This window comes from Gopherus flavomarginatus, chromosome 15 (genome assembly GCF_025201925.1).
Source record: "Gopherus flavomarginatus isolate rGopFla2 chromosome 15, rGopFla2.mat.asm, whole genome shotgun sequence".
Classification (NCBI taxonomy): domain Eukaryota; kingdom Metazoa; phylum Chordata; order Testudines; family Testudinidae; genus Gopherus; species Gopherus flavomarginatus.
Genome location: NC_066631.1, coordinates 27,691,511 through 27,758,034, shown reverse-complemented (window position 1 = coordinate 27,758,034; position 66,524 = coordinate 27,691,511). Strand labels below are relative to the sequence as shown.

The window sequence follows — 66,524 nt, the reverse complement described above, 5'->3', positions numbered from 1 at the left end:
CCAGGGCAGTTGCTGGGGTTTCTGCGCTCGGAATTGTGCAGAGGAGCCTGAAAAATCCTACTGGGGCCTCACGAGGTGTCACAGGCAATGCAAGAGCGGGTGGAATAAGAAATTAAATAAGGAAGCAAAGACAAGTGCCGGGGCAGGGGGATTTTGCCAGCTCTTTGTCTGTGTTTAGAAACAGGTTCAGATGGAGTTTTAAAAATGATACATGAACTGTCCCCAGCAACCAAGGTCCCTTCCCTTGCTCCGGAGAGAGCCACTCTCCTGTGTTCTAGTTTTGTGCTTCCCCAAGGGGGTCTGTAAGCAGGTGGGGTCTCCGCTCACCTGGCAGCGGCCTGGTTTGCCCTGGAGAGAACTCCCCTACTCATTGGAGCGGGAGCCAGGAGCCCAGAGCAGATGTAGTTTCCCTCTGCAGCTTTGGGAGTGTTGTTAGCTGACAGAACAGAGGCTCCTATTAAGAACTATTAATGCTGGGAGCAATAACTAGCTAATGCAGCACAGACCAAGTCTATTTCTTCCACAATTCAGCTCGGAAGCAGCATGTGGCGACCCAGCATTGGCCCCTCCCAGGAGTGCCCCAGTACCAGGGAGCCAGGTACCCTTGACCACAAGCTCCCACCAGCACCAGCTGCTGCAGCAAGTCTCTAAATGAAGCTGCCGTAAACAGAGTAAAGACAAAATCCTGAAAGGAATAAACCAGGGGGCTTGTTAATGCCCTTGCCCTGCAGGCATGTCGTCCACCCATATCCACAGTGGGGTTGCCCCCAGGTTCCCGAATGGAAGTTAACCCTCACCTTCCTGGAGGCTGATCAGTTTTGGCCTGTAAAGTGTTCTCCAGCTTTTCTTTTGGAAAGATGAGACTTAATCGGGTGCCGAAACAGGGGTGGGGGAGAAGGGGGCCATGACCCCCTATCACTTTATACCAGCCATAAGGGCGAATGACAGGGGGAAGGGGGCTGAGAGGAGTGACAGGGGTGGGGCCTCAGGGGAAGAGGTGGTCTGGATGAGCAGGGCCATAATTTGGGTGCTAATGGCCCCCACACTTTTAGGGACCTTCTGCTACTCCTGGACCTCATCCCCCTGTGGGAGCTCCTGCTCAATACCTGTCTCTAAAGCAGAGGTCCCCAAACTGTGGGGTGTGCCCCCTTAGTGGGGAGTGGAGGAAAGTTGGGAGGGGTGCAGCTGGGGCCCAGGCCAGCCCCCAGGTAGAGCAGGGAGGGAGTGCCACTCAGCTCCATGCCTGGGACCCTGCTCTCCCTGCTCCTGGCCCTGCCTCCCCCCCCCCCACAGCCTCAGCCCCCTTACTCCTGTCCATGTACCACCCTCCTGGCCCTGGGGGTGGGCATGGACAGGGGTAAGGGGGGCACAAGGTAAAGTATTTTGGGACCACTGCTCTAGAGAGACCTGGTGATCATGATCTCACATTCACTGCGTTCTCTCTCTGGTCGTCCGTACTAGACAGATGGAGAGTGAGCAGCAGACAATGATCTGGAAGGATGGCAACTGAATCCAGGCTGATGTGAAGCCTGGTCTCCTATTGCTGTAGTGCCCAGTGGTTCTACTTAGTACCAGGGCCCCAGTGATTCCACCCACCCCACTCTCTCTCTGCCCCCAGAGAGCTTCCTGCCCAATCAGGATGAGATCCAGGTCTCTTGTGAAGTCCACAGCTGTGGGAAGACTGGCTAGGCCCCCCCGCAGCAACTTTCAGACTTGGATTTCTTCATATCCCCCCCCCGCCCCCAACACAGTGGTGCTCAGAACCACAGGACACTGCTTGAGACACCATCACTTACATGGCATCCCACATCCATTGAACTCAAAGCGCTTCACCAAGAAAGGCAACTATTGTAATGTTAGTCCCAATGTATAGAGGGCGCCAAGTGGCAACTGGACCTGGTCAAAGTAACACAGCAGTTCAGCGCCGGTCAGGAATAGAACCCAGCTCCTAACTCCCAATCCAGTATTCTACCCACTGGATCTCGCTGCCTCTACCACCACTAGCAAGTGGGAATTCTCTCTTTTTAATACAGTTTAAGGGCCTAATTCTGCTCTCGGGTACAGTGGAGCAAATCCAGAGTAATTCTATAAAAATCTCTAACCCCAGGGGTAGGGTGGGGAGGTTATGAGAGACCCAGCCATACCCAGCACTCAGATCACAAGAGCAGCACGCAATACAGTATAGAAATCCATCTTTGCAGCAGGTTTTTCCTTTTAAAAATCGTTACCAATAAAAAACAAAATATACCAGCCACGGTATATAAGCACCAAATTAAGTAGCTACATGCATTTGTTATATTTGCTGTAGCTTGGTTAACTGAAAATCCTGGGTTTGGAATATGTATTGATTTCAGCAAACATTTTATTGTAAGTACCAGCATCTGCTGTAGTTAATATACAATTGTTTAATTTAAAATGCATGATTTTTTTTTAAAAATGCATAGAATAGAATTGCATTAGCTTCAATAAAAACATTCAATTTCATAAATATTATCCAGTGTTAAAATGCATTAATTTCCAGGGAAAGTGCATTGGTTAAAGGTAATTTACATTGGTCTGAATGGGAATGGATAACTTTCTATATATACTTATTAGTTTACTCAAATGTATCTGATTTAAAAAAAACAACAACAACAAATAATCTATATATTGGTTAGAGCAAGATACTATTCATAAAAAGTAAAACAATAGTTTTGAACATACATCCCATAGGCTGATTTCAGAAAAATCCTGTTGACTCTAGTGTTAGGCCAACAAAAGGGTTAATTCTAATAAAATACATTGGGCTGAGCCTGGACCATCTGATTTCAGCTTCTGTTTAGATCCAGATGGGCCAACTTGCACCCCATTTCATGTTGCCAGCAACTCCGTTGCATTCAGCTGGTTCTCCTGGTGCTCCAGGCCCTGATCCTGCCTCCCACAGTGTTGAGAGTCTGGTTTTTCAGTTTCACATTGGCATTGTACTCGCCAGGTGCTCCATGCAGATGCATGGGAATTGGACGGGTCAGCTTCTGATTCCAATTACAACAGCAACAACGCAGAGAAAAGCTGGAGTGCTGGGAGCAGGTGTGGTCTCCAGCCTAGGCCAGGCTGCATGAGCAGCAGGTGAACCTGGAAACTCGGGGAGATGCTGGAAAAACTGGGCTTCTTTAAACAAAGCAAAGCTTTCAAGCAAACAGAGCCTTGAGGCCGCATGGCTGCGGCACAGCGACTGGATGGAAGGGAATAACGGAGCAGCGCTGGAACTGCAGAATCCAGTATCTTCCCCCCTTATCTGCAGAGGAGCCTGTGTTTTACATGAAAAAGCCTGTCTAATTAATAGGCCGGCCCCTCTTGAGTGTGATAAAACCACAGTCAAAGGGGTTGGATTAACCCGTGCTCTTTTCAATTTGGCGTGTTCTGCCTGAGTGAGACGAGTTGCCAGCAACAGAGCCAAGCCCGGCTCGGCCTGGCAAGGGGCGATAACGTTCTTCCCTTTGTTACATGGCAGCTTAGCCCTCTGCCTCTGCGGAGCGAGAATCCACACTGGAGCCTGCACACACCCGCTGCAAGGGGAGCCAGCGTGGGGGCTTGCTGGGTCATTTACCCTTCTGGAATAGGAGCCCTTGCAAACCAACCCACCCTCCCCTCCAAACGTATTAATCCCCAGGCCAGGCCTGGGGCTGAATGATGGGGAAGGCAGGGCTGGGGCCTTGGGGGTCTGGTCTCCAGCAGTCAGAAAGCTGGCAGCCCCTAGCTGAGTCTCCTTAGGATCGTTTCCCGGTGAATTGTGGGAGAACATTTTCTGTCCTTCTGGGCATTGTGGGAAGGTGCTGAGGACTATCAGCACTCGAGTGATTTCACCTGCGTCGTCACTGCACAGCGGGACCTGGGTTTAACCCACACCCCCAGCTGGGTCAGCTAGCCCGGGTTGGTAGCATCACCACTCATGGTGAGGGGTGTGGATATAGGAGGGGGATTTAGGGGCAACACCCAACTAAGAGCCCCAGTTAACTGCAGTGAAGACAGACCCCAAGGGATTGCCGGGCTGTCTACACTGCAACTGGATGGACGCAGACACAGACCCGGACATAGACACAGACTCCTATTTGTAACGTGCTGGTTCTAGCCCTGTTAGCAAGAGCCTGTCTAGCTGGCCTGAGGCTCACTCCCAGCCACAGGGTAGACTGGAATTGGTTTCACCTGGTCTGCAAGTGGCAGCTGGTTGCTGGCTCCAGGATTTGGAATGGGCTACGGAGCTGTCTGCCTCTAGGGCTGGATTTGAACAAGCCCCCAAGCCAGTGAGGACTGGAAAATTCTTCCCATCTGAGTTCCCAGGGAGCAGATTCTCACAAGCCGCCGCATCAGCTCTAATGGCCACATTGCTCAGGCCCAGGACTGGATGGGCCTTGGAGACTCAAATCACCTCTGCATAGCTTGGAGCAGGTTGTGTTGCAAGCTTGTCCCATGCTGCCCCACTCTTATCCACGCTGGAGAAGCTCAGTGGATCAGGGAAGGCCGGCACCATCCCCAACAGGAAACTCCCCTAGGTGGGACATAAGTGAAAGGCCTGTCTGCGAAGCAGAGAGGAGACCTTAGGGAACCGCGTGGGAGCACTCCAGCTGCTGTCAGAAGTACTAGTGCAGGTCTCTGTTGCAGAGACTCACCGGGACCGGTGCACACGCCTCACCCTGCTCCAGCCTCCCAAACACTCCGCCAGGGAAGGATTTCTTAGCTCCCTGGCACCCAGCCTCACTTCTCCACCCGGCGTGATAACACAACACTCGGGCTGCTGTCTGACTGCTGAAAAATGAGCAACAGAGCAGATGTACAGTCTTACAAATTACCATGGAATTATACATAGCCATCTGCACCCTACCACCAGCCAGAATTGTAATGCTGCACCGGGGCTCTCCCATATGTAGTCATATGTTTTTAGGATCCGAACCATCCTGTCAACATCTTGTAATCCATCAGACAGGACATGTGAGATGCAAGGCCACAAATCTAGTGCTGCCATAGGCATCTGTTTCTGACAAGAGGGTAACAGGGTGCCCTGCACTTCGAGAGCATCTTTCATCCTCTGACTCCATGCGTTTTACAAATTCCAATTAATACAGCCTCAGAGAGAGAAACTGAAGCACAAGCCACCAACATGGCTTGCCCAAGATGTCATGGCAAGCATGGCAGAGCAGAGGCTAGAAGTCATAGGCCTGATAGTCTCCCCAGATGCACACACACAGCTCCCCCTGAAGTCTACTGCTCACTCATATTGCCAGGAGTTCAGACTGCCAGTCCGCAGCTACCACCAACTCCCCATGCAATCTTGAGCAAGTCACTTCACTTCTCTTTGTCTCAATCTCTCCATCTTTACAATGGGGAGAACAGCACTGCTTTGCCTCACAGGCTGTCACATAAGTTAATTGAAGATTGTGATGTGCTTTGAGATCTGCTGCTAAGCCATTTGTAAAGAACTAGGATTCAGAAGTATGTATAAGAGTGTCCCGGCAAGTTATCTATGGGCACTGAGCCTGGGAATCTAAGAGCATGAGCCTCTACTGCTTTATCTAGGGCACCAGGTCCATTAGCTCAGAGGCTGTAGCAGCTTCATAAACCTCCATTTGTGGTCCAACCATGAGAGACAGGCAGACCCACTTGGATAACATGAATCACGTAAGCAACAGACCATGCTGCCAGCATCATCCACGGAGACTGTGCAAAGAGCAACTATCAGCCTGCTGTGAGCTCCAGGACTGTCACTGTGGCAGAGGTCCAGGGACCAAAGGACAGGCCAGCCGGGTCCTGATTGTTCAAATAAGCAGCCGAAGTTCCCTGAACTCTGGTCCTCAGCTTTTTACAATGCCCGCAGCAGCACTAGGGGACACCAATTAGAAGTGGCTGCTGAACGACCTGCCTGTGGGAGTGGTCAGTTAGTAGCAATTCTGTGTTAACTCTCTCTTATTAGCTACGAACTGTTCAGATGCCCCTGCCCTACACTTACCCTGCTTCTGCCCCACTTCGCCTGTAATCTCAGGTCATCCAGTTCCCCAGTCTGGCACTTCCACTTCCCCTTTCTCTAAATCTGCTTTTAGAGTCTTGTATCAAACCCTTCACCGGGTGCCAGGCACCAGCTCACCTCAGCTGGGAGGACAGAGCTGCAGCTAGCTCCCGCCGAGGGCCCGGACAATGCCGCTAATGCAGCAGGGTGCTGAGCTGGAAGAGACATGGGGGGAGCTGGCCCTGCACGGTGCGGATATTTGTTCCCCTTTGTCTCCTGGGTGCAATACAGTGGCTACTTGAATCCATCCCTGGGCGAGGCAATGGGGCAGAAGCACGTCATGGCAGGTGGGGTGCGGGGCTGAAGGAGGGGCAGGAGTTCAGAGGGCACCTGTTGCATGTCTGGTTACCCTGCGGTGAATGGAGACCATCAGCACAGCTGTTAAATCTCCTGCCTCCAATGCCTGGGCACTTGGCTGCAGAGCGCTCTCTGCCACTGGCTATTTCCCAGCTACAAATCAAATACCAGGTTGGGATGCAGAGGACGGACGACACTCATTTCCTGGGGGCACTTGGCTGGGAAGGAGCCACAGAACAGGATGGGGAGGGCAGGCAGGAAACCACAGTTAGAGCAGGAAAGATCATGGGCTCAAATTTCAAAACCACTCCCTGCATGTTTGGTGGCTGGTCTCTCTTGGCCCCTTCTTGATGGGAAGAGAGTCGTCGAATTCCAGCCTGCCTCCATCTGGGGAAAGGATCAATAGCTCCCTAGCAGGACTAAGGGTCCCACCATGCCCCAAAGCAGGCAGGCTTGCCCTGCAGCATGGCCATTAGTCCTGGGCAGAGCCGTGGACTAGGATAGGGACCAACACCTTCTGCGAGGCAGCCGGGCCCTGCTAGGGCCGGCTCAGTGGCCAAGATGGGCAGAGAAGGAAAGTCCCTCCCATTAATACTGTCTGTGGTATTTCACTGCTCTTTCCACGTAGCAGAGGAAGCAGTGTAGCCCAGTGGACAGGGAAGTAAACTGGGAGTCAAGACACCTGGATTCAACTTCCTGCTCTGCCAAGGACCTACTGCATGACCCTGACAAGTCACTTCCCTTCTCTGAACCTCTGCCCCCTCTCTGCCTTGTCTAGGTACGCCAGAAGCTCTGCAGGGCAGGTGCTGTCTCTTGGTACGTACAGCCCCTAGCACAATGGGGCCCTGTGGGAGCTGTAATACAAGTCACGAGAATTGTGTGGCTAGGGATGGGATGATGCAGCAATGGACGGGGCAGCTCAGCCAGCGTGGAAGCTATGAGATGGGTAAATACAACAGGGATACAGCAAGTACCACTACACCCTGCCCCACACTGGTGGGACTGACCAGCAGCAGTTACCAGCTGATGGCCTATGCTGCCAGTCGGCTCTCAGTGGAAGGTGCTGCAGTCTCTCCAGAGACCTAGAACCACGGAGATTCAGCTTCCTGCTGGTGCTCCTCCCACATAGTCTAGCCCCGATGGGGGACGCTTGCACTGCCCATGCCAGGCCTAGCCTAGGGTGAGGGATTCAGCCCCAGGTCGGTCACCCCAGCAGGACATCCAGTGCTCCAGTTCACGCAGCGCTACAGCCAGGCTTGGGCAGCGGCCCCAAAACCCAGGCCACACGCTGCAGATTTACTGCTTGCTGGCTGCTCTGGCCACAAACCAGTCTCACCAGAGGCCATTCTCATCTGGCCCCAGAAAAATGATACAATGGACTCCAGTCAGTGCCTGGCGCAGGGCAGATGAAGGCTGGGGAGAGTCACATAAAAGCCTCATCTGTGTCACCAATCACAATCTACAATTCCTCTGGCCCTCGTTGCTGACCCCAGCGGGGCGACCACTGCACCCATATGGCACAGGGCTCGACCCACTAGAGGAGGCCTTGATCATACAGCTGTGGTCACCCTTAGGAAAAGCAAAGGGGGGGGGCGGGTGGGAAGACGGGCTTAAGCACTAAGAAGGGAGTGCTCACTAGGGCCTGATTTAATAGCTCACCGGTAGCTCAAGAGGCTGGGAAACCTAAAGCCCTGATGCTGCAAACCTTCAGGCCCGTGGCAACTCCAACGGGACCACTCAACGGCATGAAGTTAAACATTTGCCCAAGTGTTGGCAAGATCGGGGCTAAAACTCCACTTGAGGGTAACGGTTACAGATTTTTAAATGGCTTTCATCAGATGCCAAGTCATTGACATTCCTGTCCACCCTAGGCACTCAGCTCCTGCAGGGTGGGACTGACCACGCTGGCGCCTCCTGCTGGCCATCTTGGGGATTGGTTCTGCAGGTTGGTATGCCATCCCCTGATGGTGCCTAGCCCACCATCACTTCTGCTCCTGGACCCACATCACTCCAAGGACCACGGCGTCCTCTTCATGACACAGCCCTCCATCCATGTCACAATCTGTGCTCCCCCCTTCTGGGGGCCCTGCAGTCCACTGTTAATCCACTCCCCCCGTGGTTAGCGGGGAAGTGACCCGGGCCCACTCTATGATGGGTTCCCCCTGGGATGCCACCTGGAACTGGGGTATCACTGAGCCCCCCCAATCCACCAGCCTGATCTCCCTTTACACCATACTGCTGTGACCAGCCTGCCAAGCCCTCTTCCAGGCTCCAGCACACACACAGATAGGGACACTCAGATGCAGTCACATACAGATGCTATGATCAGTGGCGAGGCTACAACTAAGGAATTGCCCAAGTGCACACATCCCCCTCCCCAGCAGTGTACACCCAAAATGATACCATCTTGCGCTGCACAGAGATCTGTACAGTGTAAGCTCATGAAATTCACCCCCTCCCTCAAGGGGGAGAGGAAATGGGGCAATAAGGTGTTGTCTAAGTTATGACTCCCACACACTGGTTTGTGATAAAGCAAAAACTGTATTAGCGAGTAAAGATCCATATTAAGTGCTAAGGGATAGCAAGCAGATCCAAGCAGATTACCTAGCAAATAAACACAAATGCAATCTAAGCTTAATATACTAAGAGGATTGGGTATGAGTAGCAAATTCTCACCCTAAACAATGATTTAAGCAGGCTGCAGAGATTCTGAAGAGCCCAGCTGCACTTGCTTGCAGCTTAAAACCCCCAGGTGTCCCTTTCACAAGCTAAAGATTCCTTTAGCCTGGGTCCAGCACTTCCCCCAGTTCAGTCCTTGCTCCTCAGCTGTTTCCCAGAGTCTCCTTTAGGCAGGGAGTCCATGAAAAACCCCAGTGATCTCACTCCCCTGCCTTAAATAGGTTTTGCATATAGTGGGAACCCTTTGTCTCCAAGCTTGGTTGCTAGCCAGTGGAAAAACACTGGTATTCCAAGATGGAGTCCAGTACCAGGTGACCTGGTCACATGACCATGTAGGGTACTAGCAGTCATGAGTCAGAGGTGTTTACAGAGTCCTCAGGGAGGCTCCCTGGTGGGAGATTAGCATCTTCCTGACCTATTGTTTTCTCCTAATGGCTCATTGACCTGAATAGGCCCTTCCCAGCCAGCCATCTAGACAGAGTGTCTTTTGCCTAGTGGGCATTCCCCAGATGTAAACACATTTGTAACAGAGACCTAGAAAATATTCCTAACTTCAGATACAAAAATGATACATGTATACAAGTAGGATAATCATACTCAGTAAATCATAACCTTTTCAGTGATATCTGACATGACTCTTCTTGCATAAAATACATCAGTTATGCCAATATCATATCATAATAATATCCCTGCCCAGGGACCCTGTAGATCAGGGGTGGGCAAACTACAGCCCATGGGCCAGATCTGGCCCATCAGGGCTCTGGATCTGGCCCACGAGATTGCCACCCCTATGGTGCTGCGGGCCCTGCGCCACTCCCAGAAGTGGCCAGCACCACATCCCTACAGCCCCTGGGGGAGGGGGAGCCAGAGGGTGTGGAGTATGGTAGGGGGCTCAGGGCAGGGGGTTAGGGGGCAGGCTCCCTGTCTGCCCTGGCCCTGCACCACTCCTGGAAGTGGCTGGCACCCTGTCGCTGTGGCCCCTGGGGTAAGAGGGTGGGCAGAGGGCTCCACGTGCTGCCCTCACCTGTGGGTACCTCCTCTGTAGCTCCCATTGGCCGAGAACAGGAAACCGTGGCCAATGGGAGCTTCGGATTGAGACGTCTCATCAGCCAGTCCTCAGTCCAAGGGCAAACCAAGGCATTTCCTTGTGGCAGAACAGAGCCCAGTGCTCACACTGCATGGTATGTTTAGCCAGGTGCATGGTCACCATGCTCAGCTCTAGATCCAAACTTCGCCGCTGGGGGTTCTCTCTGGAACAGGCCTGATCCAGAAGTCCAAGACTGAAAACCAACCCTCCCCCATACTCTGGAGAAGTCTGGTTTGGATCCGAATCAAGACTGGAACACCCCAGCTCCAGCTTCAGTTTCTATCCCAGCACCTGTTCACACCTGACTGCAAAGGGGTCTCTCACTGGCACCAGAAAAGTGGAGATCACAAGAACTAACTGCCCAGCTCAGGGAAAATCAAGTCCAGGAAAAAGAAGCCAAAACACCACTTGAGATGCAGACAGTGGAAGCCCGGATGCTGTAGGAACTGGCAACATTCCTGAGGCTCTCGGCAGTCCGTGTGCCTGAGTCATGGTAACTTAGCTCTGAGGTAGCACTTTGCACATACCAGCACCTTCTCACCAGCGGAGGGGCACATAGCTGTGACGACGGTTTTCTGTGCGCTGTGCCTTTAAATTTCTGAGGGAGCTGTCCATCTGCAAGGCAGCTGCCATTTAGCCAGGCAGAGGGGGTGCAGCATGCCGCAGGCAGCTGCACACCCTGGGCTCGCTCCTGGAGAAAGGGCTCCGCTCCTTTTTGCTGTTTCCTGTTTGCCTTATGCTAAAATCCAAGCCATTCTGAATGAAAGTCTGCAGCAGCTCTTTGTGTATAGAAAAACGTAAGCCCTCTGCGAGCCTCAGTGTTGGCCAATGGAGCCCCACAGCACCCTGTGAGGTAGAAAGAGAAGGGCTATTGGCACACCTGACAAGTGGGGAAACTGAGGCAAAGTGACTTTAAGTAGAAGGACTTTTACCACTCACTCCGTATTGCCAGTCTAACATGGGGGCTGGGGTTTGCCTGCCTATGAAGCAGCAGAAGCTGGTCTGGAGACTGGATACCAGGCTCACTGTTAGAGTGGGGTGAGAAATGGTTTTCGTGTCCCATGAGAATTTGAAATGTTAAATTTTCCTGACCTGAATCAAGACGAAAAGTCGAAATCTCAAAAATGTCCATGATCTCAAAATCTGAAGACCATTTCCGATCAGGTCAATCAAAGTGTTTTGATTCGATTTAGTCCCTTTGAACATTGCCTTAACCTTAAATTAACGTTCAATTTCTAAATGAAAAACCATTTGGAACCAAAAGAGGGGTGGGCTGGAGAGGAGTCATGACAGGAGTTCCCAGACGGCTCTGGGAGAAGAAGACAGGACGGGTGAGAGGACACAGGAATTAGAGCAGCGGTGAGTTATTAAGAGTGCCAGGTAGCAGCTCGGCTTGAGCCCTGGTTTGTCTGATTTCAAGCCCAGATGAGGCCGTTACAGGGCTTGCAATCCAGCCAAGACAGACTGAGGAAAGCTGCAGAGGTGAGGAAAGAAGAACTGGAAAGGAAAGACACTTTGCAGGGCCATCTGTATAGTGGAAAGGGCATGCACTGGGCCAAGCCTGGTTCCCTTTTGCTAGAAACACGCACAAGGGGTGACTGCATCACCCAGTGGAGGGGAGCTGAAATTCTAGGGGCGTGGCTCAAACACCAAGTACTGGTAGTTTTGTGAACCCACAAGCAGTTCAAGGATGTGAGAAACTCCCAATCCTTTGAGCTTCCTTCAGCCCGGACTTGACCGGCTGCTGAACAGAAGGCCCCAGCCTGAGGACTCAGCTGAAGCCGCTGCGTGCTGCCCCCTGACATTTATAGATTTTACCTAATGCTGCAAATGAAGTTGATTGCACGTGGGGCAACTTAACTTCTCTGAACTCTGGAGGAGAGGCTGCGCCTGAACTTTGATTAGATATAAAGCTTTCTGAGCTCACCCCATCCCACCCCTCACCCCATCCCATCTATGCCATGGGAGAGCTGCCAGGGACCTGGGCTCCAATGTCTTACACAAAATGTGCATGCCCATCGCATCTGCAAATTTCTGCCTGGGGCACTCAAACTGAGCATTGCTCTGATGCTAAAGAATGAATGGCCCATTCATTTCCTCCCACACCAGATAAAATCTCAATTAACCCAGGGACCTCACAGTACCTGGGATAAAACCACAGTACAGTGGAACTGGTGCAGTCTAAATATATCAGCTAATGTTGGGACTGCACTTTGAAGGCGGAAGGTTCTGTTACTAGATGAGATTGCACAGGGCTAGGAGTCAGGACTCCCGGGTTTTATTCCTGACTCTGCCACCTACTCACTGAGTGACCCTGGCCCAGAAGTCTCTGCCCCTTTCTATGCCTCTGGTTCCCCAGCTGTAAAATGGGATTAATGACCCTGGCCTCAGAGAGTCACATGGAGACTGAATTCCTTAGGCTTTGTAAATTGCATCAAGATCCTCTGCTTGGAGCTGGGCAGAGGCTGCTACCTTGAGTGTTTCCAAGATGCCTGATTCATGTCAGGGCCTGGGACACTATTTCAGAGGGGAGGGGAGCAAAACCCAGGCCGAACGGGTCAGAGGGTGCAGAACGGGGAGGGAACCAGCTACTCCCCAGCATCCACAGAAGCCCCTCCATGGGTGCATGGGGACGCTTGGAGGCAGCGCGTTGGGGCTGCATCAGGAAAACAGCCTCTGAGCCTCAGCAGAAGCCTGCCTGAGAGTTAACAAGCTGAGAACTGTACCTGCTTGGAGGGAGTGGGGTGAACAAATGCTGGGGCTGGGGGAGCGTGAGCCAATGGCAGCTCATCTACCGAGGCAGCTGGATTGTCACTGGGCAAAGAAGAGAGGAGAGATCCTCCACTTCTCTGCAGGGCGGCTTGGCCCCTATTCCACAGGGTCTCCAGGCTACAATCCTTAGAAACCCTCCCCACTCAATACACCCAGGGGAAGGCTCTCTCCCCTCCTGTGGGCTGTATCATAGGCAGGGAGAGCAGGCCCTGACTGCTGAAGAGCTGCAAGGTTAACAAGCCCGGTCATGATCGAACCCTGACCGAAGACCGTTCCCCTGGGACACTGAGTCCCTGCTTGCCAGCAGCTCCCACGTACTGGGAACATGCCCTCCATTCACATGGAGCCTTGGCAGACAGCTCGTGGCACACAACAATCCGGTCTGCCTTCCAGGAAGGGCCTCCATGTTCAATGGGATGGAGCTCTCATGTTTTACCAACAGAGGGCCCCCGAAGAGCAGGGATGGGATCAAGAATTTGCTTTTGCTGTCGATTGTTTGCTGGGAATATAGATAGTCCTGCTGCCCTTCTGCTAACACCGCTGAGATTCATTCTAGTACTGGGATTTTAACCCTTTGCTGAACACAACGTGCAGAGCGCAGGTGAGAGTGACAGCACGCCTTGCTCAGAGCCTTTCGTGTGTTATGCGCACGGGGGCATTACAATGTCGTGTGCCCTGGTTTGTTGTAGTCAGAACCCGTCTCTGTCTCTCCTCTCTCTTTTTACGCTAAAATCCTGACAATAAATCACCTGAAGGTTCTGAACTCCAACCTGCTTTTCACGGGAGAAGTCAGCTGTTGGCCCAAAGCTTTGAGCCAGGTGCATATGTATTAACAAGGAAAAGAGGCAGAATCCAGCACCACTTTAGGAACTATTCTCCCTCCTTGAGCCAGGATGTGTCTTCACCAGGTTTCTGTACTGTTGTTATTTGAAAGAGCTGGGCTATGAACTGTTTTTTATGAACCTATTTCTGCTGGGGTCATCAAACACACAGACTAACTCTGAAAAGGAAAACATCAGTTCGGAAGCCTCGGAGGGCCAAAGTCACTTTAAAGAGAGGTTCTGGACATAGCAAACTGGTGACTGTCACAGTTTAAATAATTCACTTCCTTGTGTAAAGTTTCTGCACCCTGTGTTCTGACTCCTGACCTTCGCTGGCACCCCTGCCCCGGCCTGAACTATAAATGTGTTCCTGTTGACACAGAGGGGTTACTTCCCCCATGCACTAGCTGATCGGACAAGACAAGTTTCTTATACCTGATGGGCAAAATGAAATCCCCACATATATGCCATGCATGCACCTGTTGGTTAGCGCTAGCGGGAAAATGGTGACATAATACTGCCCTCTTCTGAGCTTCAGGGGTAATACAGCCCGAAGGCTGGTGGGGGGGACTCCAGAGTTCCAAAAGCGAGGCAGGTTCCACGTGGCATTTTTCTACATGCCATTCACACCCTAGGTGCATGCAGGGAGGGGCCAGGCCTGGAGGCTTTTCCCCAAACCTCTCAAAGTGCAGGGGTCTGGATGAAATGGGACTCAGAGCCGAACTCCCCCAGCCTCCCCTGAAAAGTGATATCTTTGTAAAATCAATGAGATTTTTGCATCGATGGAGATTCAAACAACCCTAGAAACTTGCCCAGAGCCCACCGATCTCAGTGCAGGAGGCGCTGACAAGGCCAAGAACCACACCAGTTCCTGCAGCAACTGCAGGGCTCACCAGAAGTCACTTTCTCAAAGAGGGGAATTTAGGGCTGCAGAGAGGGGGGCGAGCTGGATTGCCCTTGGAACTGTGCTAAATGCCATGGACTCCACAAGGACGGCGGAAAATGCACTTGCCAGTACCCGTGAGGAGCTGAAAATGGTTCACCGTGTTTCTCATAGGCCTTCCCTTCAGTCACCACGGGAGGGCTCTGAGCAGACATGGGCGGGGGTCCAGATCCTGAGCTCAGGCTCTGCTGCCCAGGGCATGGGCTGGTTCCTGCAAAACGTGAAACCGAAACTTTAGCAGCCACAAGTCCTCGGTTGGCCATGGCATCGCCCCTTGACCAGCACAGCCCCTCTCACCACATGGGGGTATTGGTTCAGTACCAAGTCAAAGGGAAGATTGTCATCTACTGGATCCCCAGCACCACTTCCAGTAGCATTCTGGCTTTTCCCTGTTGGTCTCCCAATCCTACTTAGCTTATAAAATCTCACAGATCACAGCCAATTGGCGTATGGCTGTGGCAGAAGAAGGATAGTCCAGTCATTAAGGTTCGGGATTTGAAAAACCCAGGTTCAGTTCCCATCTCTGCCACAGACTTCCAGTGTGATCACGGGTAAATCACTTAGTCATGCTCTGCCTCAGTTTCCCCATCTATAAAATAGGGATAATAGCATTGCCCTACCTCACAGAGGTGTTGTGAGGATGAATATGCTAAAGGCTGTGAGGTATTCAACTACTGCTGTAATGGTGAGCCTGACATATTTGCATGCAGGTGAGTCACATGGAAACAGAAAAACTGTCCTCTATATGGCAAGATTCTGCACTAGTGGCTTTGTTTGGAATGAGTGTATCTATAATAGCCGGCAAGAGTTTGTTCTTTTACAGATTCTCATCATTATCATAGCAGAGGCTGGGGGCATAGGTCTGGGGCCTGCGATCGTACATTTTCCTGACAGATTTGCTTTAATGAGGGCCCTGAATTTGCCCTGTTCCTCTGTGACTTATACAGTGCCAGCTGCAGACACTTTGTAGACTTGGCTCTTACTTCTGATCTTTCTCCCCTTCTCTTTCATCCTCACAGTCACCCCAAAAAAACAGGGCAAGTCGTTAAATCCTGACACACGATCAGACTTTGGTGGGAGTTCTGCCCAAATAAGGGCTGAATATTGACTTAAGGACTCAGCCCAAACGCCCCATTTAAGAGTTTATTCTTATACCATCTCTTTGTCTTACTTGATTAGCCTCTTAGCTATTTAAATCTCTTTTCCAGTGCTCTGGCTCAGGGCCAGAATAGCTCCTATGTTAGCACTGCTCTTCAGTCCACAAGCCCCCTATTCCATAAACGAAAGGGGACACTGTCCGTTTTGCTTTAGCCATTTGACTTTTCTCAAGGAATGCGGTTCTGTCTTCTGGTTTTCTCCCGTTCACCACGGTGGGGACCAGATTTCACCTGTACTGACCCAGCTTCTTCCCTGGGTCTTTTCTGAGCCCTTCGTTATGTTCAGTTCTGTCAACTGACCCTATAACAAATGCCATCTTGGAATAAGTGGAATAGCATGCAAGGCCTTTAAAGCCAATGTGCATTGTGAGCTAGCTTGCAGAGGCAGCCAGGCAGAGGAAGGTGTCATTGAGAAGCGGCTGTCAGGGTATGAAAAACGATATTCAAAGCCTTTTGGCAAACTAGGACAGTCTTGCAATCAAGAAGCTAGCTCATCTTACCACAGTCCTTGAACTCCAGGGGATCTGGTTTCTCAAGTGCTTATTAAATACTGTTCCCTTTTGTTTCCAAAAGCGTTGTAACCTTCTAGCTTCCCTGGGAGAGGAGTGTTCCCTAAGCAGTATGCCACTGGAAGGGAAGGCTGCAGTACCACCTATCGCCTCTGGAGATCTGGATGTAACTAGACTAGGTCTCCCATCAGGGTAGGTCATAAATAACGTCACTGAACTTCAACTCGTTAAGTCACCTGAAAGGTGCCTCCATTAAGCAGAATTACTGTTCTCATTAAGCGACAGTCATTGCTGACAAGACTCTTTAGGTCAGTTCCCTAGTACATACCCCAATTTAAATACAGCCCACCATAAAAGCTCTGTCGGCTTTCTCCCCAGAAGGCTTGACAGTATCCCATACCGTGTATCACTAATATAGACTCAATGCAAGTTCTAAAACAATAATCTGGGAAGAACATTATTCGTTCTCTGGTACCACAGAGCATAGTCATGTTGTTAAAGATTTAAATGCAGCTTATCCCTTCCCCCCTCCCCGCCCCCACTTCTCCCTCCCGTGTACCTGGCTGTCGTAGGGCGTGTGTCAGAAAATGTACAGTAAAGTTGTCACAGTGGGACACCTAGTGACACCTCATTTTAACATGACATTCAAACAGCATTTTAATCTCGAATCACGGACTAGCCACCAAAACAGCCATTTCTTACACAGTAGAAACAATTCAATTCTTCTCTGACTAGGGTGACCAGATGTCCCGATTTTATAGGGACAGTCCTGGTATTTGGGGCTTTGTTTTATATAGGCACCTATTACCCCCCGCCCCAGTCGCAGTTTTTCACACTTGCTGTCTGGTCACCCTGTCTCTGACTGCCGAAATCTTCTCTCCCATCTCCCTTCCTCTCCAGGCTGCCAAAACCTTGTAACACCAAGAACAGCCTGGGCAGCTTGCCGGAGACCCAGGGCGTCACCTGCTTTTAGACATAAATATTGATACATTATTTAATGAAAACTGAGTGCCCGTCATTGTGATAGCTGCTTGTACTTGACAGATGAAGAGAAATTGCTTGCTGGTCAGTTTCCCAAGCAACAAGACCTGCAATTGATCACCTCTAGCCTCACTCTGAAGTTGCAGGGAAAACAGCGGGTGGGCACAGCCTGCATTTTAGTATACTACAAGCCCCATTTGGCCCTTCAGCTACACCCTGGAAGATCTCTGCCTTAACCCTGCATTTGCCAGCAGCGGAAAGAGAATTTCAGTTGCGACATTTCGCTGCAGCAATTTACATTTGTAGTACAGCTAATTGGGAAAATGTGGATTTCAGTGTATTATGCTATATTACAATATACGTTAATTTTTAAAAGCAGGGAGCTTGTTCTCAATGTCTAGGGAGTCCTAAATCCTGAGACACCTAGAAAATTCCCTGTTAAATGTTCATAACATGAAGGAAAATAAGGAATTCCCCACACTCTGGGGAATATCTCAGAATGCAATAAAAACAGGTTTGCTAGATAGCTTTATATTCTTTCTCATGGAAAACAACAAAATCAGAGATTTGTGATGATTGTCTGAATAGATCACTCAGGTTTGGGTTTCTTAGTGAGAGAGAGAGAGAGAGAGAGAGAGAGAGAGAGAGAGAGAAAGTGTGTGCGTGTGTGTGCGTGCGTGCGCGCAGGTATCTGGATGGGAATCATAGAATATCAGGGTTGAAAGGGACTTCAGGAGGTCATCTAGTCCAACCCCCTGCTCAAAGCAGGACCAACCCTAACTAAATCATCCCAGCCTGGACTTTGCCAAGCCTGACCTTGAAAACCTCTAAGGAAGGAGATTCCACCACCTCCCTGGGTAACCCATCTTTAGTTAACCTGCTGTAGTTTGCACTCCCTAGTTTCAGACAGGACGGGAAGCACACGCAGACTTGACAGGAGAGGCTGACCCCAGGAAGCCCTGGAAACCCGCGAGGAACCTATCTCTTTACACTGGCACCCCGTTCATTCAGAGACTTTTGAATGGTCTGAGCTCGGCAACCAAACAGACCTGAACCTCCATGTCTTTGAGACTGGCCAGACACTAGCTTGTGTGCTTCTCTCTTTGTGGCCCCGGGCCCCACCTCAGCCCCTTTCTCACACTATAGCCATATGTTCTACATGCGCCTCAAACAGCTTGGGTAAAACCACCAACCAGCTGTGAACTGCCTCCCCATGGGGCCCAACGGGCCAAAGGCAGCGTTCCCCATTCAGGCAATTCCAGCAGGAGCTGGGCAAGCTCTGAGGTTCCAGCTGACTTTAGGCACTTCCCAGGGGTCTGGGAGCATGGAGAAGCACGTCCGCCCATTTCTCCAGTCCTTCCCTATTCACAATGTCTCCAACAAACCGACGAGTGTTGAAAGCAACTTTGCCCGGGTGTCTGGCGTCCAGTGGATGGCAAAGTGAAAAGCTCTAGCCTTTATATAGCCCCAGGGTCTTAGGACTCTTGACAAACAGGTTCAGCTGTAACAATGCCATTTTCACAGGGCGGCACAGGGGACACCGGAGTAGCAGCTGTTGTTTGCATCTTAGATCCTGTAAGAAAAGAATCTGCCGGGGCGGCTAAGACAGCTGAGAGCCGGGAGGGGATCTGCAGGGCATTATTTAACCAAGAGTGTCATTTCAAATCCATTGTACAAGTATGTCTGCATCACATGATGGACTTCATGGGGTGGGGAGGAGATCAAATTTACAGGCTAAATATATGAAGAGGGGAAAAAATGGTTACCGATGAGTTCAGCTTTGTGAGTCGATGGCTCCTTGGGCTAGTGAGACCCAGACGAGATGTAGCCTGTCCAGCTGGGAGGAGGATCCATCATCTCTCACCTTCAGTAGCCTCTGCTACAGCTGTCTTTTCTTCCAGGACAAATCAATTGTAGCAGCAAAGTGCAGCCACGTCTGGGGTGAAACATAGGAACTATTCAACAGCCCACTGCAACGCTAGCTGAAAATGAACGGAAGGCAGTGGGTTAATAACTGCACTGCAGTATGCTGGAGTTAAAGTCATAGTAGGTGTGCAGCATAGCTGGGTAGCAGGTGGGTGCCCATCAATAAGGATCAGTAAGAGGGCATGGAAGGGCACTGTCCCATTCATGGCTCTGAGAATCAGCGCTGCACAGCCTCGAGAGGGCTGCCCTAACCTGTGTGGGGCCAAACCAACCCCCAGCAGCTCCAGGATGGGGGAGGCATGAGCCACCTCCCCAGGGTCTTATGCCAGGCACCTGTGCAGGGCTGAATCTGGCCCAGCGGCTCTTTGGAAGTGTGGCTGCTTTGTTATGGTCCTTCACTGCAGCTGTGCCTGTTCATGGTTCTGCAGCCCACCTAGGAACATAATCCCAGCTGCACTGGCTGGGCCAGGCTCCACCCTCACTGACAGCCAAGCATTGACCTCAGCAGCTCCGAAATAGGACCATGAGATGGGGCCTATCGGGACAGTGATCCCTGGGGGCAACCGGAGGGGAAGCAGGAGGGAGCAAGCCCCCTTCCATCAGGGAGACCAGAGACAGCAGCAGCTGGAGCTTGGGGTCCCTCATCACCATCAGGCAGATGGGTGGGGCAGGAGCTCCTCAGCCCCTCAGCAAGGATCCAGTTGAGAAAGCACCTACCCCTCCGCCCCAAACAAAGGGCTCTGGTCCACCCCACCCTGCTGGTGCCAAGCAAAGGGCTACCTCAGCCCTGGCGCAGTGGCAGCTCACACCGCCTGGGCCGTGGGGGCCTTTGAGCAGACATGGATAGAGTTGTGTGATTGCTGTGTTGTGACAGCTGCCACATTCCATCCCAGAGGGGGCCGCATTTGTGTAGTGGGTGCTGAGAATCCCAACATGTGTGTGGTTGGTGAAGCACTCTGGGATCTCCCAGGTTGGAAGGTGCTATCTCAGAGGCAGATCTGGGTGAGCAGATTGATGTATCTCACTGTGCACAGAGGTCCCCCCTAGCTCTATAATGAAGCAAAACAAAACCCTCCATCTGAATACTCCTGGAGTGCGGGGCAGGGGATGAAGTTCAAACCCTGGTTCAGATCTGACATTCACTGCACAAAACCTTCTTGATCTGCAGGCCAGATCTTCAGCTGCTGTAAATCAGCGCAGCTCTGTACGTCTGTATAGACAGAGATCCCTAGCTACCAGAATATATTGCTTCTAGCATGCTTATCTCACCCCCAGCAATCCATTGACAAACGCAGGTGTCACTCATTCTGCACAAGTTGCGCAGCACGACTTGTGTCAACATCTTCAAAGTGGCAGCCACACAGCCTGCTAGCATTTCGCTAACCTTGAAAACCTCTGTGTCTCACATGTCACACAGTGACAACGAGCTGTTATTCAAGATGAGAGCGAGACAAAGACAGACAGACAACAGGGCTGGGGGCGGCGGAGGTGGCAGCTAACTTACCTATTACAGCCAAAAGTGGGCATGTGTTTATTTTTAAACTGCACTGGGCTGTATTTATTGTTTCAGCGCAGAGCGGCCTGGGGGATTGTCTTTTGAATTCCTCTTGCAGGAACATCAGGGGCCGTGCAAAGCAACTCCAGTGATGGTGAGTAACGCGAGTGGGCAGCTGCGGGAATGACAGTCAGCGGTAGGATTCTTTACTAGGCGCATCTCTAGCAATCAGTGAGAGAGAGACACTTTAGTGCCCTAATGGCACTCACATGCTTTATAGCTCTTGGTCTAGGGGTATTTAATTCACTGGTGGCACACAAATAGCAGTAGCAGAGTGGAGGGTTTTTTTTTCTGGGTTAACTGCTGCCCTGTCTTCAAATCAAGAATTAAACAGAGCTTGGAAGATGGGACTGAGCACCTTTTAAGGTCAAATTGGAATTCTTTCCCCTCATCCATGCACCTTCTAGGAAGTACATCTCCAGCCCTCTATTTAAATCTTGTTATTATTATTATTTGTTTTTTGTAGTACCTAGGGATACCAGACACAGACTCTCTCCATGGGGTCACTTACAAATCTGTGATTTTTATTTAAAAGAAAAAGATCATAGCAGATCACGTGTGCCGCTAAGGTAGAAAGGATCAGAAGTTCTCAAGAAGGTAGAAACTGTAACACGTGTCAAAACATTTCCTGTTTAAACCACAAGAATCAGAATCAACTAAATTCTGGGTTTCATCTTCTTTGATGTAGGAAAGGGCAGATTTTAGAGCGTTTTAATGTGTAGCCATTGCAGTAACATCATTCTTAACAAAAAGTGTGAAACGGTGATAAAGCTCAGAATAGCTACAGCCATTGCATGAAATCTCCAAGATGTGCTTAACTATCTTTTCCACTCCCAGGGGTCCTGAATGTCTATTGTTACAAGCGGAGATTTCTTTGCTTTTACTTCTCAGCCAAATGTCATTTGAACCACGGCAGACATCACACTCTAGTGTGGCTAGTCCTTTTTCACGTCGCTTCCCCACTAATCAATTTGGTGAAAAGCATGAGGAGCCCAAGAAACTGAGCTCTCCCCTACCTTGTGAGAAGAAATAATAACTCCCATCACTAAGGAACAGTATGTACTTTACCCCACACTTCTTCTGAGCTGAGAAACAGCGGATCAGTTCAAGAACTAAAGTGCACCAGTAGGCAGCAGCCCTTAGCTATTCATAAAGATTTAGGAATAAATTCAGGGTAGTTTAAATTTATTCCACATTAAAAAATACAGTGAGTTAATGATAGCATGCTTGAACTCCCCAAGGCACCCAAGAAAGCTAAGAAGAGAGCAGAGGGAGCTAATTCCAATGTCTTCTCTATGTTCGAACAAACACAGATCCAGGAATTCAAAGAGGTAGGTGGCCTTTGTTGCAATGACCATGAAGGGTAAAGCCAAGAACCACCAATGAGGTGATATCGTCAAACTTTTCCTAAATGCTTTTAGCTTCGGCGATGTTGGATTTGGAACAAGAGTCCTAGAAGCTCATTTAAAAGATAACTGCTTTATTGGGGGGAAAAAACTTAATTCAACTACATAATCAAATATGGAGTCTTCTCTCAACTTCACAATACTGCACCCCCAACAGAAGAGTGAGTGACAAGACACTCAGCCAATGGCACGCAAGACAGCAGCCCTGTATAAATCTGAGCAAATTCTCATTGGCTGAGCTGTGACTATGAGGCAGGGCATTCTTACCGAGAATTGGTTAACCCTTTCCTGGGTGTTACTCACATGGTTACACATTTTCAGGTCTTAAAAGTTACCCACTGAGAGTCTTTGGACGTGATGATAACGTGGGGCCTTCTCTAGCTGAGTGTATCCATGTTCTTCCGAGTACGATAACCGAGGACAAGGCAGTGACCAAAACTGAACTCCTGCATGCCGGGGAGCATGGGAGCCAGTTGGGGCAGGTGACCTCATGCAAGGGAACTCCGCAACCCCTGTGCTCCACAACGCCTTCTCCTGGCTGATTCCTTCCCCCCCAGCCCCACTCGCTGGGCTCATCTATAAGGTGCCACAGGACTCTTTGTCGCCCTACACAATGTCATCGTTACCCTAACCTTTGGCTGCCAGCAGAGTAGTTAGACAGCTCCAGGCCTACTGGGGAGGCTTCTATTAAACTAGAGAATAGCTACCATGTGGGAGAGAACATCTCTCCCCCTCCCCCGCCCACACATGAGGACTCCTACAGAAGGAATTCTCCTACCTCTAGTGACACCTTAGGGATAATCTCCCACCCCATGGGTCCTGCTCCCTGGCTGAGCTTTTGGACAGGGAGATCTGCTCTCTTCTAGCTGATTGGCTGCAAGGTCCATCAATCAGAGAGGTCCATCCCCTGCTAGCATTCTCAGTGAATCTTCTAATGTCATTTTCATGAGCACAGTTGTCAGCTGGGCTCCGAAGACATTACCAATTGATCACATTAGGGTGAGGAGGTTGGGTGGAGACACCTGCTCTGGATGGGGGGCAATTTTGGGTGGCTGAGTAATACCTCAGCCCACGTCATGCAGCCACTCCCAAAGGGGCTCGGAGAGCAGCCTCCAGCCCTGCACCACTGGGGACCCTAACAAATGTTGCTGAACAAGAGGGGCTCTTTGGGCCCAATCCTGAACGCTGCTGGAAGACCTCGCCTCCACTCCCACTGGCGTAAATCACTGCGAGAGGCAGGTGCAGGTACAGCTGTGAACAAACACAGTTAAAGTCGTGGCTTATGTCCCTTGACATACCACAGTTCCTAGCCAGAGGGAGCAATATTACAGTCTGGGGGAGCTGTGGGTCATTGTTCGGCATGCTGCCATTCCCCTTCCTCCCCTTTCCAGGCATTCACCATCATGGATCAGAACCGGGATGGCTTTATTGACAAGGCAGATCTGAGAGATACGTTTGCTGCAGTGGGTAAGCCTGCACCTTAGAACACCCCTTCTTCCCCCCAGAAAAGGGTTTGATCGTGTTAGACTAATTATTAGATGAGAAATCAACGACTCTGCTTTCCATTTCATTCAATCCCTGGTTAATTGGATCTTCCATTTCCTCTGCTCAAAACCACAGGACCCAAAATCATTTCTATTACAAAGAGCAGAATGTTTTACCTTCAGAACATTTTTTATCACTGTGGATCATTTTTTAGGCTGACATTGTTAAATAATTTAGGTCCTGGCTAGAGAAAATAGTTATTAAATTAATTAAGGCCCAATTCCGCCAGCCTTACTGCTGTTGAGTAATACCTCACTCTATGAGTAACCTTGCTGGATTACGTGATTTATGAGAATTATGCACCTCCTTGGAGAAACATAAGGCCTGGTGTGACGGCATTGTAATCCAAAGAGGATCAGGCTCTGTTTTTGTAGCTCTATGGATGACAATATGCAGGCGTTTGGTTCTGTTCATTTTACTGACAAAATGTAGGTGGGAACTAATTCAACAAATACCATAGTGGAGTTCTGTGATGTTCCCTAGACTCACAGAAATCAGCGCTGGAAATACCTCAGTCGGTGCAGGACTCTTCCCTATGATACATTTTCTAGTGCTTTGTCTGGCCCAGTTCTCTTTCTCTCCAAGGATGGAGCATTCACCACTTCCCTGGGGAGACTATTCCCATGGTAAAAAACGTACCTTTTCTATGTCTTTTAACTCATCCATAGGCTCGGTTGTGCATAAAATGGGCTCATGTACCTTGAGATCTGCATAAAGTTTAATCCATGTCCCAGGTGATTTGTCTTTTTGTTTCTCGTCTAGGTCGTTTGAATGTAAAAAATGAAGAACTCGATGAAATGATAAAGGAGGCTCCTGGACCAATTAACTTTACCGTATTCCTGAGCATGTTCGGAGAAAAGCTCAAGGGTGAGATGAGGAAGGGGAACGACATGAGTGGAAGGATGGTCTGGTGGCTGTTACAGGGCTTGTAGGGGCAAGAGATCTGGGCTGTATACCTGGGCAGTGCCACAGACTCCCTGTGTGACTTGAGCAAGTCACTTAACCTTTCTGTGCCACAGTGGCCCATCTGTAAAACAGGGATAATGACCCTGCCCTCCTCACAAGGGATGCTAAGACTTAGCGTGTTGAGATCCTCAAAATGAAGATGCTAGGAAAGGGCAATGTATATTAAAGCATAAAGCAGCTTTATTTGCAGTTGCTTCCCAAGGACCTGATTCTGTGCTCAGTGGGCACTTTTGCATATATTTAAGGGGGCTTTGGCTCAGGACCTAGGAGTGAAATCACCCTCTTCCCCCCAGACAAGTACAGAAGGTGAAAATGTCCCAAAGCCATTGCTTGAGGTTTCTCCTGCATCCTTCCCTCAGCCTTGTGGGGCAGACAATGGCAAAGACAGGGTGATGGGGTGTTACCAGTCAAAGGCTCATACATGGGATATCCCCAGCAATCTGTGCACCTAGGTGTAATGTACACAGCAATTGCTTCTATTCATTTTCAGCCTCCTCTACACTACACTATTCCCAGTTCTGCCCCTAGCCAAGGTTGGGTGACCTTGAGCAAGTCACCACTGCTCTGTGCCTCAGTTTCCCCATCTGTCAAATAGAGATAGCAATGCTTACATCTTTGGGAAGCACCCTGGGGCCTCCAGATGAGACATGCTCTCTAACAGCTGCCCACGCCACTCGTGCCACACGCTTCGGTGCCACAGACTCCAGGCGTGCTGATGTGAACTATTGTGGCTATTTGCTGCCTAAGTCCTGACAGGTTTTCAGGAGAGGATGTTCCCTAGAGCAGCAGCTTGTCTGTGACTCTGAGTCCCTCCCGCCCAGCAGCCATATCCCCTCACCCATTGTGCAACCCGAGCTATGTGACGTGGGTGCAGAATTCCTTCAGGCCACAGAGCCCCTGGGTCCTCTGAGACTGGCATGCTATAAATACACTGGGTAGATTAGCTACATATTGAGAGCGGGGAGGGGCAATATGAATGTGCATCTGTTCCTCTCTATGCCATGGTGGTCCTGAAAGCAGGGGGTGAGTAGAGATACATCAGTCGTTGCTGTGCATGGTGGTGGCAGGACAGGGCACACTGATCTGCAGACGCCTCTCTGCAGGGAATGAGCTTTCTCGCCCACACAGCCTCTGTTTCCCGGGGGATGTCACAGGATCTGCCATCCGCTCCCCAAAGGGAATGCTACTTTCCGGTGCTGCCCGCTGCAGGGACAATCCCTGCTCCGTGCCAGCAGCGATTGCGTGTGCTCCCCATTGCAGGTGCTGATCCAGAGGAGACGATCCTGAACGCGTTCAAGGTGTTTGACCCTGAGGGCAAAGGCCTGAAATCTGACTAGTAAGTGCAGAGCAGCGATTGGGGTGTGCATGGGGCCAGGGGTGGGGGAGATCTGCTCTGGTTTCCTCACACTGTCCCTCCCTCATTCTGACAACATGCTCTTTCATTTGCAGCATTAAAGAAATGCTGATGACCCAGGGAGAGAGGTTCTCCCAGGAAGAGGTATGCATAGGGCTCCTTTTCACCTCCATCCTTATACAGGGTGCACCATTCAGCAATGCCTAGCACTGATATGTTTACTGCGCATGCACGGAAAGCAGGCTCAGGCGGTAACAGGTCGGCTTACCATTCCAGTGTAGAGCACAGGTCCATGCCTCAGTTTCCTTGCTGTGCCTCAGTTTCCACATTGGTCTGCAGTCTCCCTTTTGTGGCTGGGTGATCTAGTGCTTTGGGCAAGGAGATGAAGCAAGAGCCCTCCCTTATGGGGCAATCACAAGAGTTCAAATGAAACAGTCCTTCCTCTGCCCTGGACTGAACAGTGCTTCAGTGTTTCCCATAGGGGAGTCTCCTCACCTCATGGGGACGATAGGGGAGGCCATGCCCGGCCTCTATGCTGGGAACCAGCCCTGGGACCCCGCTGCAACCCCAAGATCATCCTGCGGCACAATTCCCACTGCCACTTCCTACCACTACCCATACAAATTCTCTCCAGGGCTCACCAAAAAGTCTTCTACAGCCCTTTTCTTACCTTTGCTCAGGGTCCTCTCACTGTTCCCCGCAGCCCTCCTGGGTAGCCCCCCCAGCTCCCCTACTCCGGGTCTTGCCATGTCCCTGGCCACTCCCACGCTGCCCACAGACAGTCCTTTGATTGTCTGGCCCTCACGTGATGTGTGGGCTGGGGGCACTGAGCCCAGGTCAGAGCCATGACATGGGAGTCCATCACATCAGGCCATTGCACAAAGTAACAACAATTAAACGAAGCAAATCAGTCTATTGCAACACAGCCCGTCTCCCACAGCCAGCCCCACCCTGCATCCTGGGGCCCAATAGCACTGGGCTTTGGAGGAGTCTGGGAGGTAAATTTCACAGCAGGCCCCTCTTTCCATAATCAGTCAAACCCAAATCCCTGGAAACAAACACCCCCAAAAGGTGAGAATTCAAACCCGCCCCGGATCCACATGTCACCATCTCTGTGATGGTCAGGACCAAGCCATCTCTGAATTGTGTCATGCAGTACCCAGAGCTGGTCGTGGACCCAACACTGAGCTATAGTGATGAGCGATGGACTGCCATCAGAGCTTCACACGGCACCACGCGTCGCGGAATAGGAGTGGAGGGGCAAGAGCCTTCAGTGAAGCTGGGGGTCAGGACACAGAATTAGTGTAGATCAGGGGCCTTGCAGTTAAGGGAGCGCTAGAGACTTTCCTTTACCTCCCACATTCCCATTGCTCGGTTAACAAGCTAGTGAAATAAGGGCCGGCAGCCACAACAGCAGCCTCCAAGTCCCATCCTGCTTCCAGTGACGCCAATGGCAGAACTTCCAGTGATTTCAAACACCTCCCAGCCCCCTCTTCCAGATCTGTGACCTGAATACCCAGCCATTCTCTTTAACCCTCTCCCTTCTGGGCCCGTTTACATTGCAGATCAACCAGATGTTTGCAGCTTTCCCCCCAGACATCACTGGAAATTTAGACTACAAAAACCTCGTCCACATCATCACACATGGAGAAGAGAAGGATTGAGAACCGGGGTTGCGCTAATTCCTCAGGCACAGTAATGGGGATGGTACCTTGCGACGCTTGCCTCTGCCCATGGTTCTGGCTGGGTTTGGCCTTGGTCCCATTTTTGTTTGTTTTTCTATGCAGGAAAATCTTACTGTAACTTGGGAAATGCAGACCTGAATTGTGTCCAAATTAAATGATACATTTTGCAGGAGGAAATCCAGCTTCCTACGTCAATAGTGATAAGGGTCTGTAAAATAAATGCTCTGTCTGGGGCAAACACAACCCTGCAGAGCTCCAAGGAGAGAGAGAGAGAGAGAGAGAGTGTGTGTGTGTGTTAGAGAGAGAAATCTCCCCAGCTGTGGGCTGAGTCACACAAGACTCAGTGAGCCAGATCTAGACAGGGTCACCACCGAAAAATCCCTGCGACTGAATTTCTGAGGACGAGACTCGGTTACAGGGAAGGCGACGAAGGCTTGTCCGAGATGGGTTCTGCAGCTCGGGCTAGAGTGGCACATGGTGCTGCCCTCCAGTGATACCGTTCTCAGTTTGCAGACATCAAACAGCAGAAGCCCAGCATGGAGGAAATTGGATCATACTGCGTGGCTCGCTATCAAACTGCCGCTAATCTAATGGTGCACGGTACATCACTGGCATTAGTAAACTTCTGTTACTGGCCAGCAAATGCAGACAACTAAAGCTTCTCTTTCTCTCTGTGTGATGGGGATCATGCAAGGCATGGGGTGCTTAAAAGACAAAATACCTAAGGCTCAATTGTGCTTTTGATGGCAATGCAGGGCTACCGTGCCCCCTTTTCCAACAGCTACATGACTACAGCTGTTATGACAAGGTTGCTGCCTTGAAAGCACAAAGACATGCAGTGATTTTACCCTCTCAAACCCACTGGAGCAGGCTCCCTTCATTCACACCCCTCTGGAAACCCCCCCGCTTCTGCAAAGCGCACAACACTGCTGTCCCACGTGGCTACAAAACCATCATCACCCGAAGTGAGAAATCTTTCCAAGCTACCGCCACCTCTCTGGATCTCCCAGACATCTTGTCAGAGTCTCCTCTGTCCTTGGAACAGGAACTGTCAGTGAGATCTTCAAAAGCATCTAAGGGTATCAGTGTCTGTTTCACACTGGAAGATCAAGCAGTAGGTAGCAGCCAGGCTGTTTGCTTCCATTTTTGAGCTTTTTTATAGTGATAACAACGCCATATAGTTCTTATACAGAGCTTTTCATGAGTAGATCTCAAAGCACTTTACAAAGGAGGTCAGTAGCCTTATCCCCAGGGCCGGCTTTAGGAAGTGCGGGGCCCAATTTGAACAGTTTTGACGGGGCCTGGCAGGGATGACTTTAAAAAAAACAAAAAACAAAAAACAATCCCAACATGTAAAAAAACACGTGGGGCTTGTACTCACCGGGCAGTGCTCCGAGTCTTCGGCAGCACTTCGGTGGCAGGTCCTTCACTCGCTCCAGGTCTTCAGCAGCACTGAAGGACCCGCCGCCGAAGTGCTGCTGAAGACCCAGAGTGAGTGAAGGACCCGCCGCCAAAGTGCCGCTGAAGACCCGGAGCGCCGCCAGGTGAGTAAAGATTAAAAAGGCGCATCTAGCCGGGGAAGGGATTCTCACTGGGCATGGGGCCCTCTTAGGCGCAGGGCCCAATTCGGAGGAATTGGTGGAATAGGCCTAAAGCCGGCCCTGCTTATCCCCATTTTACAGATGGGGAAACTGAGGCACAGAGCCATGGCCGTGAGTTGCCTAAGGTGACTCAGCAGGCCAGTGGCAGAGCTAGGATTAGAGCCCAGCTGTCCAGAGTCCTGCTCAAATGCTTGATCCTCTCCTGCTCTCTAGTTCCCCCCCTCATGTCTAGTTCTCTGGGATTCTCGCCAGTGTTTGTCTACAGACAGAAGATTTGTTAACTGAAAAAAAAAACAAAACTCACAGACATGTTAAAAACCAGGGACTAGATCCTCAGCTGGGGTAAATCAGCTCTATTGAATTCAATGGCGCTCAACTGATTTACACCAGCCGAGGAGCCAGCCCCACATACTAAAAGGCGAGAGGCAGTCACGGTTCAACAGAAGAATCATCTCAGGTCTGAAACACCTGGAAGTGCAGCACTAACTCAGGCCTCCATCCTTTGATTTATTCTGTGGGGACTTTAAGCAGGGGCCTGCCTGCTCTGTGCAGATGTTGAAGAGCCCATTGCAATTTCCTCAGGCAGAGGAGATGGAGACGTGAGCTCATGCCCACCTGCGGCTATTAAATGCCCATGCACTTCGTGCACCAGCATTTTGCAACACAGAGGACGTTAGTCCCAGTGCCGCGGTCAAACTGTTGTGAACTATTGTTAGGTGGCTGCTGCCCTCCTTTCCACCCGAGAAATGGTTGCATTTCATTACGTGTGATGCCTGCCTATAATCCGTAGGGATTTGTTTCAAGTTTGTAAAAGGCTTTGGGATCCTGCCGGATGGCAACGGCTATTGTAAATACAAGACAGTACTCGCAGTCCAGAGACTTAAAGTTAGCTGTGTTTAAATTAAGCACAGAATCAGATTTTGATTTCTAGTGAATTAAGAACCTATTATTTATACCCAGCGTATTTGCTTTTCCCCGTCTATAAAATTATCCCTCTCTTCTTCTCTTTGTCCAGCGAGATCCCACTAGATTTTTCCTTCTCGAAGTTCTCAATAATCAGGCTGCGCAAACTGCCATGGTCCAAAGGCCAATCAACTGAAATCAAAAGAAATTAGGATTATTAGGGGGAAAATTCTCTCCAGAGCTTCAGTTAAAGTCCTAACGTGTCACTGCGCTTGCTGCAAACCCGCACTTTTGGATAACTGTATCAGAAGGCTGCTAACACCATCTCATTAATAATATGCAAATCCAGAGGCCCATGGTGTTTCACCCACTCACATTACTGTTCAATGTGGCCCCAGCTCTGCTATGGCATTTCATCCCCACAGCTATCTGAGTATAATGTTTCTAAGTCCCTAGACTGTCAGAAATTTGCCCACTCTAATAAAGCAGTGAACCAAATCCTGGGTAGGCACTGAGCACATACATCTCCCATTGACTCCAGCAGGAACTGCAGGCCCTAGGGAACTCCCAGCATTTGGCCCCATCTTAGAAACGATGGGGCCTGATTCTGTGACTCCATTCCCAAGCTAGAGGCAGGGGTGGAGGTGACTTTTAGCCAACTTTGCTTCCCTATATTTTAGGGCTATGAAGGATCCCGTTTTGTCCCTGGTTTAATTTAGAGCAGCCCCAGGGCTGCTCTTATGCTTCACTTCCCCTGGCCACTATGAGCCCTGGGAAGCAGAGAACAGCCAGAGTGCAGTGCACTCCAGCCATCCCATCACAGGAGCTGGGAGCAGGGCTGGCGCAGAGCCCTTATGCCCACTGGGGCAGCCCCCTCCACAGGGGATATTCTCATAGCATCCTTTCCACCCATGTTACGGCTTCTTTATGTCAGGGCAATGTAAAAGGGCCTTGGCATAGTTGAGAACCAGGCCCAGTTAGATCTTTTAGAACAGGCTCCCACCATCACTAGAGCCATTTCAAGCCAGGCTAGATGGAACACAAGCCAAGATGGGAACGTATTGGCAAGTGAGTGGGGGGAGATGGTTATAATCCCAGGAGTCTTTTCCACCTCTGACTGCTATGATCCTGCCATTTGATTCACATTCCCCATTTTGTTCCTTTTGCAGTCTCCTTGCTCTGCCCCAGCCAGGCCTCTGTGGTTCTATTCCTGTGTGTGATAGGAGGCGTTTGGATGCAAGTGAGGCTGGGTGAGAAGATGGGAGTACTTACAGTCCTCTATGTTCTCTGCCATGTGCTCTATGGTAGGGGAAGATGGGGGTAATTTCGCTGCATCTGTACTCTTAAGGAGTCCTGTGCCACCCAAAAATGGATTCAATAAAGGGAGCGAATCCTGCTCTCCCTCGACCTCCTTATAGCGCAGGAAGGATTCAATGAGCAGGAGATCATTGGTTTTCTTTTCTATGATGCCTGTGGGGGACAAGTTGAAACCAATGACCCCCCTAGATTAGGCTTGCCAATTTTCTAATCACACAAAACCAAACACAGCCTGCCTTAGCCCTAGGCCCCCTCTGTACCACCGACCAGACTTTTAACAGCCCGGTCGGTGGTGCCAACCAGAGCTGCCAGGGTCCCTTTTCGACTGGGCATTCTAGTCGAAAACTGGACGCTTAGCAACCCTACCCAAGATCCAGGCTTAAGATACCATCCATTCCGAGACCACTTCTGGCAAAAGCCCCACTGGGAGGCAGGAACCTGGGTTCTACTTCAAGCTCTTGTGTGACATAGGTTATCACTGGCTAGGTGAGGCCTTGGGTTTGTGGGGCCCTATACAAAACAGACTAGACCCTATGGTCCCCCCCTAGAGACAAGAACAGAACTCAAGAGTCCTGGTCCCCAGGCCTCTGCTCTAACTAGTCAGCAACACTTCTTTCCAGAGCGAAGAACAGAATCCAGGCTCCCCAGACCCACTCCAACCACTGGAGTGCTGTACAAAATAGGCCAGACCTCACATTCCCCCCCAAAGTCAAGAATGAAACTCCGCAGTCCTGATCCCCAAACCCTGCTCCAGCCCCGAGACCCCACATTCCCATCTAGAGCCAAGAAGAGAACTCAGAAGTCCAAGAGTCCCTTGGTCTAGCTACTAGACCCACGTTCACTCCCACCATAAATGTGTGAGTGACTCACTTCTCTTTCAGTGAGTTTCTCTGAAATAGTTTGGGGTTTGTTTTTTTTGGAGCGTTAGGAAAATTCAGGCAAAGGAAAAATAACTAACAACTCACCAAAATACTGCATCAGGTTCAGATCCGTGACCTCCCCACTCTCACCAAGCTGCTCCATTATCTTGGTGTCTTCGCAGTGTATTTGTTTAAACAGAAAGTCCACAGCGGATTTGAGCTGGTCCAGAACCTTGCTGCTCTCTTTACAGGTGTGCTCGTACAGGTTGGCCTCTTCAGTGGTTTTCTTCAGCTTCTCCTATCAGCACAAAGTAAAGCCATCCCAAGAGTTATCTAAGCTACAGGGCTTGTACCATGTACAAGAGATGGGCCCAAAGCAACCCTCCCCCCAGCAAACTGTGCCCCATCTGAATACTCCAAACTCTGTTTGCAGCTCAGGCCCAATTTCAGTTTAGGGTTGGAGGAGCATCTCCACACAGAAGGTGAGTGTGAAAGACACTGAGCACAAACCAGTGTGGAAAGGTTTTGGACTGATCTCATCCCTGCTGTAGTTCTACTGATGCCATGTGTCTGGGGGGACTAGCCCCCTCCTGGCAGCCCCTTGAGGATGACAGACTCATAGGACTGGAAGGGAACTTGAGAGGTCTTCTAATCCAGTCCCCTACTCTCCAGGCAGGACATCACCACCAAGTGTCCCCTGAAAGATCATGGAGCAGGAGATACTCAGCACTTAGGAGATAGGCTAACAACACCCCACTTCCCCCAAGTAATCTCAATAAGTTGGGAGGCCCCAGGTGGCTAGGAAGGGCCACTTGCGGGGAAGAATGAGCCAAGGGCTCCATGAATTGCATAGACTGGGCCTGGGGTGACTGACAGGGCTACACCCTGAGCCCATCTGACCTGGAGGGTGATCAGGGTTGGTGTGCAGTTCCCAGTCACAAGGTGAGGCCTGCACTCGCAGAGCCCGCTCCAGCATCCAGAGCCGGTGGGATTTCAGACAGTGTCTGAGAGAAAGGGCTGGCAAAAGCCAAAGCAGGGTCCTCTGCTCAGATCAGCCAACCATTGCCCCCTCGGCACACATTGGTATCAGAGCTGACAGGAGGGGAGCGAAGGGACACCCACTGTCATCAAGGAGGGTCTAGAACTAAGGGCGCTGGAAGGGGCAGGGGCTAGATCGGAGGAACCTGAACAGTGGATCTACAGCCCTGCCCACTACAGAGCTCTGAACCCCACTGGGCAGAGGTTTTCAGGGGTGGTCTGGAGGCAAAGGGGCAGAGCAGGACTAATGGAGGGCAATGGCCATTCTCCTCCATAGAGGGGTAGCATTCGGCCTCAGAGGCTGCAGCACTGGTAGTGGAATAGCTCCTTCTGCCAATGCCTATGCAGAGAAATCCCAGTGCCTGGCCAGGCCATGCAGACAGCATCTAAGACCCAGAATCTAGCCCATACAGTACATACTGTACAGCCAGGGGGCAAGTCACGGGCTACCGAGGCTCTCCACGCACAGCTCCTTACCTCCATCTCCTTGAGGCTGGTGTTGCTTTTGTCATCAGCAAACTTCTGTTGGGATTTTAAGTGAAGAATTTCATTCTACATAAGATATAAGCACATAAGACTAATGATTAGGGCTGCCCCCACACTGCTGAGCAAACCATATCCTGGCACTTTATATGTAGTAGAGTCATTGATTCAGCTGATAAAGTGTTTTCTTCTTTAGTGCCACACAAACAAGAGGCAGTATTGGGATGTAAAGCCTTGGAACTAATTCCTTCATTCCAGGGGACAATTAACTATCAATGACAGGTAACACAGAGACTTCTATCTCTAGGTCACTGGTTCACATCCAGGTCAGCAGTAACAGAAAGGTGTTACCAGCTGATGGATGTTTGGGGATATCAGTCCAAACCCCCAGGGGAACAAATGTCCATATCACCAAATTCTCTGCTAGACTGACTCCACTGTGGAAATTTCCACAGAGCAGTGAAGGACCAATTGGGCCATAAAGACAGAACATCCTTCTGCCCCGTAAGAGTGGTCCCTCCAGATCTGGGATAAGGCACAGGTAGAGCAGCTGGCACTGCCTATGCTATACCCTGTTCAGCAGGGGAACACACCTCTTCTTTACTGCCATCCTAAAAGCTTTCCCAAGCACTAAATCCTCATAGAAGATACATTTTAAAGCCCAGCTTATGTAGAGAAAGAAAGCCAAAGAGATCGGTTGCTTTGCCACGGGGAGGAATTCTGCTGTGTTCAACCACAGACCATCAGCAGCCTCTCCCTACAGTCCCACTCTCTTTGGCTGTGCAGAAGATGGACCCACCAGCATCCTTCCCCTAAAGATCTCAGCAGCAGAGCCTGGTGGAATAATAATTCTAGGCCCATTCTGCTCAAATACAGGCCAGAGAGTAATAAAGTCCTCATATTTTAGGGGTCCAGCAGGTAATTGCTGGATACGCTGGGCCACGTTCCTCTCGGCGGCACAGAAGTCAGTGTGGCTGAACTGAGGAGCGTTTGGCCAGCTATTCTCTGCCATGTATCTCTACTAACAGGAGACGCCGTAGCCACTGGGGAAAACCTGAACAGCTGAGTGTTAAGGCCTATCTCGAGTCTCTGGGAGACCCCCGGCCAGCTATGTGCAGTATGGGGCCCAATTTTCTCCTGAAAACAATCCTTTGTAGCAAAGTAAAACCTTTTCTGAAAGGCTTCATGCTTCCACCTTCCCCTCACGCCTAACCTGTCCATTTAATGGGTCCCTCCCCGGCTCCCTGTCCTTGGTAGGCTAAGAGTGTCCCATGGAATCCCTCCCAGCTGATCCTGCTTTGATTTAACCAGACTGCACAAAGGCTGCAGTCCGCAACAGTAATGGACAGCAGGTAAAGCATATGAATTAGAGCATCATGCCATGGCTGCAAGGAGGCCGCGGAACACTCCATTTACCCGTCAAACAAGCCAGAGCTGTGCAGTGATGGCCACTAAAAAAATCTGGGGATCCGGGCACTAGGAGCTGAAGTGTGCTGCCTGTTCAGTTCGAGTTTGGATTTGATGAAAATGTTATGGCAGGACGGGAGCCAGGTTCCCGGGCAGGACAGAAATAGCTTTCCACTGACAGAGGTAAAAATACTGCTTTCTACCACCAAAACCTCAAACCGGGGGCCAAATCCTGAAGTCCTCCAGCACTCACCTCTCTTGCAACACGCTTGATCTCACACAGGAGAATTTTTTGCACTATTTGCTGTCACATTTCTGTGCACATTTCCAGTGACGGCCACTAAAAATAAGTGGCCAGCATCTCATGCAGCAAACACCCTCAGCTCTGCACAGCTACTGAGCAACACTCTCCTGCAGTACCTCCTCTGGGTACAAGATGGCAGCAATGAGATGATGATTCTGTCTTCTAGACTAGAGTTCTTTTTTTGGATACCCCATTTATGTTCTAAAAGTCACACGCCTGCGGTGGGATCGGCAGCTGAGGCCCTAGCGTGGGCGGCAACAGCTGCAAGAGCTGAAAGAAAAAAGTCTAAAAGCAAAACGGAAGGGTGTAGAAAAGCAGCTAGGACTAACCTGAACGTCCTGTGTCTTCTTCTGCAGCCTCTCCATTTCGTTGTTCAACTCGGTGACGTAGCTGAAATACGCAAAGTTCTTCTCCTCTTTCTCGATGAAATCTGCCACCAGCTGGCCAATGTCCCCATCCTCGCTCAGCTTCAGCAGGCGCATGTAAGCCACCTCGTAGCTCTCAAAGCTTTCGCCTTTGCTCTTTCTGGCCCGCTTGCTTGCCTTGAGGGCTGGAAGAGACCAATGGCAATGTGCAAGTGCCGGGCCAGCGAACTACCTCTGTTTCTTGTCATTTCATCCATGCCCATCGCTGGGCAAACTCAAAAGAATTCACCTGAAAACACTGAGGATTAAATTCATGCCCACCTAGAGCGGGTGGGCATGGAATGCAAACTCAAGAAGGCCAACAAAATGGAGAGCAGGGTTGGAGAATGGGACATATCAGAAAGACCAAGGGAGCTGATTTATAGAGACTAAGGGTACATCAACACAGCAGCTGAGAGTTGCAATAGCACTTAAATATAGCAGCGTGGTTGAGCGCCTCGTGTGAACTCCTGCCCGACACCCTGGCTACGTACCTAGGGTGGCTAGCCCAAGCCACTAGCCAGGCCGCCCTGGCCACACTGCTATGTCTTGAGCAGACCTAAAGCACGTACATCTACCCGACCTGAGATTACACCTCCCAGCTGCTGTGTAGACATAGAATAAGAAAACCCAGGGTGGTGCACGTGGCCCATAAACACCTGCAAGGAAACAGTACAAGTGGAGGATGGGAATTTCTCCCTGAGGATGGCAGGAGAAATGACCTCTGCCCTCAGTCCCATCAATGCCACCTCACTGAATTCAGCTGAGGTGAAACAATAAATGATTAGCCCCCTCTAGTGTACACTGACACTAAAGCCTGTTTCCCCTCCCTCACCAACACCTCTCTTCAGCGCCTCTCTCCCTCCTACTGCTGCAAGGTCCCATAGAATCACAGACACGTAGGCCTGGAAGGGACCCCTGACACCGGCTGCCCAGTTACACAGCTCACTGAAGGCTGCCCGGTTTAAATCAGGAGTAACACCATGGAAGTCAATGAAGTTATCCTGGAGTGAGTGGAGAATCCAGACCATGGTGTCTCCGTAGCGTGGACCATATCCTAGCTTCCCTAAAGCCAATGGGATTTTTGCCAATACTTCAGCACTAGCAGGATTTAGTCCTCTGTCCACAGATGCCCAAATGGCCTTTCACATCATCATTACTTTTATGCATAATGCCACTCATTCTGTGGGAGAGGGTAGGGGCATTCCCTGGTCCCCCATGAGCAGGGGTTAACCCCAGCTCAGCGTCCCCATCCCCTCACACCCAGATTGAGTGCTGGGGTTATCGGAGTAAGAGACACAGGGGTGAGGATCATTGTGGGAAGGTCAGGACCAGGATGGACCCCAATCTGAGAGTATTCTGTCTTCTTGCTATGAACATTCTCCTCAGAGGACAAGACCCAGCTAACTGTGACCACGAGGTTTTATGCTGAGTCACACACCAGCTTCTTCCATATGGGGGATGGGGGGCGGGGGGTTATTATCCCATATGGTACCTTCTTCCCTTTTGGCCTGTTCCTCAAAGTCTGAGCGATCCACTAATTTGATGAGCATAAAGGCTTTCAGCTTGGTCTCGTGGTCAAAGACACGCTCCAGTTCCCTGAATTCCACATTATACTGTGCGATGTCTTTGCAGCGCCTTTCCTTCATGGCGGAAATCCGTGCCAGTGCCTCCACCCTAGACCCAGCCAGAAATCACACAACATGCCCCGTTAACTAGTTAGCCTTTCCTGTGTGATAATCCACATGTCTCATTCCAGACACTGGTTCAACAATTAACTAGCAGCACGGACAGACTGTGGCTCCTCAACAGCACAACTCAGGAGAATGGGGTATAGAGTATTTCCTCTTAAGGATGTTGGCTAGACTATAGCCCAGGTTAGTAGTCACCAAGTGTTGTGCTAGCTTAGCTGCTGTTTGGTGGTGCATGGGAAATGACTTGGTGTGGTTCAGTTTGCATAGGACAGAAGTTCACCACCCCATAAACCACCACAGCAATGGGCACTGATAGACCCCCCAGTCTTAGCTACGAGGCCAAGTGTTTGATTGGGCCATCCCTACACGGTCCCGTTTGAGGTCTAATGGTAGTGGGCAGTTGGGTGAAGACCACCCTACTCTGCCTGTCCTATGGATGAGCAGAGGAGCTCAGATTCTAGGCCCATCAATCAGGAATCTTTCCTGGGCACTAAAAAACCCATCTAGGCTCACGTTTTCACAGTGGATTTTAACTCTGCTTTTGGTGCCCAGTTTTGGACATTTAGGGCCTGATTTTCACAGGTGCTGAGCACCCACAGCTCCAGCTGAAGTCAATGGGAGCTGCCAAAGATCAACCCTTCTGAAAATCAAGTCCCGAGTATTTAACGTTGAGCACCCAGAATCGGTGGGAACTTCTTAAAATCTGATCCTAGGTCGATATTTATTAATGACTAAAATGGGCATTTGTGCCCTGGAGAGCAATACAAAGTTACTGCCAAGAGCTAGCGCGGCCTGTGCCTTTTTCTCTCCCATTTACCGCTGTTCGTATGCTTGGCTGGACTGCTCAATTGCATTGTCCATTGTTTTCTTTTGCTGATCTAGTTTTTTATGAAGTTTTGAATAAAAGTTGTCAAAAATAGCTTTCTGACATCGCAGGTTTTCAATCTCTTCTCTGAGTGTGGCATTTGTGGTCAGGATGGTGTCGAAGTGGACAGTGACCTGGGAAAACAGGTTTCAAATGAAAAGTCTGTAAGGGAGGCAGAACAGGAAGGAGGAGCCCAGCTATTATGGGTCAAACAACACATAACAGGGCTAGGACAAACACATCCCACGGAAGTCTTAAGTGGGCCCTCTGGCCACCCTTGTTTTAATACAGCAGCACAGCCCACTGAACCTACAGGAGAGACCACTTGGATCACGATGGAGCTGGGATCTGTGGCTATTGAAGTCCACCCGCCCTGTATCAAACATGATTGGCTGCAATCAGCTTCATTTTGCTGCAAAGTAGGTGTAGCCCTTGGAGCTCCTGGGAAATTGCAAACATTGCTCTTGGATGGACAAGCCTGAAAGAGCCTTGGATGTGAAATATACTGCAAGAGTGAGTGGGTCAATGAACACAGGAAAATTCCTTTGCATTGCTTGGGTGAACCAGCAGTGCTTGAATTTTTAAATTATCTTGATAATAGAAAAACATCTTGCAAACACTCCACATACAGGTAGCCAGCTAGTCAAGGAGCTGCAGTGCAAAACATATCAACAGCATGGTCAAGCAATTGCTTACATGGTTTAGGCGATTCTCCAGCATCTGAATCTGCTTTTGCAGCCATTTGCTATCATTCACTTGTTTCACTTTTGCTACAACCAATTTTTGGGTTTTGATCTTTTTCTCCATCTCCATTACCTAAAAAAAAAAATAAAAAAATCTATCTTTACATTCTGGATTTTCGTTGGTGTGTTTAGCCAATGTAAATACCCATGTGTTGACCTGAACTACAGTAATCCATGTCAGTAATAATCTTAAATTTATAGAGCAGCTTTTATCCCAACCGATCCCTCTTCCTAGACACTGAAGTACAAACTACAAACAGCAGTCACTTTATTTTTATGTCACCACTGAAATACGGCTACCTCTGGGGTGAAACAGCAGCTGTTTAGGGCACAACAGACACAGCAACATTATGCAACAGGGTAGAACAGAAAATGAAGACTTATTTTATCATGGTACCTTTTGTGTCATGGTCCACGAGCCACCTACGGTTGGTGGAGGACTTCCTGAAGGTGCATATAATGAAATGTTTGGAGAAATGGGGAGTTGGAAGAAACTCTCAACACAAAGTGGTCAGAAGAGTGAAACAGTTGGAAGATCCCCTGAAACTGACTCCTACCAGCATGATGGTCAATGATTCCGTATTGACTCACAAGGGGAGGTGCCATCCACTGAGTCTCCCAAATCACTTCTGCAGCATTTGGGTGTTCCTTGGTCTCCTCTAAAAATACTGGCCAAACCCAACCCTGCTGAGCCTATAAGAGCTGAGGATATTTTTATTGTGCGTATTTGGTTGTTTTACTTAAATGTCAAGTCTCAGCGCACATAAATTAATGTAACAAAAAACACTGTTTTTGCCGCTTTTCCAAGAAAAACAGTGAGAGCAAGCGTGGGATAGGGAATATTCCCCAGCAAATCCCACACTCCCTTTTCCCCATCCAGACCACCCCCTCAAACCAAACTGGTGTACAGGAACACAGGGACCAGAGTCAAACCCAAAGTCACTGGGCAAACTTCCACTGACTGGAACAGGAACAGATTAGGTGGCCCATAATGTCTTCAAATCATGTGGTCTTTTGCTCGAGAGGTGACATTATATTCTAAGGCCTGAGCTGACACATTTTATATACAAATACTTCAAACACAAGATTCCCCCGCAAACAAACTGCAGACAGGCCAGGTATTTCCCCTTAAGATTTTAATTATTTGATTCGGGGCTTTATCCCCTTTGGCTACTTCATGCCATGATATTGCCATTGTGGTGTTCAAACGTATTAGGTCATAATCCTTTGAGTTACATTGTCAGTTAGAGCAGAAACCTGAAAACGTATAGCCAGTTCAGGGTCTGATCCCAAGACACTTGCCTGAGTAGTCCTTACTTACGCAAGAAGTCACACTTACTTCATTGGCACTACTCAGGTAGGACTTACTCAGGTGTGTAATGGATGCAGTACCAGGAACCTTGGTAGCAATCAGTGAATTGCTCTTTTGACAAGCTATGAAATGTGAAGGCACCTGAAGCTGCACAGCTGCAAAGCCAAGAAAGAGCTACCATCCCAGTTGTGACAGATAGGAGGGCATTGTTCGTTTTGTGGCTTTGCTAATGTATATCATGTTTATCCATTTAGCTGTTCAGATACTCTACCTTATCGTCAAGTTCAGCTATCAGGGCTTTTGTTGCTCTAATCAGAGAATCATATTCCTCTTTGGTCTGTAAAAGAAATTTAAGCTCCATACAATTTCTGTCATCTAACATCATATTTCTCTGTGACTTTGTAAGGCTCAAGAGTAATGCAATCTCTTCATGTTCCTGCTTCAGTGAATATATTTCTTTTCTGTAGAAAAATGATAAAAATAATATTTGGCACTTAGCACCTTCAAAGCGCCGTGCAAATGATTTAACCCTTGCAATTTCAGCTTCTAGTAAGGGAAAAATTAGTTTAGACAAATTATTTTAAAAGACATTCCCCCCAACCAAAAAAATTAAGAGTTTTTCCAAAAATGTATATACTTTATAGCCTAATCCAGCTGTCCTCTTGCATTTAAAACTCCCACTGATTTCAAAGGGAGTTCTGCATAAGGGAGGATCAGGACATAAATAAAGGGTCTCTAATTATTCTAAGCAAATAGATTAATTCTGTGAAAGCAGGAAATTCAAAAGGTTATCAAGAGAATAGTATCACATAAAGAACCCAATCCTGTATTTCTTGTGCATCCAATATTCCCAGTGGACGAACCTGGCCTGGAGGATTGGGCCCAAAGCCCATAAATGTGTGCTTTTCGGAACTCCAGTATCATGTAGTATGCAAAACACAGAGGGTCATATTCCCAGCTGGTGCACTTTGGCATAGTTCTGTTGCAGTCAATGCAGCTACACTGTTTTACACTAGCTGAGGACCTGGCTCAGAGTGATTTTAATGTAACTGCTCCTGGCATAAGTAAGAGCAGACTCAGGCCCACAGAGGACATGTGCGGCCCAAATTTGAAGGTGTCTTTTCTTATTCAGTCACAGACTAGCAAAATGAAGCTGCTCTTACTCCTGATGGTACATTTCCTGTTGAGCCTTGACACCAAAAGACTTCCGTCTTTCTACCATGATCCGAAACTGCTGCTGCAGCTTCTGGAGCTCGGTCTCAGCCAACTTCTCCTTCTCCTTCTCGGTGAATTCCAAAGGGTCACTCCTGGACTGGGACTCTTTCCACCGCTGGGGAAATGGTACAGTTTTGTCAAAATCTTAAAAAGTTGCTTAAGAAAGTTAAATACTAACACTTAGTGCCTATATAAAGTAACATCTTAACATTAACTAGTTCAGCCTCTTAGCCGTGCTGAGAGGTCGGGAAGTAGTCCTATCCCTGTGTTACAGAGGGGAAACTGAGGGACAGAGAGGGCTCTGTTGTGGCTTTAAAAGCCAAAACAGCATTAGGGGGTGTGCTGCAGCTGACAGAGGTAGGCAAAAAGTCTGCAGGGTCTCCAGGGAAGCACATGCAGGAGCAGCAATTGCTACACTCTTGTAACGGGTGCAGCATTGGCCGCATGCCTGACTTTAGAAGTTATTGTGTACAGGAGTAGGGTGTGTCATGGCTGTGATACCCCCATGGGCTGCCGAACACCACAGGAGGCACTAACACTGCTTCACACCTGGAAGTCCACATCTCAGGAAGCTGGCAGCCCCCAGGACGGAAGCACAAAGATGTGGGGCAAGGACTTGCAGCACCTTCTTCCCCGGTTCCACAAAGCCACCACAACAACTCGATGACAAAGGATCGGGCCACAGCACTGCCTGGCTCTCAGGCCACTGCTCTGATCACTAGATAGTCCTTCCTTTCTAAGCCAGCATTTATTCATATGAGTTGAAATCCTGGCCCCTGGGAGTTCTGCCACTGACTTCAATGAGGCCAGATTCACAACCATGATCTTCTTGACAGCCGTAGGAGACAGTTTGTGCAGTTTTGTTCATAACCTTTCCTATAGTCTCTGATGTTGGCTTTGGGGATTTTTTACCTGCGAACCCTTCATTGTTTCCTGTTGACGTCAACCTTCAGTTCTGGGCAGATACTGCGATACGGTAAATGTAGCGAACCCGCCTCCAGAGAAGCTCTGTTCTTAAAGAAAAAACATAGAATTCATCAGCTATGTCAGCAGATTCCCTGCACTGATTCGGGATCCAGTCTGTCTCCACGCCCCAGCCCCAAACCCCCTTTATTATCTTTGGTACATGAGCAGATAATCACAGATGGTTGCACCCTGAATAAAAGAAGAACATTTGTAGTGATGTCACTGTGAAACATGTTCCTCCTATCCAGTTTATAATTAGGGGAAGAACAGATGGTTCCAGCCTATTCCAACCCATTCAGTATCTGAGTTTCCATAGAAATCATAGAAAGAGCTCATGTCTGCAGAGCAGCTGCATGAACCATACAGCAGGCATGGGGATGAAGGGGTTAAAAGAAGATTGGGGAATCAGATTCTGCCCTCAGCTATGGGCACAGAGCTCCCACTGGCTTCAGCAGGAGACGTGAAGGTGGACGTGAGGGCAGAAGTTAGCCCCAGGATTTCCAACCCCTCTTCGAATACAGCCCGGACAGTCATTAGTCATCAGTATGGGATGAATCCTGCCATCCTTCCTCTCCCACTGGCTGCAATGAGAGTTTGCACTGTGCCAGGACTGAAGGCCAGATTAAGCCGGACCTTTCTGCAGGGGTGCAAAGGAGCCAAGGTACAAGGGGACTTCTCTCTCTTCCCTTGTGGCATCTGCATCAGGGGCCGACCCTGCACTCTGCTCCTTCCCTACTCCTCCAGGGTCACCTGAAGGGGACAGGGATGAGGTAGGGCCATGAATCTGCGCCCCACTCCACACAACAGGGCTGCAAGTGGCCCTCTGTATAAGAGATGGCATATAAGGAACACTTCCCTGGCAAGTTCAGGTCAGGGATGCCACCCGCTTACTAGGGCTTGTGCTGAGTGGGATAGCTCTGTCTGTCCCTTCTTCTGGGCTGCTAAATTGTGCTGCTATAAAAGCCCACAGGCTTGCAATTAGGGCCAGATTTTTCAAAGAGCTCGACACATTGGATGCTGAGTGCCTTTGAAAATCTGGTCTGGATCAGGGTGCCTAAATGGGAGCTGAGCTGCTGTAGAAATCTGTCACCATTTGTGGGTGCTGAGCACTTGAAAACCTGGCCCTGCGCTCTTTTGAAAATCTGAACCTGGCAAACAAATCATAAGTGCTTATGAGAGAACCCTGCACATCAACGGGTCAGTATCCAACCTACCCTTTCTGTCCACTACTGTCTGCTCTGTGTAAGGACTGTAAGTATATTGTGGTAACTAGAAGGCTCTATCTATGCTTGGATCTTTTACAGATACCCAGTAACAGTTAAAACTTGAGAGTTAATTCAGATTAAGGTAGACGTAAATATAGAGCACAATAGCTATTCCTGAATAACTCCATATGTAGACAAGCCTTTACACTTAACCCGTAACTTTATTGGTGGGTTTTACATTTTAAAAAAGAGCACACCTGCTAAAGAAAATTGAAGTAATGAGAAACTATTTGTCCAATAACTTGGTAAGAACCTCAGGGAAGATAGAACTCTCTGAGCAGTTGTGGATTAAAGTTTTTTCAGTATTTACGCACTTGTCTTTGGGATACATGCAGGAGCACACACCCATACCCACACTGACACCCTCACATCCCACTAGTAGAGGAAACTTGTCACAAATCAAAAACTCGGGCCCAGTCCTTGCAGAAAGGGTCTAAAAAACTAGCCATTAAAGCTTGGTTTAATCGATAAACTCTCAAATTAAGGGCCAAACCCAAAGCCCACAGGAGTCAATGGGAGTCTTTCTATAGACTTTCGTGGGCTTTGAATCAGATCTGAACACTTTTCTCATCGGATACCATCTTTATACAACCACAAGGCTTCAAAGCAGGTTCAACTGGGAGGAGGCGGGGGCTGTCCAGCCTCTGTAAGGGGTGCAAAGGTTTTCTGCCCCAGGAAAGCCGTTTTTAATAGATGACATTTAGAGCCTCAGGGTGTTTTCCCAAGGGGAACATCAGTTCCTGCTTTCTGAGCCGGGGCCAGCCGATTTGCCGAGGGAGGGAAAGAAAAGGGCCCCAGCCCCATCCCACCGCCCCGTGCACCTCCCCAGCCCTGCAGGGGCGGCCCCAGCTGCAGCCAGCCGCTAGGGCAGGACCCCGCCCTGCTGCCCCCCGTCCCCGCCGGGCACAGGCCGCCTACGCGGAGTGCGGGCTGCCGGAGCCGGGCCGGGGCGCTGCTCTCCTGCTCTCCGCAGCCCGTAACGGAACGCGCCGGGCCGGGGGTTCCCTGCACAAACGGGGCCCCTTTGTGACGCGGCCGCCTGCCATTGGCTGCCCCGGCAGTCGCACCCCGGGGAGGGGGACACGCTCCAGGGTCTGCAGGCTCCTGCCGCGCTCCCCCCCCTTTTATTCTTTCGTTCCCCTCCTGCCCCCTGTGCCCTCCGGCCGCTCGCTGCGTGGTCTGACCCCTGCTCGCCAGGGCACAGCTCGCTGCAAAGCGCCTCGTGGGAAGACAGGAGTTCCTGGAGCCCCCGGGTCACTCCGGAGCCCCTGCAGCGACCCTCAAGGCAGAGCAGTTCGCTGCTAGTCCGGCATCCCCGGGTCTCCTCTCCTCTCTGCTTTCCAGGGCCTAGGCCAGGGGTTCTCAAACTGGGGTCAGGAGGTTCTTACATGGGGGGGTGAGCTGTCAGCCTCCAAACCCCACTTTGCCTCCAGCTTTATAACGGTGTTACATATATAAAAAGTGTTTTTAATGTATGGCGGGGGGGGTCGCACTCAGAGGCTTGCTATGTGAAAGGGGTCCCCAGTACAAAAGTTTGAGAACCACTGGCCTAGACTGAAGGGCATATTAATCAGGAGCAGAGCCAGGGTTTCTGGTGCCCTAGGCAGAATTCGGGGGGCAGCATTTTGTGCGTTCCCCATGGGGCACAAGGGAGATTCCGGTTCTGCTCCCATCGCGCCGCCGAAGGAGGACCCTATGCCGAAATGCCGCAGGCGACAGCGGCAGTCATTGAGCTGCTCAATTGCCTGTGGCTGTTTTCCGCGGCACATCGGCAGAAGGTCCTTCTTCGGCGGCGTGAGGGGAGCGGAACTGGAAGCTCCCATGGGGAGCTCATGAAATGCCGCCCCCTGAATCCTGGCGCCCTAGGCGACCGCCTAGGGTCGCCTAATGGAAGTGCCGGCCCTGATATTGATGGATCCGCACGTTCTGTGATTTGAGAAGGGTTTTGAAGCGCGAGTGGGGTTTTGTCCTCGTGTGTCTCAGGCCAGTGCTCTTATTGTTCCGCAAGAGGGTTGTAAATCACGACTCCCTAGTTCCACACTGTGCTTGAAGAGATTGATGTATTTTCCTGCATCCTTTCTCCATTAGATTTGGATGGAACGATGTTATTAGATATTTTTATTCTCAACATTCTATTTAGATTAGATTGGTATAGCTGGAAATTTGGATTTTATTTCTGAGTTCAGAAGACAGCTCCAATTATATAATCCAGCTGATTTACACACTGTATGTGTATGGATGGATGGATGCACTGAGATAATGAGAACTTGATTACAGAGCCCAGAGGAAGATGATGCATGTTTTCCCGTTCAGATATTCACAACTAAGGGTGCCTATGATGTTATCTCTGACCTAACATCTGCTTGAGTTCACTTCCCTTATTTGCAATGGTACCTTTTTGCAGAGTGGGTGAGGTCATATCTTTCATTGAACTAACTTCTATTGGTGAAAGAGACAAGTTTTCCAGCTTACACAGAGTTCTCTCACCAACAGAAGTTGGGCCAATAAAAGATATGACCTCACTCACCTTGTCTTTCTAATACCCTGGAATCAACACTGCAAACAAACTTTATGTACATTCATTTGGTTTAGAGCTAATGGCATTTCAAATTTTGCATTTGAAAATATAGTTTCAGTCTTTGTGGAGAATCCGTCCCCCAAATATTAGCGCAAATAACAATGTCAGACTGTTACTGCTTACTGTAGCCTTAGAAAGTAAGCAGTGAAGGACTCCGTTCTAGTGGTCGCCAGCGAGTCAAGCAAGTTTCTGGGGTCTTTTCCCAGTTCGGTCATTAACTTGCTGTGTTCTTGGGTAGGTCGCTCTGGGTATGTCTCCCAGTCTGCATCAATGGACTCACGCTAGCATGCTAAAATAGCTGTGCTGATTTTGCAGCTCTGGCGGATATTCAGGCTGGCCAAACGAGCTCAAGCCCACCTAACCCCCTAGTGACACTGACCTATCTCACAGGGGTTTTGAGAGGATCATTAATGTTTGTGAAATGTTTTGACCTCCTTGTGTGAGAGGTGCTATAAAAAGGCAAAGTACCGTAATTAAATAACCTAACTGGCGAGTTACTGCAGTACCCAAACAGTACTCCAGTCCCCATGAAGTCCCTATTTTGTACTGGTTATATTGCTTACTTAGCTCTGGAATAAATGGAACTACAGGTTCACTGCTGGCAAGACACTCCATTTCATATGGCCAAGGTTAGCAAAGTTGGTTTGAGAAAGTGAGAAAAAAAACCCACAAAAAATTCATGGTTCTTGGGCCTGGTTTGCCCAGTTACCCTAAAGACCTTAATGATCTAGAGACTTAATGATTAAGTTTCAAGCTAACGCAAAGCCAGATACACGCTGGTCATTTATTTAATTGAAGACGACTTTTGCTGAGGAAAATGGAATGTGGCAACAGATAAACGCCAGCAGAAAATAATGAGCCTCGGGGAGGGATGATCTCAACAAAGCAGCCAAACCTGCAGCCACATTTGATCCTGGCTTGCCACCAAGGCTAATGAGAGATTTGCAGGTCTTGGTTTCAGTGCTGTGTGGTGCAGAGTCTGAGCTGCATCCTACTGACTGACAGCTCTGTGGAATTGGGCTCCCTCCTTCTTAGACACTCCTGACTGGGGCACATTGCTGTTCCCCCTTCCTCCTGTTTAACAGGCAACTTCATCCATTCTTCTCACCATGGAAGTAGGAGCAGTACCTGCAGCTGACAGTAATGGTGCCACTGCAGTGTTTGGGCCTAACGTCTCATAAAAGTTGTAGTTGGAAGACCCAATCAAATGGCTTCTAAGAGGTCCTGGATTTCCTTGGACTGTTCCTGCTCTGCAGAATACACTTCAGCTTAAAAATACTGGTCGTATTGTTCCTTGCATCCATATTCCATGGGCCTATTCTCAATTGTTTAGCAATCACCAAGGCAGTACATTAAATTCTCGAGAAGGGAATTGATTTGGTAGCGTCTGTGTCTGTCCCTCTACCACAGAAGCATTTACTTCACCAAAAGGGACATATGTTTTTTACCCAAACAATGAACAACTGTCAGGCTTTTCTTGGATGAATGTGACTTTATTGTCTGAATGGACTCTTATGCTCCTGCTCAGCAAAATGGTAATCAGAGTGGGAAAAGATCAACAGTAACATCTGAATCCAGCAGCAGCTCTGTTTACTGGTGCATCCAGAAAAGGAATTAATCTGTATAGAATTTCCATGTTATCTAGCCCTCTTGAGTGCTGGTTTTAATCCTCTTTAAAGCTATGTGCCCTGATTTAGCTGATACACATAACGCTGATTGACATGGAAGAATTATTTCAATTGCAGCTATTTAGACTAATTAAAATGATTTTTGCTACTTTGGGGACCAGATTCTGAACTCAGGAACTCTGGTGTAAATCCAGAGCAACTCACAGACTTCAACAAAATTACTCCAGCATTACACCAGTTTACCGGAGAGCACACTCTAGCCTATCTAGATGGTGTGTACAGAGGGCTGTGACCACCAGCGATACTAGACCTGATTCTGGTCTCATGTGCACTGGCGTAACTGCACTTGCTTCAAAGGAGATTGCTTCCGATTTACATTAGTCCAAGTGAGAAGAGAATCAGGCCCATGTTTTTAATGCAAATGTAATAAATTCATGTTACTTAATCCCTATTTATAACAAATCCAAAACTTAATTCTACTTAACCAGTCTTCAGCCTTTGACACATGAAATCTATGAGTCAGAGGGCTATATATGGAACTGTCAGAAGTTTCTTTTTTGCCTGGGTTAAATCATATTTAAACTCAGATCAGCTCCCGCAGCATCACTGGGCGATGCATGAAAAGACTGACAACCAGTAAGGGATACGCTATGGTGGGAGGAATATTCCCAGTTAAGAGTCAAAAGGCAAAACCTAAAAGTCAGGTTCTGATCTCAGATATTCCTCACGTACTGAGGTAGCCTGACAAGTCTGCTCTTGTGCTCATGCCAGAGACACAGTTCATGTAGATTTATATTTTTGGCCCATAGTCAATGGCTTAATTAGTTCTCTGGCTGAGCTGGTCTCCATTGGACAATCTTAGCCCTGATGTAAGTGGGTGCCACTCCAAAGACATAGCTGGATTGGCATGCTTTTACAGTGGGCTGAATTTTGCCTCTTGTGGGTGCTGTGTAAAAGTCAAAATGTTGCTTTATAAAAATACCGCACAAAACCCACAAACGCTGAAAAACCCACTCCATGGAATTCCAGTGCCATTCTTCTCTCTGCCTTTCCTTGGTTAATAAAAGGTGCTAAGTAGTCCAATGGTGCAAGCAACTATTATCATTGTAATTAGTTAATATTTGTATGGCAACACCACCTTGCCACCCTAGTCAGGATATAAAGGAAGGCAGGCAGGCCTTACCCCCAAAACTTATAGGACACAAAGTAACAAACTAGTATTACCAAACCAGAAAAACAATGCTTAACTTCCCCCTCTCTGGAGGTTTTCCTAGACAGTCTATAACAGCAGCTGACACTATGCTTTAGATATCAGAAGCGAATAGATACTTCTCTGCCAAGGAGGTTAAGTTTCACATCTTAGTAGTAATTTTTTCTAAGAACCTTTTCTGGATCTCATCTTGTGCATCAATAATTCCTTTTCACTTGAAATCTCCACTTATCTGCCTCATGTTCACGTTCATGTTCTCTGTGTGTATATATATATATCTTCCTACTGTATTTTCCACTGCATGCATCCGATGAAGTGGGCTGTAGCCCATGAAAGCTTCTGCTCAAATAAATTTGTTAGTCTTTAAGGTGCCACAAGTACTCCTGTCCTTTTTATCTGCCTCTGAATTTCTAATTATAAATTCCCTACAAACAGGTTTCCTCTGAATTATTAGTAACCAACAACATGGAATTTCATGCAGTGGACAGACTCCTTTGGGGTCTGATGATTTTATGTGGTATTTTTAAAAGGAACATTTGGGGACTCATCCTATAGTCTTCAGACCTCAGTCAGGCAGTGTGAACCTAATGGTATAGATTAGTTTTGTCCCATTCTGCTAACTGACATGCTACTTAGGCTGTGGCAGATATTCGGCTTATGATGTTGAATTGAACTGGTGTGAGTCAGCAGGGATTTGTGAAAGGGAAATCATGTCAGGCAAACTTGATTCCTTTTTTAGGAAATAGCTGTTGGTCTAGGAAAAGGGAAGCAGTAAGATTTAATATGCCTGCACATTCAGAAAGTTAAACCAAGTGTAAGGTTTCACATGATGAATTACTGTATAAATACTGTAAATATGAATTAGGCAATTTATTTTTAAGACAGATACAGATATGGGGCGTGATCCAGAACTATTTGAAGTCAATAGAAAGATGCCCATTGACTTCAGTGGGCTTAGGATCAGGGCCCTGGTTAGATAGCAGTAGGCACTCAGACATGGCAATGATAGAGATCCCATAAGTATTTAGACACACAGAGAAACAGATAGAGAGCAGATAACTGGAATTAAAGGCAAGAACTTTTTGTGAAAGCTGTGGAGTCATGGGGTCCTGCAAGGTTGTATATTGGGATCAGTGCTTTGAAATGTTTTTCTTCATGATTTAGACAAAGTTGTAAGAACTTAACACCATCCGTGGATGGATGATACCAAAAGAGAAAGAGGGATTAAGTCTCAGAGGGATGTAGCTGTTTTACAGGCTAAAATTGGTAGCTTAGGCAAACCAGCCCAAAGGTGGAATATGAAGTGCATTGTGTCTGAGTGTAAAGTGATGGCACTTGGCTAGAAATGTTAAAAATAAGCACAGTTTTAATAATAATAATTAATAATTAATATCTTACATAGCATTTGTCATAATGGAATTGAATTAGCTAATACAGCAGAGGAAGGGGTTTAGGTCTGTTGAGAGAGAATGGAAATGCTGGTCCTATCCAATGTATTGCAGCAAGAACACCAGTGGGATGTTGTCTTGTATCAGAGAAATAAACTAATTGCAATGAGTATCAGAAAGGAAAATCTCTCCCTCTACCCCCAATACACAGTTGGCTCCATGCATTAGATGAGCAGATGGAGATGGGGAATACTTCACTTTCCTTTGAAGCATCAGCAAAGATTACAGTTAGATTGACCATGGTCTGACTTGGGATGGCAACTCCGATGCTCTTATTTCCTCACAAAAATGTTTAACAGTCAGAGGGCCAAATTCATTGCTGGTCTAAGTCGGCTTAACACCATTGAAGTCAATGGAGTTGTGCCCATTTCTGCCAACACTGAATTTGACCAACGGTCTTTAAGCCTCTCATCCCCCCAAAAGTTATCTGAACACTATGAGCCAAATTCTAACCCCGCATTGGTTAAACTTTTGCATGTGTGGTTCTGTTGATACAAATGGAGTTTCTCCTGTTTTTTATTGCTGTGAGATCAGAACCAGGTCCAGACTGTGTTTACTGAATTGTTCTAACTTACAACATTGAAAGCAATACAAATATAGTGGCCAAGACTTGTTGATGCCCACCTTGCCAAGCACTTTCCTTCAGGCTTAATAGCAGTGAAACAACCACAGACAATGGAGACTTCCCTGTGAGGCACTAAACTGCATGGCCAGGCCTGAGCAGAGCTAACCTGGGTAAGATTAACAGTGCTTTCCCCAGGTGAAAATGCAGGGCTAAGAGATTGGTTGCAGCTTGTGTATGTTGCAGCAGAAAGTCAGAGAAGCAGTGGTAACCATGACCCTGCATAGAAGCAAAGTCAGAGCTCCTTGAATACAGAGCTTGCTAGAATGGCAGACTTGGGGATTTCTGAGCAAGGAAACTGCCTGCTGGTTTCTAGTGTGTTCAGGAAAACAGGACACTGGGTACACATTTTTTTAAACAAAGATTACACTGAAAATTCCCTTGACTCATGGCCTCAATTTCTCCTCCTAACAGAAACAACCTTGTAAAGCCCCAGTTAACTACTTGGGCCAAAGAGAAAACAATATGCAGCTAGGCCATGCACGTTGTATACAGTTAATACATACAATCATTTTGACCCCACTGTGCCTGTGTGGTTCCTTCATCTTCCATTTATTGTGTAAAGAGCAAAGAACACAACAAAGCCATCAGGGAGCTTAGAGATAAGTGATTCTGCTGAAGTGATCAACTCACATTTTTTTTGAGTAATCAAATAATTGGACCATCTCTACTTTGAAATTTAACTCCCGCTTCCATTTTTCTGAACAGACATTTCAGTTTTTCATTCCAAAGAACAGAAGTTTTCCCAGCCTCCTTTTAACGTTATTCCTCCCCAATAAAAGGAACAGATTGTTCAGAACATTCTGGTCCATTTGCTGTTTATGCTTGCTGGCTGGATTTGCTGTTTGTCACCACATGCTCAGCCACTGAGCTTTTGCAAGATCACAATTATTGGTCACCTCTTCTCCCATAATCCTTTGGTTTTTGCCTTCTCCTTTCGGCTGCAAGAATTTCAAGAGTGAGGTTGCTGTTTGTTGGCAATTGTCTGGTGTTACTCAATAATTTATTTAAATAAAAACTTTAAAAAATTCCAAGAGTTTGAGATGCATATTTTTCTGGACAGCGTGAACCCAATTCTGAACTAATTTATATCAGTGTAAATCAGAAATCACTCCATAGAGACACAAATATAACTCCAGTGAAAGCGGGATTGTAATCAGGATCATTGTATGTTTTGTTTGACATGTTAGTATGCATGTTTCTGGTGGCTAGCTCAAAGGGAGGCTGCATGAGTTGAAGGAATAACACAGGGCTGGGAAGCAAAATCCTGAATTCTAATCCTGTTTTTGCCACTGATTGGCTTCATGTCTAAGGGTAAATCAGTTAAGTGACTTGACCAAGGTCACACAAGAAATCTGTGGCAGAGTCAGCAACAGAGGCCCAATCTCCAGAGTCCCAGGGCAGTGAAGAAACCACAAGACCATTCTTTCCCTCATCAATTACATGTATTTAATATCATTAACAATCTTCTGGTTTACCTTCAGTATAGGGCCTCCTGTACAAAACATACAGATCAGGTTTTGGATCGCTGGCAGGGGGGTATGGATTGGCCACGTAGACAAGTTCAATAGGCAGCAGAACTGTAGCAGTTGCCTAGCAACTTGAATGCAAATTTTCATCCTGTCAGAAAACATTTCTTTCAGCAACTTGGACTAGATTCACAAAAGGAGGATCAGGCCTAGCTAATCAGATGGGTTACAAAAATAACACACACAACCTAGGGGTGCTCTGGATCTAATTTATCTGATCTTCAGGAAAGCTGCCATCCACAGGGCTGCCCAAACAGACCAAACTAAAAAAGGCAGCAGTTAGTGCTGAATGGATGGGGAGGCGAACCACTGGCAGGACTGGTTTGGAGAATGTAGACAAAAAGTGCCCTGAAGTGGGATGAGGGTTGCAGCCATCTCAGAGAAGTGAAAGGTCTGCCAGAATTTCATTAATTCATAAAGGCTGAGGTTGAGATTTTGTAAGTGCCCTGGGGATTTTGACACAGTTCCCAGTGATGGAAGCTATGCATCTAAATGCCCTAGGTGGCTTTGAAAATCTCAGCCAAAAGGAATAACAACCCTTTGTTCTTGTGGCCATGACAACAACCCTCCTACAAGGCCCTTTCAGCAGCACTTTAGGGACCTTCAGACACTTTGAATCCACTTCCTAGAGTGAAAATTGAACTGGGAGTGGTTCACTATCCTAGATTTAGGGTTGAATTGTCCCTGGATCTGCAGGGCCAGGGGCACAGAAGGGGGAGCACCATCCCGTGGCGTTGGTTCTTCCCACACACCTCATCTTCATGATAACCCATCTGTGGGTGCGCAGTGGGGCTTGAGATCTGCCTAAGGAGGGAGGCAGAGAACTCACACCACACATGGATTCCTCAACTAAGTTGATTCTTCCTGGGCCAGCATTAGCAGGTAAGTTCCCTGCTATTCTTCCTGCTCCAGGGGCAGCAGCGGGCTGGCAAATCCACAGTTTCAAAGGAAGGCTGAACATGGCCATTTTTGAATGGCTGTAGGCAGGAGGCTGAAAGCCCTGTGCCTCACCACACACTGAAGGCATGCACGCCACTAGCCTTGTAATTGACTCTCTCCTGGTTTATTTCTCTATCAGTTACAATTATTAAAAGCACACCCATCATTTTGCATCACAGAAATGACATCCAGGGAGCGGATCGCTGGCATGGGATCACTGTCTCCGTATCTGAAAACAAACAGACATTGCCTTAGAGCTTTGGACGTAGCAGGTGACAATTATCCCACGGCTGTGGTCCGTTCCTTTGAAACAAACTCTAAAGTATACGCCATGATAACAGTTTAAACAAGGCAGAGGAGCAATACTCATGGTGACATGCCCAAAAGTACACAAGGCAGTATGGCGTTTGACTTGTTTGGAATTATTTAGCCCTGACCAATATTTGTCACTTGTATGCAACGCCATGTGGCATATACAGAAGTTGGAAGAAATTACCTGATGCTTGTCCTGAAAGGAAATTTAAACTAAAACATGACTTTCTGGATGAGAGGGCTATATTTTCTAGCTGACTGGAGAAGAATAGCAAAGACTCACACTGACATAACCAGGGCCGGCTCCAGGTTTTCTGCCGCCCCAAGTGATGGGGGGGGGGGGGGAAAAAAAGCCAATCGGCGGCACTTCCATGGCAGCTCAATCATGCCGTTCCATTCTTTGGCAGCAGTTAGGCAGGTGGGTCCTTCACTCCCTCACCTCTTCGGCACCTCTTTGTATTGGCCGCGCCAAGCTCCTGCTTCCTTAGCTGATGCCTGGAGCCGGCCGTGGACACAACCACCTTTCATCCAACAGGACTTCAAAGCACTTTAGTATAGAATTAACTACAGTAACTCTTCACTTAACGGTGTAGTTATGTTCCTGAAAAATTAGACTTTAAGCCAAACGATGTTAAGCGAATCCAATTGCCCTATAAGAATTAATGTAAATGAGGGGGTTAGGTTCCAGGGAAATTTTTTTCACACGACAAAAGACTATATTTTATACACACACACACACACACACACACACACACACACACACACACACACACACACACACACACACACACACACAGTACACGTTTTAAACAAACAATTGAATACTGGTACACAGTGATGATGATTGTGAAGCTTGGTTGAGATGGAAGAGTCAGAGGGTGGGATATTTCCCAGGGAATGCCTTACTGCTAAATGAACTAGCAAGTGACTGAGCCCTCAAGGGTTAACTCTCACAACACTATACAAGGCAGCAGGAAAGGAGGGAGGGCAGACAGAAACACACACACCCTGTGTGAGAGAAAAAATGCGCATTTCCCCTTTAAGTAGCTGACCCCAGGCTTAAGTACACTGCCTTGTAATTAAATCAGCTTGCTGAGACCTGAGACCCACAGCTACCGCCTAGAAGCTCCCTCGTCCCGCCCTGCTCTATGGAAGAAGGGGTAAGTGAGGTGCAGGACCAGGGGGGAGGGGGAGACACCCTGACATTAGCCCCCCTCCCCCTGTACAGCAAGCAGGAGTCTCTGGGAGCAGCTCCAAGGCAGAGGGCAGGAGCAGCACATGGCAGTGGGGGGAGGGACAACTGCTGCACAGGGAACTTAGGAGAGTGGGGAGCTGATTGGGGGCTGCTGGTCCATCCTGGTTCCAACCACCCACCAGCCTGCTGCAATGAGCTCCTCTTCTTGCAAGCAGTGGACAAAACAGGCAGCTGCCAAAGACTTTAAAAGGAAGCATTTCACAACTTTAAACGAGCATGTTCCCTAATTGATCATCAACTTAACATAAAAACAACAGTTAACCGGGGAGGACTTTAAGTAAGGAGTTCCTGTAGCTAGTGTGTAGATATACTGCTGCTGCCTGCTGGACACAAGCAGATCTGCTAATCTGCATGTTAGGCCCTACATGGCTCACAGCTCAGGAGATTCTCCTTTAATTCAAGGATGCTTTTGTGGAAGAGAAGCTGAGATACTATTGAGCTTTATGGAGTTATCAGGGGCCTTGGTGTGTGTCATAATGACAACCATGAAGTCCTATGTGGCCACAGATTTGTTACATTATGGGCCAGCTCCCCAGTTCTGTTGATTACAGATTGCTCTCACCCCTCGCTCCACCGATATGGCCACCAGGTGCCCGTTATCTACCGGGTAATGAGCGTTGGAATAGGGCGGAGGTTCGATCACTGGATGCCCTGGGGGGGGGGGGGTGACAAGTGCCCAAGGGTAGTGACGGGGATAACGCAAGCAATCAGTCGTAGTGTTAAAGATTGAGGATTTATTAAATGAGTCACAGATAAGGATAAGGGACCACACGATTAGTTACAACTTGGGCTTACAATATAATACTAGAACAAATAACACAAACACTACAATTACAAATAGAAGCTGGCCCTGGTATTTTTCTAAGTCCCAGTAATTATGCAGGTCGTCCCAGGGGTTAGTAAAAGTGATATTGGTACTATTAGTAACCATAAATGCAGCAGCTAATCTTACTAAACACAGATCGTGAGGCTTGACTGGCCCCCCTTGCTTTCAAGGCTTCCTGGTCAACGGGTTTCCCCTAGCAGGAGCCTTGGGGCGGCTGGAACCAGTCTTTGCCTCTTATCTAACAGCACAGTTATACTTAACAGCTAATTCTACTTACACATACAAACCACGAAAGTTTCATTACGGCCGGCAAGCTGTCAGGCTTCAGGAAACGCGTGAGCCGGGAGAGACCTTCAGGGTGATCAGGCCTGGATACGGTTCGACGGGAATTCGTGTTCTCTCCGCCCGTCCCCGGGAGGGGGCCGGCAATATATAGCGAATTTTTCGTCATAATTTATGATAAGCCAATTGCAGGGTCGCGAGTGGCTCATGCCCATACAAGGGAGGCAATCGGGCCCCAGCATCCCTACCCAGGAAGCGACTGTCGTGGGGGAACTTCCCCTCCTCAGGTCGGCCGACCACAAGGTTGCTGTTTCCTGTTACAAGTTCTGCTTTCTGAGCAGCTACGTGATCAGTGGCAGTTCTGGGGGCTGGGGGAAAATTCCGTTGGGGGGTGGAGGCCGGAGCACCTGTTGTCTGGCCCTGGGGCCCAACTTGGGGGTCTAACATGCCCCCATGCTCCGGCCGACAACGCCCAACGTACCTAAACCTCAGTGTCCGAGTCAGCGTCCGCTCCTACGAGCGGACGCGTCTCAGTGGCCGAGGCGATAAGGGCACTTCCCACCATCCGCCGAACACAGGCCTTAACAAAAGCACACCCGAGGCAGAGGAGGCAGAGGCCCACCACGAGCGACACAAAAAGGGACTGAAAATAAGACTTATAGGCTCCAAGGCCCAGCCACTCCAGCCATGACCAGAAGCGGAAGGTCTCCCTGGACTCACGCACAGCGGTTCCCAAGGCCTGAAGGTCATCAATCACTTCAGTTAAGTTTCCAGAAATAGAAGACAGAGAGATACAGCACTTATCTTTAAACTGTGGATACATAGATACGAGGGTTTCACAAAAATCCCGTGATTGTAACAAAAATTGTATCATTAAGCGATTCTGAAAAGAATAATCTGCTAATTCACCTAACCGCTGATTAACTAAGCTAAAGCCCTTTGCAGTGGTGTTGGCTAGCGTTTCTATAGCCAACGATTGGAATAATACTTGCTCACGCAATAACATATATCCTACGGGGTTAAACGAGACCACTGAAGATACTACAGAGGACAACGCACCCTTTGCCCTCTCCCACCATCCCCAAGAACGTCGAACCCGCCCGGCTGAACTGGGCTGCCAGGTCTTAACGTAAATGCCACCTCCTTTTATTAGAATAGAACTAATGGTACATACACCTCTAGGATTGGGAGGAAGCACCGCATAGGCTGCCTTGCCACACAGCCAAAAGTGCCCGGGTCTGAGGAACCAAGGGGAAAAGGCAGAGTCCTGACATGCCGAGCCTCCCTTAAAAACTAACTTCTTAATGTGGCTGTGGGATAGCTATGTGTGTTTAAGGGGCTGATAGAAGTTTTTGCCGTTATAAGTGTTGCCGCCGGACCCAATTTTCCGGCCGCGGTTACTGCATAAAACGGGGGGTGGGGACGTACGATTGAAAATAGGGCTGCTGGCCGTCTCATTTCCATCTACCAGCTGCCACTGGGAACAATTGGGGTAGGCCCCAACCCAACTGGTTTCTGTTCGATTATTTCCCAAAAAGGCCCAACAGTGGGATGCCATGGGCCTTTCCCCAGGTGACAAGGGGAGTGGGCCCATACGACGTACCCTAATTTCATTGAAAATAGGAAAAACAAGGGGGGAAATGGGGTCGAAAAGATCATTTGTGCAACCTGTCCATTGTACGGTGGGGAGCCACTGAGCAAAGGGGGAAGAACAATTGAGAGGATTATTAATACTACTAAAGTTAAACACTAACGGCAATAAATCAAACAAAGGCCTATTTACAGACAGCCTGTTGGAACATGCAAGACAGTTATCAGAGGTCAGCGAAGATAAGTCGATGTTTCCTCCCAGGGCTTCCTGGATCCAATAGGCTGCGAACAGAAGCTGATGGATATTTTCGCCCACACGATACCGTCTCGGGTTCAGCAGAGGTGGGTCCCTCTGATCGTTGTTCTGGCTTCCCGCCACTATGGCGAACTGTAAGACAGAACAGAAGGCGGCCTTATTGGCCCCCGTTAGTTCGTTCCCGACTCGGAACGCTTGCTTATCCAGTTATGATGGACCAAGGTGTGGGTGCCCCGGGCATCCACAATCGTGTAGGTATTAGGATATTTACCTGCACTTACAATTTGTGCAGCGTAGGGTTCTCGGTGACCTGAGGCCTGTGGCTCAGCCACCCAGACTAGTTGGTCAGGCTGATATACGGGAGTCCAGGGGCCTCTAGGTCTGGGGCTGATTTCAGGCCAACGAGAATAGTTTGCATTGAGAGAGATTAGAACCTGCGGTAATAGTGCACTCCAACCCTTATAGTCAGCGTTGGGATTAACTGAACGTATCATGGTTTTCAGAACCCCGATTTTCCGCTCTACAACACCATTACTTTCGGGGTGATACTTTAAGTGAATATGGAGGGAAGCCCCCCATCCCAGCACTAATGCTTCGAAACGTTTGCTGGTAAACGGGGGTCCTCCATCTGCTTGAACTTCGGAGGGCACACCCCATGCTGCGGCCACCTGTTGCAGTGCCCCAGCCACAGCCGCAGCCGTGGTGGTATTCAGAGGGATGCAGTGAGTTTGACGGGAGCCCAAATCTACCACTACCAGAGCCTTTGGGTGGCGACGGGCTCCAGGTAGGGGTCCCATTAAATCTATTTGCCACACCGCGCCAGGAGGGAACTACTCCGCAGCGTACGCCCACCGCTCGTAACGCGGGCGGTTTTGGGACTTGATTTGTGCACACTTAAGGCAGGACTGCACGATTCTTTCGCAGTCCTGCCGCCGTACCTCAGGTTTTCCCTGAGCACCTAGGGCTAACTGATTGTATAGGCGGCCGCTAGGCAAATGCCCCCAATCCTCATGAAGCCATCGGAGGAATGGGTCGGTGTTTAGCTGGGGCTGCTGCCCCAGGCACACTTGGGGGGCTTGAATTTCCCTCATTTTGTGATCCAATTCGGAGTGAAGGGGGTTAGAGTCAGGACGATGTGACGGGCAATGGGTTATAAACCAGGGCCGGGAGAACTTACGTACGAGGTCAAAAATAGTCTCCCACAGTGGCATGAACGCTGTGGGGTTAGCCTCTCCCGTGAGAATGCTGAGACAAAATTGTGAGTCTATACCCAACACGACCTGAGCAGAAACGGAATGGGCCTGGGTAACGTGCTGGGCAGCGAGAAGGACCCCATGAACTTCGCAATGCTGGGCCGATGAACCCGGGGGAAGGAGATCAACCTGAAAGTGGTCGCATTTAGCACAGAGAACTCCTGCCCGGGGGGTTGGGGAAGTGCCCCCATCGGACACAATCCAGGGGTCATATTTTGTTTCTATACACAAGGGCTCCGAGGCCGCTGGGAATCGGACATCGTTTGGCAGCGATTTAAGCGTCCATTCCCGCCACGTGATTTCCCCCAAATAACACAGCTGTTGCCACGTTAGGCTGGTTCCGTGAAAACTGGGGGGGGGGCTGCCGCGTGAGCCAAGGAATGAGGTGTACCTCTGGGCCGATCAGGGTCCCTTTACTAGATAGCGGGGCCCAAATGCGTGCCTCGCCTGCGGCTAGTAACATAAGTCCTATGGGTCCATATCGATACTGAGGACCCTTGAGCCGTCGGGCCCAGTTATAGACCGGTTGCCCGCCTTGTGATACCGAGTACCCATAATGATGTTGTGTAAAGAACAGGGTAATGATAAAAGGTGAATCCCTTTTATATCGCGCTAGCCGTGGGTTAGAGGCAAACCAGGTGGCTATTCGTTCCAAGCTCTTTTGGGCCTCAGGACTCCATATTTCCCGTTTCCGTTTGGACGAGAGGGGTTCCTGGATCGTTTCCAGGTCTACAAGGTGTTTATCTGGAATGAAGTGTCGGTGATAATTAATCAGGCCTAAAAGTCTCTGTAGTTGCTTTTTATTCTCGGGCGGGTCTTTAACCCAAGGGTCTAGAATTCCCGAGGTGGGTTGGCCACAGTTATAGGGGTCATAATGTTGGCCTAAGAAGGAAAAGCTTTGAGAGGGCACGAGGTGGCTTTTTCTCTCATTAATTCGCCACCCATTGGCCCTTAGTTCGGCTACCACGGTGTTAGTTACGTGTTGGACTATGTGTTCGTTGGGCCCAATTATGATTATATCGTCCACATAGGCTAGAATGGTGGTGCCCCCAGTGGCTTCTACCCCCTTTAAGGTTTTTGCAAGAGTGGACGTGGCCAAGGCGGGGGAATTACAGAACCCTTGAGGGCACACCTTCCACTGATACTGTGCGCCCTGGAAAGCGAAATTTAGGATTTGGGGTTTGTCCTCCAACGGGATTTGATAGAACATATCCTTTAAATCTAGGGTGCAGGCCCACCTCCCACTGGCATCGCTTAGCTGTTGCCGTATTTCTGGAATGGTGGCTGGGCCTGCGAATGGGAGGTGTCGGACTTGGCTATTTGCCTGCCTATAATCGATTACCAATCGAAATTCAGAGGGGTTGCCGGGCTTGGGGATACCCCAGCCGGGAGATAGATAGTTTGACGCGGTCGCCTGTGTTATCCGTCCCTCCTTTAATAATTGGTCGAGCAGCTGCCTAATGAGGGGGATGCCTTCAGGCTTCGTGGGAATGGGGGAAAATTTCCAGGAACTATTATTAACAAGCTTGGGGCTATAAGGGGGGGGGCATCGGGCGACAGGGTGACAGGCAGGGCCTGACAGACTTGTTTTTGTAATCGCAGTCGTTTTATATCCCCAACCCCCAGCAAATTTGTTCCTCTCAACAAAGCCTTAACTTTCCGCTTATACCCCTTGTGAATCAGAGTAAAGCAGACTACAGGCTTTTCTTCAATACTGTTAAGACCCTGAATAAACATAGTAGAACTTGTGGGTACATGAGGCACATCGGATTTTATAACGGAGATTTGAGCTCCGGTGTCCAACAGAAAAGATACAGGGGTGTGAAGGGGTTTGGGACCGGCTACCAATAGGGTGTGATATGGTCAGTCATCCCAAGTCTCTGTGGAGGCCGGGGCGCACCCGGCCTCTACTCGTTTTTTGTTCTCAAATAGTCGTCCCAGTCCTTCCATCCTAACTGTTTCCCCAAATCTTGCTGTTGGGTATCAGACATCTTCCGCAGTGCTTCCTTGGGGATCCCCTTATGTAATAGGAACCCAAAAAGTGCTCTTTCAGCCTTGGTTCGTTCAGGGTGTTTAGGCTGACCCTTGTTAACAGGGCTCTCAGCTGGAAGGGCTGAAATGGGGTTCTTCGGGGCTGGTGGCATTCGAAGCCGGGACATGGTTTCATATAAGATAATAAGGGGTTGCCCAATCCAACCATGCAGCAGCAGGGTTCCCCTTGTGTCAATCGGTGGGGCGCCATCTATGGCCAAATCCACTGCGTCCCGGTTGACCGGAATTTGAGTGGGGTCTGCGACGAAAACAAAGGGGACGCCCGACCGGAGCTGTTGCGGGTTTAAATTTAACGGCGTCACTTGTGGGTCCCACATTATGATGGACGCTCCGGCAATGGCCCATATGACTTCGTGGGGGGTGTTTATGCTGCCGGGGGGAATATACATGCCCTTGAAACTTCCCTTCATTGCTAGGGCGGCCGCGGCTGGTGTGGTAAGCGGCCAGACCCCATTTCCTAAGAGATGATGACCCGGGAACCCCGACAACCAATTGGACGTTTTGGCCAGAACAGCGGCCTCTTCCTTATCTACTACCTCCGCCCCGTGATCCAGGGCCAGACGACCCAGCCATATTAGGGGCGCCTCGCCCTCCCTGCGCCTCGTGTCTGCTAAGAATTCCTTCAACTCCGCCTTAGTGCGAGTTCGGTACTCGGTGGTCGTAACCGTCTGGCCTGTATTAGAATCCACCTTACTTTTGGTGATAGCAACGGGCATTGCCTCCATCTGCCCCTCCTTCTCAGGCGCAGGTGGGGCTGAGGGGAGAGCGGGATAGATTAAAGGGGGAGGGGGGGCTTCATAAGGGGGTGGGCTTCTACCAGTCTGACTCCCGTCCTCCTGCTCTTTGCCACTTATCTCACATTCTGCGCTGTCGGTGCTGCTTGCAGCGGCCTGTTTAGCAGCAAACATAGTGCTTCCATGAAGGACCGCACAGAGGTCCAGCGCCTTGTTCAGTGCGCAGAACAAGACCGTGGACACGTCTTCCAACTTATACTCGTCTGGTCTAAGTTTCTTTGTCCGCCCGGTCTGTTCCAATTCCTTCACTAACTGGGCTAGCAACCCGTGGGCTGGATCACCCGGCTGTACCCGGGGCGGGGGTATGAGTTTTGAAACGGTGGCCCTGGATCTTTTTATGATACGGCTACACTCCTTCCAAATGCCTGACGGTGTCTCGGTCCGACTAGTATCCGCAACCCCCGTGCACTGGGGTTGCAGGGAACTATCGGCCGGCTGACATTTAAAGGTGGGATGGCAATGGAGGAGACATCCTACGGCAGGCAGGGTTAATGAGGTCGTATAGCTTTTTGACCCTGACCCTGACTCTATAACACAAATCCAATCTAGGGTGGGCCTCGCAGACTGTCTGCTGGCCACTTGGTGAAACTGTAGGTGTTGAAATTGCTCGAGTTCAGATTGTTCACGGTCCCCACTACACCACGGGCACTGACCCTCCCGAAGGCATCCTGTTCGTGACGCCATGTTGATTACAGATTGCTCTCACCCCTCGCTCCACCGATATGGCCACCAGGTGCCCGTTATCTACCGGGTAATGAGCGTTGGAATAGGGCGGAGGTTCGATCACTGGATGCCCTGGGGGGGGGGGTGACAAGTGCCCAAGGGTAGTGACGGGGATAACGCAAGCAATCAGTCGTAGTGTTAAAGATTGAGGATTTATTAAATGAGTCACAGATAAGGATAAGGGACCACACGATTAGTTACAACTTGGGCTTACAATATAATACTAGAACAAATAACACAAACACTACAATTACAAATAGAAGCTGGCCCTGGTATTTTTCTAAGTCCCAGTAATTATGCAGGTCGTCCCAGGGGTTAGTAAAAGTGATATTGGTACTATTAGTAACCATAAATGCAGCAGCTAATCTTACTAAACACAGGTCGTGAGGCTTGACTGGCCCCCCTTGCTTTCAAGGCTTCCTGGTCAACGGGTTTCCCCTAGCAGGAGCCTTGGGGCGGCTGGAACCAGTCTTTGCCTCTTATCTAACAGCACAGATATACAGATATCCTTAACAGCTAATTCTACTTACACATACAAACCACAAAAGTTTCATTACGGCCGGCAAGCTGTCAGGCTTCAGGAAACGCGTGAGCCAGGAGAGACCTTCAGGGTGAGCAGGCCTGGATACGGTTCGACGGGAATTCGTGTTCTCTCCGCCCGTCCCCGGGAGGGGGCCGGCAATATATAGCGAATTTTTCGTCATAATTTATGATAAGCCAATTGCAGGGTCGCGAGTGGCTCATGCCCATACAAGGGAGGCAATCGGGCCCCAGCATCCCTACCCAGGAAGCGACTGTCGTGGGGGAACTTCCCCTCCTCAGGTCGGCCGACCACAAGGTTGCTGTTTCCTGTTACAAGTTCTGCTTTCTGAGCAGCTACATGATCAGTGGCAGTTCTGGGGGCTGGGGGAAAATTCCGTTGGGGGGTGGAGGCCGCAGCACCTGTTGTCTGGCCCTGGGGCCCAACTTGGGGGTCTAACAAGTTCGTGTAACTCCACACAACCCCATGGGTCCTCACTATTTATTTATTTATCCACTTACAGTTGAAACGTGGCCACTTCTGGGATGGAACACAGCAGCTGCTAGTGCACAGCAACACAATACAATAGTTTAGAATGGGAAGTGACTAATACTGGATCCAGCAGGAACTTTTGGTAATTACCCAAATGGGTCTTTTGGCCAAAAGGACATAGGGGTTAACACTTTTACTCCTGGGAAAGGTGCCATAACGCCTTTAATGATCCTAAGTGGTCATGTCTGCCATTTCCTCCTCAGAAAGTTGGCATCTCCAGAAACAGAGTGCAGCCAGCAGTGTTGATTCACTATTGATTCAGAGGACAGAAGGTCTCCTACTTCATCAGCAGTGTTTGCAGCACCCAAAGCCTGGTCTCCCAGCCCACACGTGGCCCTGTTCAGTTTTTGGGAATCTGATAATATCATAACCTAAGCAAGTACAGCTGCAGGAGAAGAGTGATTTCTGCAAGTGAAAAATGTCTGTGCAATAGGAGTGAACCTGATGCCTTTGTGGCTTGGAAGCTGTATCAATTATCTGCCATTCTCTCTCTCTTTTTCTGTTATATCTTAATTAAGCCTGCACCGCAAGTATATGGTGGTTGTCATGGATCAGCTCTGAGTGACGCTGCTGGCAATTCAATCAAGCAGAAGTCGGAACTGGCCCATGTGTATTAACTGAAGTGCTAGCACTTTCCTGGCAAGCCTCCCTCAACCGAAGAGTGCACATTTAAACTCAGGGTTGAACTGACTATATGTTTACAGCTGCAGCTGTGCATCAGAAAAGAAACCACATTGCCCTTGATCTGGGTGGGGAAATAGTCGACTAATATTTGTGTCTTCTGAGAAATCACCACATTTTGACTTAACTTGTGCTTGATCCAAACCCCATTGATATCAATGCCAGTCTTTCCATTGACTTCAACAGGCTTTGGATCAGGCCCTCAGTCTATATCCAGACTGTTTTATGCCTTACATTTGGGGCTGCTCTCTCATAGACACACAGGCAGATGCAGATCTGGTGTAAGCAACTGCAGCTCCATGGAGGTCTTTGGACCATTTTCAGGGAGGATGTAAACAGTGGTGGAAGTCAAATACCAGTTGGAAATTGGTCAGGAAATGACTGCAAGTGAGGATTGTTTATTTTAGCTTTTTTCTGACTAAATCCCCGGTATCCAATATCTTGTTTTACAAACACTGGGTCAGAATCTGATTTCACTCACACCACCATAAGTCTGGAGTAAGAGCTAAATCCTGGTTTAAATTACGCTCATAGGACTTTTCCCTTCAATTAAATGGGATCAGGATTTGTAGCTGACTCCATTGACCGCAGTGGAGTTACTCTAGATTTTGGGGCAGGGATGACTCTTTGTTCTGTGTTTGTGCAGCACCTAGCACAATGGGTCTGGGTCCATTGCTGGGGTTCCTAGGGTTGTGGCAATATTAATCATGAATAATCATAATACACCAGCATAACAAAGAAGATTGAAATCTGAATCTCAGCCTCGTCCATTTACATGGAAAACAGAACAGGGGATATATATGGAATGGAATACTGCTGGGATCAGAACTCACTTTGATTAACAGAAATACAGTTCAAGGAAGGGGACCAAGGAAATGCAAACTGGCTCTGTATGAACCATTCTCTAGCATTCAGCAGGTGTCTGAACACACAGTGTCTCTCTAGGTTTATGTTTCACTTGTTTCATTGCACCTTGCGTTTTCATAGCAGCACACTTGCCGATAGCAACTGATTGGCATTATGTTCTGAAATGTTTAGCTAAAAACCTGAAAGCAGTTCCTGCTGCTCCAGTAAATATCCAACGTTCCAAAGTCTCAGTTCATCAGGTTTGTTATAAGTGTGAATATTTCCAGAAGGGAAAGACAAATGAATGATCAAAAATCTCTGCTGGGCTACTGCATATTTTGCAATTAGCTGGTTTGTCAGTTAGCCAGAACTAGCACTGTTCATTTTAGTTGGAGCTAATCAAGGACTGAATTTTCACCATGTCTTGATTTGTAGAAAGTGAGACATAAAGAACAGGATGACAGAGGTCTCGGCTTTTTTTCCCTAAAGATTTTTCTCAGAGGTATTGGGCAAAATTTTCCTCTGGATTAC

General features: G+C 49.0%; 2 protein-coding genes across 2 annotated transcripts; one reads left to right on the top strand and one right to left on the bottom strand.

Moving 5' to 3' along the window:
- The first annotated feature begins 20,747 nt into the window (after positions 1 to 20,747).
- MYL2 (myosin light chain 2) lies at positions 20,748 to 27,897 on the top strand. The gene is made up of 7 exons (XM_050924583.1): positions 20,748 to 20,858; positions 22,006 to 22,095; positions 23,562 to 23,637; positions 24,478 to 24,582; positions 25,942 to 26,017; positions 26,131 to 26,179; positions 27,601 to 27,897. Exons 1-7 carry the CDS (start codon positions 20,856 to 20,858, stop codon positions 27,697 to 27,699), a joined length of 498 nt encoding a protein of 165 aa, XP_050780540.1. The 5' UTR covers positions 20,748 to 20,855; the 3' UTR covers positions 27,700 to 27,897.
- Positions 27,898 to 30,294: 2,397 nt separating this feature from the next.
- CCDC63 (coiled-coil domain containing 63) lies at positions 30,295 to 41,958 on the bottom strand. The gene is made up of 10 exons (XM_050924582.1): positions 41,815 to 41,958; positions 40,923 to 41,112; positions 39,293 to 39,412; positions 38,549 to 38,730; positions 37,533 to 37,714; positions 35,963 to 36,183; positions 33,917 to 33,991; positions 32,507 to 32,699; positions 31,497 to 31,694; positions 30,295 to 30,416 (listed from the first exon to the last, which is right to left on the bottom strand). Exons 1-10 carry the CDS (start codon positions 41,871 to 41,873, stop codon positions 30,301 to 30,303), a joined length of 1,536 nt encoding a protein of 511 aa, XP_050780539.1. The 5' UTR covers positions 41,874 to 41,958; the 3' UTR covers positions 30,295 to 30,300.
- Between the last annotated feature and the right edge of the window lie 24,566 nt (positions 41,959 to 66,524).

Coding starts and splice junctions, on each gene's coding strand:
- MYL2 (XM_050924583.1), top strand. Junction 22,096..23,561: donor AGATCCAGGAATTCAAAGAG/GTAGGTGGCCTT, acceptor TCCCCTTTCCAG/GCATTCACCATCATGGATCA. Junction 26,018..26,130: donor AAAGGCCTGAAATCTGACTA/GTAAGTGCAGAG, acceptor TTTCATTTGCAG/CATTAAAGAAATGCTGATGA.
- CCDC63 (XM_050924582.1), bottom strand. CDS start 41,873: ATGGTAGAAAGACGGAAGTCTTTTGGTGTCAAGGCTCAACAGGAAATG. Junction 38,731..39,292: donor TGGAGAATCGCCTAAACCAT/GTAAGCAATTGC, acceptor CTGTTTTCCCAG/GTCACTGTCCACTTCGACAC. Junction 36,184..37,532: donor ACAGGCCAAAAGGGAAGAAG/GTACCATATGGG, acceptor GGTCTCTTCCAG/CCCTCAAGGCAAGCAAGCGG.